We start from the raw sequence: 72,089 nt of genomic DNA, 5'->3' as shown, positions 1-72,089 counted from the left end.
ATATACATAAATACAGATATACTTAATATATTTATATATTTCTTCTTTTCCTCTTGTTTTTTATATATTTATAGACTTTATATATATTGATTATAGACTTTTATATACTTAAAAATAGATTAAAGTTATTTTTTTTTCTGTTAGCATAGATTTGGAAATAATTGTTGATTAATATTAATCTCCTATTGATTAAGTAAAGAAAAAAATAGCTGACTTAAGTTAAGATACTGTATATTAAATAATATTAATCATAAATAGAAAAATATATAACGGTGATTTATATAAACAATTGTGCACAGAAAATAGATATTATAAGTTGGACTAAATTGATAAATTATACTGTATTTTTATTGTAATTGTAAAAATATTATAATTGTTCTAGGATCAAATATCAGATATAAAAGGAGATATAGACTGGGGTAGTGACTAAGGAAAGTTTCTTTAGAGTAGAAGATTAGATACATATTGTATTGTGGAATAATCTTTTCCAAATGTTAAAAATGTCAAACACATCCACAGTCACGAAAACGGTAAAGAAGAAAATTCCAATGACAGCCTCCCCAGCAGGGCAGAAATTAATAATAGACATGTCAAGCAGTGAAAAACCAGAATCAGCATTAACCTTACAATATATGCAAATTACATTGAATATGATTCAGGAGGTTATGATGAAAACGCAGGAATCAATAAACAATAATCACGAAGAAATGAAAGGCGAAATGTGTGAATTAAAACAAGTATAAAGAAATTAGACAATAGAACGGGAAAGATTCAAGTAACAATAGCCAAAAATGAACAAAAGATAAAAATAGTAGAGGCAAGAACAAAACGAACTGAAAAGAAACTGGAAGCAGCGGAGGAGAGATTGACAAAAGCAAACAGAGATCTAGAAGAGACAAAAATCCATCTAGAATTAGAAAGATCCTCCTTCTATTTAAGATTCCAAAACATAACAGAGAACAAAAGAGGATCCTCACAAGCTCATGACGGAATTGCTAGCAGAGCCACTGCAAATGGACAAGCATGAACTATGAAACAATATTGATGAAGCATATCGAGTACATACCAACTATGCATGATGAAACAGATTACCCCATAAAATCCACGTAAGGTTCATGAAAAAATCGGCGTGAGACGAAATTTACAAAAGAACAAGAGAAGACCAACTGACTTATAAAGGAAAGGAAATTATAATACTCAAACAACTACCGAAAAGAATTCGAGATCAACAAAGGAGTTACCAATTTCTCTCCTCACAACTGATAAAACATAGAATAATGTTCCACTGGTTAATACCCAAAGGCATGTTAATATCCTGGCAGGATAAGAAAGTAAGAGTGGATACTGTAGATAAAGTCCAGGAATGTTACAGTTTAGGGGAAGAATCAGACAGCAGAGAGGAGTTAGAAATAAAGAGTTAAGAGGAGCAACAGACAGAGGAAAATGAACCGGATCAAGAATTGAGAGACAATAGACACTGTTAGGTTCAGCTTATAGCTTACTCCTAACTTGTTAGTCAGGCAATATATCTGTTTCTTTAAGAAACAACTGAGCCACGTAATCAGGGTTTGCTGAACCCTGTAATTAGGCTACAGTGCATAAATAAGCAACGCAGAGAAGCGTTCTTTGTTCCTGATTGCTCCTGTTGCTTCCTGCGTCTTTCTGCTGATTGGTGTTAGACTGGATTGTTATATGGTACTGTATACCGAGAGTTACTAAAGTCTGTTTGCTTTGGTAAGGGAAGATACTTACTGGACTGATATTACTGTTTATGACCTTGGACTGTTTTACCTACACCGAGACTGCTTATTATCTTGTATATAAAGTATTTTTCTCACACGAGCTGCACGTTTATCTCCTTCCCTGTGTGTTTCTGCTCTGCTCGTTGCACAAGCAACAAATACTTTTTACACACACCCTAACAGACACGGAAAATCAGGAAAGAGAAAGAGCAAGGACAAGACATCAAAGGGAAATAAAACCAAGGAGAGGAACAAGAGTGACAAATAAGTAACAGAATGGAAGAGGAGGTGAATTTAATATTGGTTAATATACCATATTTTTTGGAGTATAAGATGCTCCGGACTATAAGACGCACATACCTTTTTTGGTGAGGAAAACAAGAAAAAGAAATCTGCCTCTGCCTCTGCCTCCCAGCAATTTTGCCTCATTGCAGCAAACAGCAAATAGCCTGCTTTATTTTCATTTTTGTTTTCAGCATAGCTTGATTAGCACAAGAAAAAAAAATCTGCTTCCAGCAATTTACCTCCTTGCAGCAAGCAAGCAGAGACCCGGGCAAAACAGCTGAGAGTAAAACAGCTGATAATTGCAGTTATCTATGCACCAAATACAAATCAGAAAGAGTATTATAGTAAACTACACAAACAATTAGTAGAATTAGAATCAGATAATGTTTGCATATTAGGAGATTTTAACACAGTGGTAGATCCAAAGAAAGATTATAAAATGGGGGGAGGGGGATCATGAAAGGAGAACATTACCAACTGCATTCTTTGAAATGGTCCAAGAATTAAATTTAAAAGATGTATGGAGAATAATTAACCCGCAAAAGAATCAATATACCTTCTTTTCTAACCCCCACAATTTGTGGTCTAGGATCGACATGGTGTGGATGGACCCAGAAACAGAAAAAGATATAGCAGAAATAGAAATTGCAACTAATACCTGGGAAGACCACAGTCCATTAATAATTAAATGGAAAGGAGAAGTAAGGAGGAAAGGGAGATGGACCATGAACCAGAGGGTGGTGAAAAAAAAAAACTACATCCAATATGTAGAAAAAGAATTAGTGCTTTTCTTAAAAGAAAATTGGAATGAACAAATGACCACCCAAAATTTACGGGATACAATGAAAGCCTATGTGAGGGGTATATCAATAGCGTATACAATATGAAGAAATAGAAATAAAAAGAAACAATACACAGAGCTCCAGGGGAAACTGGAAAAAATAGAATCAAAACTACAGAAAGAAGCCCAAAATGAGGAAATCAAAGAAGAAAAAGAAATAATTAAATATAAATTACACCTAATTATGCAGGAATAAGTGGCTCAAAAAATTAGATCAATTAGACAAACCTATTTTGAAAACGCTAATAAACTGGGAAGATGGTTGGCCTATGAATTAAAAAACAGAAAAAGAAAAGAAACTAATACAGCAATTAGAAGATGAAGAAAGGACAATACACTTCCAGAAAGAAAGAAAAAAAACCCATAGCAGTAAGCTATTTCCAAACCCTGTATAGCCAAGAAAAAATTGAAGAGAAGGATATCAAGAGATACCTACAATAGAGGAACCTCTGGGAGGGATAATATATGGGGGGTTGGGATTAGCCCGGCGAGGGACGGTGTTACAGGGGATGTGCGCTCCAGGATTAAGGAGGGGGCCAGTGTCCATACTGTGGAGGGTTGTTCCATCGGTACTGTGGTTGGGAGGGGCAGATATGATGGGAGCAGGGGGCCATATCATGTTCGGGGAGTGCGCACTCGCTATCTTCAAGCGATTGCGTGCTCCAGCCCCCAAGGCTTCTCTTGTTCCCTGGGTAGTCCAGATCCTCAGGGCCCGGGTTTTCGGCTGATGCTGTGCAACGCCAGGTCCATGGTAAATAAAGCCCCCCTCATTTGCAATCTCATACAGGAGGGGGGTGCGGACCTGGCGGGTGTTACAGAGACCTGGTTGGGGCAGAAGGGGGGTCCCCCTCGTTGAACTGTGTCCACCAGGTTTCTGTGCGTTCCATCGGTGGCAGTTATTATTAAAGAAGATCTGAGTCCGAGGGAGGCCACTGTTCCTCAGATAGCCGGATGTGAGTTCCTCCTTGTGAAGTGGGGTCATGGGGTTCAGATGGGCCTGCTGACTGTGTACCTGGCTCCCTGCCATGTAGCAGTGGCCCTGCCCGAGCTGCTCAATGTGATAGCCGGGGTGGTGGTGGATACCCCAAGACTTATGGTCATGGGGGATTTTAACCTGCCATCCGTCGGTGAGACGTCGGAAGCGGCTCGGGAGTTCATGGCTTCCATGACAGCTATGGACCTGACCCAGGTAGTTCATGGCCCGACACACTCTGGACCTGATTTTTGTCTCAGGTCAGTGGCTGAATGATCAAGATATAGGGGATGTAGTCATCGAACCCTTGTCATGGTCTGATCATTCGCTCCTCCGACTGGATTTCTGTACCGCTGCCCCCTGCTGCAGGGAGGCGGAACTGGTTAGGTGGTTCTGCCCCAGGCGCCTGATGGATCCAGATGCATTCCAGAGGGAGCTTGGGCCATTTCCTGAGATTCTGGCTCACGATTCGACCGAGGACCTGGTAGCCGCCTGGGATAGGGCGGCCGCTGGAGCCTTGGATCGTGTCATGCATTTGCAGCCTCTGACCCAGAGGCTCCCGTGTGGCTCCCTGGTTCTCCGAGGAGCTCAGGGAAATGAAGCGCTGGAAAAGATGCCTAGAGAGCGGTTGGAGGGCCAGCCAATCCGAATCTGATCAGACACTGGTGAGGTCTCATATTAAGACCTACCTAGTGGCGATAAAAGTGGCAAAATCTGAGTATTTCTTCACTCTTATCATGTCATCAGATAATCACCCAGCCACCCTGTTTAGGGTGACCCACTCCCTACTCCATCAGGGAGCGGGGGACGATTCCTTACACGGAAGAGCTGAGGATTTTGTGCAATATCTGTATGACAAAATTGCTCAGATTTGGGAAGGATTGGACTCTGACTGGGTAGTTTCAGGTGGGGTGACGGAGGTGGGCCTTGAGAATGTCACTTGGGAGGAGTTTGACCCTGTGGCTCCCGAGGACGTGGACAGGATTCTGGGCAGGCTTAGCGCGGCCACATGTTTACTGGACCCGTGTCCCTCCTGGTTGGTACTGGCCTCCCGGGAGGTTACACAAGACTGGCTCCAGGGGATTATCAATGCTTCTCTGAGTGAGGGTAACTTCCCCGCTGCCTTGAAAGAGGCGGTGGTGAGGCCCCTCCTTAAGAAGCCTTCCCTGGACCTGGCTGTATTAGCAAATTATCGTCCTGTCTCCAACCTTCGCTTTGTGGCGAAGGATGAGAGTGTGGTGGCGCGACAGTTTCCCCGGTTTCTGGAGGAAATGGTTTATCTAGATCCGTTCCAGTCGGGTTTCAGGCCTGGGCACAGCACGGAAATGGCATTGGTCGCGTTGGCGGATGATCTCTGGAGGGCTCAGGACAGGGGTTGTTCCTCTGTCCTGGTCCTATTTGATCTCTCGGCAGCTTGTGATACCATCGACCATGGTATCATGCTGCGCTGACTGGAGGGTCTGGGGATAGGGGGCACTGTGTTATGGTGATTCTCCTCCTTCCTCTCTGACCGGTCACAGTTCGTGTTGACGGCAGGACAGAGATCGACCTCGAGGTGCCTTGTGTGTGGGGTGCCACAAGGGTCGGTTCTCTCGCCCCTTTTGTTCAACATTTATGTGAAGCCGCTGGGTGAGATCATCCATGGTTTCAGGGTGAAGTGTCACCTGTACGCTGATGATACTCAGCTGTACATCTCCACCCCGGACCACCCCAACAATGCCCTTGATGTGATGTCCCAGTGCCTGGAAGCCATGCTGATCTGGATGGGGAGAAACAGGCTCAGGGTCAACCCATCCAAGACCGAGTGGCTGTGGCTTCCGGCATCCCGATATAGTCAGTTGGTACCATCGCTGACTTTTGGGGGCGAGTCGTTGGCCCCCACAGAGAGGGCTCGCAACTTGGGTGTCGTCCTGGATACACGGCTGTCTTTGGAAGAGTATATGATGGCTATGGCCAGGGGGGCTTTTTATCAGGTTCTCCTGATCCACCAGTTGCGTCTCTTTCTGGATTGGGATGCCTTACGCAGGGTCACTCATGCCCTCGTCACGTCCCGCTTGGACTACTGTAGTGCTCTCTACATGGGGCTCTCAGTGTTCTTCTGGGTGTGCTTCAAGGTATTGGTTACCACCTTTAGAGCGCTCCATGGCTTAGGGCCCAGGTATTTACGAGACCGCCTTCTGCCACCAGTAGCCTCCCACCGACCAGTACGCTCCCACAGAGATGGGCTCCTCAGGGTTCCATCAGCCAAACAATGTTGGCTGGGGCCCCCAGGGGGAGAAACTTCTCTTTGGGGGCACCGACCCTCTGGAACGAGTTGCCCCTGGAGATACGGCGGATCCCAGATCTGCACACTTTCCACCGTGCCTTAAAGACGTTTTTGTTTCATCAAGCTGGGCTGACCTGACCATATTGGTTGGATATTTAACAAAATGAGTAGTGGATATTTGGTTGGTTGGATATTTAACAAAATGAGTAGAAAAGTAGCAACAGTCAGAATTGCCGTGACCACACCATCCTCATCACCATCTGGACAAAGATCTATCCAAGTAATGTTGCAGCAAGAGAAAGAGAAAGATCCATCACTACAAACGATCTTCCAAACAGTTTTAAGAATGGAACAACAACTACTCAAGTCGGATGAAAAAGTAGTTACTATTCAGCAAACAATGTCAACATATGAAGAAAGAATGTTAAACTTAGAGAAGAAAGATGATCAAAAAGAGGAAAAAATAAAAGAAATAGAAAATAGATTGGGAGAGGTCGAACAAGAAACAACTTTATTGGATGGGAGATGGACAAAGCAGAATTTTATTTAAGATTCCAAAATGTGGAGGAAGAAAAAGGAGAAAATTTGGTGGATATTATGCTGGTTGAGGCACTAGAAATCACTAAAGAGAAGATGATGGATGGGGTCAATGAAATTTATTGAATTTATACTAGATATGCTATGCGCAACAAACTACCAAGAGAAGTACACATAAGATTTACCAAGAAATTGATGAAAGCACAAATGCTTCAGGCAGCTAGAGAAAAAACCCTGAAATCCAAGGAGAAAGAAGTGGCTGTTTTGAAACAAATATCAAGAAAGATCAGAGAGTTGAGAAAAGAATACCAATTTTTGACAAAAATCCTGATTCAAAAAGGAATTAACTATAGATGGCTGGTTCCAGAAGGTCTAACTTACACATGGCAGCTCCAAATATATAGGTTGAATACAATTGAGAAGGCAAGAGGTTTTTATGATGAATTTCTTAAAGAAAAAGAAGTAGCAATGGAAGTTGAAACACAAGCTACAGTAGTTCTACACAAGCCGCCCTGAGTCTTCAGAGAGGGGTGGCATATAAATTGAATTAATTAAATTAAATTAATTAAAATTAAATTAACGTTCCAATTAAATTCACAGAAGAAGAACTGGCAATGCTTGAATCAACAGGAGGTGCTGTTGGTGGGGTTATAGAACATAAGGAACAGCGAGAAGTAAGATCAACTAGAGCAACAAAACTTACATATAAAGTATGAACATGGAAGAAAGGAAATTAATTTCAATAAATGTAAATGGACTAAATTCTGCTATTAAAAGAAGGACAGTATTTCATAAATTAGAGAAACTTAAATTTGATATAATTTGTTTACAAGAAGTGCATATTAAAAAAACAGCATGAACAATTATTGATACAACCAAAACTTGGAAGAACTTTTTTATCACTATCACAAAGCAAAAAGAGAGGAGTTGCTTTATATATCAAAAATGCAATATTGGCGGAGCAAAAATATGCAGTTGAAGAAGGTAGAATTCTGATGGTGGAATTAATTAATAATAATATGAAAACTCTTCTAGTAGCAATTTATGCTCCAAACGACAATCAAAGAGATTTTTACAGAAAATTACATAATAAAATAATTTAAATGGAATATGATAATATATGTATGATGGGAGACTTTAATGGAATTGTGGATGAAAGCTTGGACTATAAAACACACAAAACAATAAGACATAATAGAAAGACATTACCGAAATCTTTCTTCAAGATGATAGAGGAAATAAATATGAAAGATGTATGGAGGGAGAGAAATGGGAAAAATAGACAATATACTTTTTATTCGGATAGACATTCATCTTGGTCCAGATTAGATATGATATGGACAACAATGGATTTGATGATGAATATAGAACATGTGGAAATAAAACCTAATTTATCGGCAGATCACAATCCGGTGATAGTCATATGGAAAGGGCGGAAAAGAAGGCCCAGATGGACTTTAAATACTACAATTTTAAAAGAGAAAGACTTTGTTCAGAAAATGGAAAGAGAGTCAGACTTCTTCTTTAAAGAAAAGAAGGAAGAAACATCGGCACAAAATAGTTGGGATACAATGAAGGCCTACGCCAGAGAATTAATTATAGATTATACAAGAAAAAGAAATGTTAAGAAAAGACAGAACTTTAAAATATTGACTGATGACTATAAAAGATTTGAAAAGGAACTCCAGAAAGGTCCATATAAGAAAGACATCAAAATAAAAATGGACACAATAAAGCATAAAATGGACCTATTGGAGAAAGAAGATTTAGCCCAAAAAATAAGAAATGCAAAACAGAATTACTTTGAAAATGTGAATAAGCCCGGAAGATGGCTAGCATATAAATTGAAAAAAGAAAGAGAATCAAGAAAAATAATGCAATTAGTTGATGATCAAGGGCAAAGTAAATTTGGAAATAAAGAGATGGGGAAAATAATACGAGAATATTATAGACAACTTTACAAGAAAGAGATGATAGAGGAAGAAAAAGTGGCAAGATATTTACAAGATGCAAAACTACCCCGGATTCCCAAAGATACTGAAGAGATGTTGGAGGGAAGCATAACAATGATGGAATTAACAGAAGCCATTAAGAAACAGAAGAATGGAAAGGCACCAGGGCCAGATGGTTTATCTGTGGAATATTACAGGACATTACAAGAATCTTTAACTCTCCCATTATTGGATGTTATGAATGAAGTGATGATAAAGAAGAAAATACCCAAATCATGGACTGAGGTGTACATTACATTGATACATAAGGAAGACACAGACCCACAACAAATCAAAAACTATAGGCCTACTTCCCTGCTAAATTCAGATTATAAAATTTTTGCCTCAATACTGGCAGAAAGACTCAAGAGATATTTGAATAATTTTATACATACAGATCAGAATGGTTTTCTCCCCAAAAGACAAATTAGAGACAATATAAGGATAATTCTAGATGCTTTAGAATATTATGAAGCACATCCAGAAAAGCAGATGGCCTTGATATTTTTAGATGCACAAAAAGCCTTTGACAATGTTAACTGGTGATTTATGATGTTCCAAATGGAAGAGATGGGCTTTGGTAGGAAATTTATTCAGGCAATTGAAGCTATATATTTTAAACAGATGGCAAAAGTAATGATAAATGGTGAATTGACTGATTCTATCAAAATAGAAAAAGGTACTAGACAAGGATGTCTGCTGTCCCCATTGCTGTTTATACTGACTCTAGAAGTTTTAAACAGAAATATTAGAGAAGAAAAAGAGATAAAAGGTATGAAAATACGAAAAGAAGAATAAAAATTACAAGCCTTTTTGCAGATGACCTGGTTTTTATTATTGAAGAACCATTAATAACAATAAATCAATTGATAGAAACTATTGGAGAGTTTGGGAAAGTAGTTAGCTTGAAAATTAATAAAGACAAAATGAAGATAATGCCTAAAAATATGTTGAAAAAGCAAAGAGAGGAATGGATGGATATTTCAAAGATGCAGATCACAAATAAGGTAAAATACTTGGGGATATATTTGACAGCAAGGTGTAGTGCACTTAAAGAAAATAATTACAATAAGCTTAAACAACAAATAGGGCAAGATTTGATGAAATGGGGAAATTTGCAGCTGTCTTTGATTGGTAGAATCTCAACTATTAAGATGAATATTTTGCCTAGAATTTTATACTTATTCCAGACAATTCCAATCAAGTTGGGTAAGGAATTCTTTGTAGATTTGAATAAAATGATATTGAAATATATTTGGCAGGGAAAGAAGGTGAGAATAAAATTAAAGTTGTTACAAGATGCTAAAATGAGGGGTGGTTTTGGTCTGCCTAATTTTGAACTATACTATCAAGCAACAAGTTTAATGTGGATTAAAAAATGGATAACTTTAAGAAATACTAGATTATTGAACTTGGAGGGACACAATTTGTTGATGGGATGACATGCCTTTTTATGGTATAAAGGTACTAAAATACAGGGGTACTTTAGAAGACATCAGATATGTGAAGCTTTATGGTTGAATTGGGAGAAGGTCAACAAAGATCATTATCTGAAGATTCCAGTCTGGGTATCTACAATTGAAGCTTTTTCATACCCAGTAATAGTTAAAAGGGAACAAATTATTAGATATAGTGAATTATTGGATGAAAAAGGTGAACTTAAATTAAAGCAGGAATTAGAAGATCAGGGTTGTAAGATGGATTGATTTTCATATATGCAAATATTTTCTAGATATCGAGAAGATCTCAAACAAAAAGGTTTTTATAATGTTTTGACTAATTTAGATAAGATTTTAATGGGTTCTGATGACCATGTAATTAAAAAGTTATATGGATATTTGTTAGAGGTAAAATTGGAAGAAGAACAAGTTAAAGAATCAATGATAGCGTGGGGGGAAAAATTTGGCTATGGTATTGATTTAGAGAAATGGCAAAAATTGTGGTCGCATAATTATAAAATGACAATGTCTACAGCATATAAGGAGAATTTGTATAAGATGTTTTACAGGTGGCACTTATCCCCGACATGGACAGCCAGAATGTTCAAGAATAAATCGGAGAAGTGTTGGAAGAGTCATCAGACCCCAGGATCATATTACCATATGTGGTGGACATGCGTAGAAGCAAGGAGATATTGGACTAAGATACACATGTAGTTGGAAAAAATGACAAAGAGACATATTGACTTTAAACCAGAGACATTTTTATTAGGGATCTTACCAGAGACATTTAATAAAGAATTGCAATATTTAATTGTGAATGTTTTAACAGCAGCTAGAATTGTATTTGCTAAAAACTGGAAAGGAGAGAAAATACCTACTGATGAAGAAATTATTAAGAAAATGTTGGATTGTGCTGAAATGAGTAAATTGACATTTGAAATAAGAGAACATTTGAAATAATAAGATAAACAATATTATTTGATATGGGATTTATTTTATCAATGGATAGATAATAAAACACGGAGATGAAATTTGATATATGAAATGAAATTGAGATAAAATGTGTAAAAGTTTGTTGTTTTTAGGGGAAAGAAAACATGTGTCACATATTGATATCTTGTAGATCTTGGAAGCATGAAAGGATTTTAACCGACCGAAACACTGTCTGCAATTGTTTAAAAGGATGATGTTTTTATGTTGGTTTTGTTTGAAAATAAAAAAACTTTTGGAAAAAAAAAGGAATTTCAAAAACCATTAGAAAACTTATTATTAGAAACATACAATGAAGTATTAGAACATGCTAAGATACCAAAATCTTGGACAGAGGCATTAATAACACTCATTCCTAAAAGCAATACTGAAAAGCAGAAGATCCAAAACTACAGGCCAATCTCGCTGTTATATGCTGATTATAAGATATTTATGGCTATAATAGCAGACTGAATCAAAAATATACTAAACAAAATCATATATCTGGGCCAAAACGGATTTCTGCCCAATAGACACATAAAAAATAATATAAGAACCATTATGAATGTATTAGAATACTATGAGGCACACCCGGAGAAACAGGCAGTTGTGATATTCCTGGATGCACAAAAAGCTTTTGATAACCTAAATTAGGACTTTTTGATAAATCAACTAATAGCAATGAACTTTGGAGAAAATTTTACTGAAATGATCAGAGTAATGTATTCCAATCAGAGAGCAAAAATAATATTAAATGGTGTACAAACAGAAAGTTTCAATATAGCTAAAGGAGTCTTCTCTGTTATTCATTCTCTCAGTGGAGACATTAATGTCACAAATTAGAGATAATTTAGAAATAAAGGGATTAAAAATTAAATCACAGGAATATAAAGTCCAGGCATTCGCAGACGATTTGACATTTATTATAGCGGAACCTTTAGAATCTGGACAATTATTATTACAAGATATAAACCAATTTGGCAAAGTGACAGGGCTCAAAATAAATAAAGAGAAAACCAAAATATTGACCAAAAATCTAACTAATAGACAGAATGAAGAACTAGAGGAGAAATTGGGAATCTGAAGAATTAAAAAAATTAAATACTTAAGAATATGGCTATCGGCAAAGTGCATCACGATAAAAAAGACAATTATAATACATTCTTACAACAAATACAAAAAGTTTTGGAAAATTGGACTAAACTACAAATATCATTAATTGGCAGAATTTCAACAATTAAAATGAATATATTATCCAAATTACTTTATCTTTTTCAAACAGTACCAATAAAACTAGATATATTTTTTTTGAACAATTAAATAAAATGACATTGAAATTCATTTGGTCAGGGAAAAAAACCACGTATCAGATTTAAACTATTACAGGATAGCAGAAATAAGGGTGGTTTTGGTCTCCCAGATTGGGAGCTCTGTTATCAGGCAGCAGTTTTGACATGGCTCAAAGAGTGGACTCAACTAAAAAACAAATGAATATTAACGATAGAGGGCCATGACCTCCAACTTGGCTGGCACAGCTTTCTTTGGGAGGGAAAGAATACATTCCATTTATATTTCCAAAGACACATATTAAGAGATGCTCTGTTAAAAGTCTGGAAAAAAATCAAAAAGAATCATTACAGGAAAGTCCCAATTTGGTTATCAATGATGGAAGCAATAATACACCCAAATACTACAGATTTGAGCAAAATGGTGAGTTATGCATAATTACTTGATGAAAAAGGAGAATTAAAATCAGTTCAAGATTTGAAAATGCTAGGACTAAATATGGAATGGTGGCCATATCTACAAATTAAAACTAGATTTCAAAAAGACCAGGAACAATATGGTATATATAAAGAACAATTGGAAATGGATATTTTTTATTTTACTTCTTCCATTTTTACTTGTTTATTTGTTTAGTAGATCTAGTCACTCTTGTTTCTCTTTGTTCTTTTATCTCTTTTGCTTTTGCCCCCTCTCTCAATGCTCTTTCCTCTTGTTCCTTGGTTATCTCCTTTAGTTGTTCTCTTTTCTCTTCCTGACAGCTTGCCCCTTCTTCTTCTTCTCTCAATTTCACTTCTTCTTGTTGTTCTATACATTGCCGATAAAATAGCTCTGCCTTTTCTACTGTATCCAATCTGTGCCTTTGTTCTTGTAAATTCACCAAGATTCCTTCTAGTATCAACCATCTAAAACTCACTCCTTTTTTACTCAAATGTTTCTTCAAAAATTGGTATTCATTTCTTAGATCTCTCACTCTTCTTGGAACTTGTTTCAATGCCACTATATCTCTACCTTTATATTGTATTGTTGTGTTCCTCATGAGTTGCAAGATCTCTGTTCTAAGCATTTTTTTGGTAAATCTAACATGTATTTTTCTAGATAGATTATTCCTCATCGCATATCTTGTATATATTCTGTAAATTTCATCTATCTCATTAATTATCTTTTCTGGACTTTCTTTCATGGCTTCTGCTAATATTTCAGCAATTTTTTCTGGTAGATTCTCTCCTTTTTCTTCCTCTATATTTTGGAATCTTAAGTAAAAATCAGCCTTGTCAACTTCAAGTTGTATAATTGTCTTTTCCTGGCTTTTATCTATAGTTGTGAGCCTATAATCCATATACTCCACCCTTTTCTCTGTTGCTTCTGCTTTCTCCTCCACTGCTATCAATCTTTGTTCATTTCTTCCCATCATTTCTTTCATTTCCTTAAGATTATCATGCATTGCCTGTATCATGCTTTTTAGTTCCATGTTGGTTTTGTCTTGTTGTCTTGTTGTTTCTACTGCTTTTTCTGCTGTGGAGCTTGGTGCTGCTGTTATTGATGGTGATGATAAATATTGTGGTTGCTTCTTCATTTTACTCTCTACTTTCAAATTGCCCAATTTATAATCCAAATTTCATAAATCAATATTTATAACCCACATTTATCATCCTGGTCACCACAGATCTTCAGGTTCTTGATACCCTAATCCATACGTTTAAAAAATGATATAAAAAAAAACCAAACACTAATGTTCCCCCTAAAGGGAAACTGAAATGAGAAAAATGAAGGAAAAAAATATATCCAGGCAGTGGAAGAAAAAAGAAAAAACTGCCAAAAAAAATTAATAATCAAGAAACAAAAGCAAGAAGTCCAAGGGTCAGCCAAAAAATATAAAAAACCCAACTATAATAAAGAGAGTAAAGAAAAAATATAGGCAAATAAAAAATAAAAATATGATTATCAAAATGCAATTTTGATAATTGCATCAAATACTAAATTCAGATACTAAGAACAATAAGTAGAAGAAAAAAGAGTAATTATCCCAAATACAAAATATTAAATGTCAAGAAATCCAAAATCCAAAAAAAAAGTGGGGGAGGGAGTAAGAAAGAAAAATACAATATCCCAATTTTAGCTTTTCAGGTTTTAAGCAGGAAGAAGAAGAAGAAGAAGAGGAAGAGGAAGAGGAAGAGGAAGAGGAAGAGGAAGAGGAAGAAGAAAGGAAGAGAAAAGATCCAAAAATTTGTACTCCAGATAGTCAGCAAAAATAATATATCAGGGAGTTCCGGCGGAGGCGTAGGTCATAGCGGTATGAGAAAGGAGAGCTCTACTTTCTCGTGGCAATTTTCTGTGTTTTGGTGCCCGTAAAGGGGGCGATCGGTCCGGGTGAGGACCGGGAGAAAGAGGGCGACTTCAGAGGCGCAGTGTGGAGAGGTGTGATCTCTCATCGGACCAAGGAGAGCCCTTATTTTGGACATAGAAGAAGGAGGCTGATTCGGCAAATCCAGAGACCTGACGTCCCGAGCGTATAAGAGCTGGAAGACGAGGAAGTGAGAGTGGTGAAATTTGGCGGCGAGAGCAGAGATCGAGTGTTATAAATTGTTTCTAGCACTGAGGGACCGACAAAAGAGGATGGGATTTAAAGTCCAGAAGCGCAGCAGAAAGAAGAAGTGGCGTAACGAGGGAGGAAGCGGCAAAGAATAACACTTGCTAGAGTGACTCAGCGAAACCGGATTCTTAAGATTTGTGACAGTAAGGTTAAAGCTCTCCCTTTTTTTGTTGGAAGAGAAAAGAACATAGGACTGAGGGCTGGATTGATAAAGCAAGAATGGAGAACTGCGCTGAAGGAGAAGATTATTGGGGCAAAACAAAGTGAAGAGTGACAGATAAGAAGAAATAGATTGACACTGTGACTGAGGCAGCCATTTTGGACTATTGGAAAATATAAAAACAAAAGAAGAGCTCCTTTTAAAACTTTGAAAATTACTAAGGATATAAGGAGTGAACTTGAGTAAATTAAGACTGGCGATATTTGAACTCAGTGATTGGATCTGGTGACAACTATAACCTATTGTTTGAAATATAGATAATAGAAATAACTGGAATAATTTCATAAGTGCAATATTTTATAATTAAATAACCTCATAATTTTTATATTTTAAAAACTTTATAAATTTATATATAGCCTTAATAGAATAATTATAGAAGATTAAAAGTATTAATTTTTATGAATGAATTGATTGCTGATTAGACTGTATTGCTCTCCTGTTCTCCTTCCCTCTTATTTTTCCCTTCATTTATTGGTTAAATGATTAAGTGAGTTCTTTAAAATTTTAGTAGTTTTGGATTTATTAATTATCAGGACTATTTGATTAGATTAGATCAGACGGTGACCTAGTATTTTAGAGTTTATATTTCTATATTTATATTTATATTTTTAAACTATAAATTTTAGAGTAAAATAAGGACTATAACTGATAACAAATTAGTTCAAACTATACGAGATTGGAGTGGAAATTGATATTTATATATACTAACAACACACAATAATATTGGATGCTGATTTGGGAAAGAATAGACAAAATATTAGAAAAACAACATAAACTTTTGAACGATATGACATCAACTATAACAACGACAGGGAAAACTGGGAAAAAAATATTTCAATACCAAGTGGAACGACGGCTTCCCCAATAGCACAAAAAACTTTAGATACTAGGTTTCAAACTGAAAAACAAACTCCTACTATGACAATGCAGACCGTGCAGACAACTCTAGTATCCATACAGGAAACAATGTTAAAAATGCAGGAATGCATGGCAAAGAATTATGAACAAACCAGAAAGGACTTAGACGATGTTAAAAATGCCGTCAAGGACGACATTCAAAAGTTGGATGGAAAAGTAGACTTATTCCAAGAACTGATCCTAAAGAAATGAACAACAGATAACAGTGATAGAAGGGAAAACAGAACAGGTAGAGGAGAAAATAGAATTATTAGATGGAAAAATGAACTGTCTCAATAAAGAATTGGAAAGCATGGTGGCACGACTTGAAATGGAAAAAGCAGAGTTTTACTTGAGGTTCCAAAATATTAAAGAAGAGAGAGATGAAGATCTATGTGAAGTAATGGCAGAAATACTTGCAAACGTATTACAATGGGATAAGGATGAAATAATGAAGGAACTTGAAGAGGCATATCGCGTGCACACCAACTATGCCAGACAACATAAACTCCCCCGAGAGGTCCAAGTAAGATTTGCAAGAAAGAAAGTGAGAGACACAGTTTACAAAATAATAAAAGATGAATTGATATATTACAAACAAAAAGAAATAATTACATTGAAACAGATCCCGAGACATATTAGAGAATGGAGGAGAGAGTATGGATTTCTTTTTTTAAAAAAAAATATACTTTATTAGTTTTATGATTAAAAACATCAAATCTCTACTAAAATCAGAAGTGCAGTGTTTGTACATATTTACAAGATATACATCAGGTATACTTCACACTTAAATTGCAAGAAATAAGCATACCCTGACATCATGATTTTATCCTATTATTTAACCATTCGTACCACTTTCCCCATACTACATGGTGTTTTGATTTCTCGTCGTTATTTAGCTCGTTTGTTAGTTTTAACATTTCTGCATACTCTAAAATTTTATTTATTAAAATTTCCTCTGGTGGTATGGTTTTATCTTTCCAAAATTTCGCATAAACTAATCTAGCCGTTGTTGTAATATGAATTATAAGTTGGATTTTATCTTTAGTAAGCCCATTCCTAATTATTCCCAAAAGAAATATTTCAGGGGATAAGTCTAATTCCTCTTCAATTATTTCCCGTGACCAAATTCGAATTCTAGACCAAAACCTTTTTGTCATTGAACAGGTCCACCACATATGATAGAAGGTGCCAACCTCCTTACCACACTTCCAACAAGTTGCTGAAGCATTAGGAAACATTTTCGCTAGTCTGGCTGGTGCTAGGTGCCACCTATGGAGCATGTTATAATGATTTTCCCTATATGTTGCTGCTTTAGTCATTTTATAATTTCTATTCCAGGTCTCTTCCCAATCGTTAAAATTTAAACTATATCCAATGTTTTTTTCCCAGATGTTTAACTGGTTTCTAGTTATATCTTCTGCCCTGTCCTCGTCTAATAAAAGGTTATATATTTTTGCTAACATTTTCTTTTCCACCCCCAACAAAATTTTGTCTAAATTTCTATGCTTTGCTTCTATGCCATATTGATCCCTATCCTTCTGGTGCCTTGAATTTATCTGTAAATAATTTCACCAGTCTAGGTTAAAGCCTTGGTCTCTCAGTGTGTCCAGGGATTTGAGGTTCCCATTTTCATCTAATAAAACCTTATATGTGCCAAATTTTGTAATGTCTCTTCTATTTGGGGAGGTCAGAGCCTCCAGAATAGAAAGCCAATTTGGTACTTTGGCGTAGAACCGCTGCCTGATTACCTCCCACGTTTGTGTAAGGGTCTCCCTTACTTTATGTTTGTGAAAATAGGATTTTTTCTTATTTCTTGGGTCCCACAAATGGGTGTGCCATCCTTCTTGTAAATCGTGACCCTCTAAGGTCAGAATTCTCCTATTTTGCAATGTGACCCACTCCTTAATCCAAACTAATTTAGCTGCCTTTTGGTAAGCTTCCCAATCAGGGAGTCCAAAACCACCCATATTTCTTTTCCCTTGCAATATGTTATATGAGATCCTCACCTTCTTTCCCTCCCATAGAAAATTCCTAACACTTTTATTAAAATCTAAAAAGAATTTTTTGTCTAGACTCACCGGTATGCTTTGGAATAAAAATATAATTTTGGGGAGGATATTCATCTTAATTGCTGCTATTTTGCCCGTGAAAGACAATTTTAACTTTTTCCATCTATTTAGATCCTGGTATATTTTTTGTAATAGTGGGATATAATTATCTTCTTTTAATGATGAATACCTCGGTGTTGTCCATATTCCTAAGTATTTTGTTTTCTTCACTACCTGGAGACCTAAAGATTCTTCCAACTCTTTCTTATATGCTTCTGTTACGTTTTTCACTATTATTTTGGTTTTTGTTTTATTAAGTTTAAAGCCGGCAACTTCTCCATATTTCTGTATTTCCTGTAGTAATATTGGGCCAGTTTCTAATGGGTCTTCTATTATTAGAGCCACATCATCTGCAAAGGCTTGCGTTTTGAAAATTTCTTTCCTAATCTTTAGTCCTTTGATTTCTTTATTGGATCTAATCTTCCTAAGTAACACTTCTAACGCCAAGATGAAAAGTAGAGGAGATAGGGGGCATCCCTGCCTTACTCCCTTTTGAATCTGAAATGTTCGAGTCTTGTCCCCATTTATTAGTATACTTGCCCTCTGTTTGTGACAAATATTCTCATACAGAGTATGGATTTCTTACATCGATATTAAATAAAAAGCAAATCCTGTTCAGATGGATTATACCAGAAGGGATGCTGGTAACGTGGCAAGGGAAAAAGATAAAGGCGGATACCATAGAAAAAGCACAAACCTTACATGACCAAGTGATCGAGGCAGAAAGAACCAATGGCAGAAGAGAAGAAATAGAAGGGAGAAATAGACCCAGAAAAGCCATGGAACAGCAAGATCGATCTTTTGAGGGGAGAAATAGTAGAAAAAAGACGCAGGAAGAAAGTGAAAAATTGGAAGAAGAAGGAGTAACAACAAGAGCAATGAATGAAGCGAAGAAGAAAGACAAGAAGTAATAGGAAATACATTCAGATTAGGCTATGGATTCGAATATAAAAATTATTTCATTAAATATTAATGGATTCAATTCAACAGTTAAAAGACATCAGATATTCAAGAAATTAATCAGACAAAAATTAGATATAATATGCATACAAGAAACACATATAAGAAAGCAGGACGAAAAGTACTTGCAATGTAAAAAATTAGGCCGAGAAAAAAAAGAGGAGGAGTAGTGTATGTCAAGGAGAAGGTAGAAAGTAAATTGATATATGCTGATTTGGATGGAAGAATTTTGTTAATAGAAATAAATATTAAGAATAGAAAAGTATTGTTGGTAGTATTATATGTGCCAAGTAATGGTCAAAAAGATTTTTTTCAAAAAGTACATGGGAAAATAATTGAACAAAATACCGAGTCTATTTGTTTACTGGGGGATTTGAATGCAATAGCGGATTTGAAAAAAGACTATAAAAGTAATCAAAATAACAAAAAGAAGAGAAATCTACTACCTAACACATTTTTCAACCTAACAGAAGAACTAAACTTGATAGATATCTGGAGGTTTCAGAATCCAAAGGAGCAGAAATTCACCTACTATTCTAGTCCACACAAGTCCTGGTCAAGGATCGATATGATTTGGATCTCTAAGATCTTAGTCCAGGAAGTTGAAGTGGTAGATATTGGAATAAATGAGTGGGCGGACCATAATCCAATATCAATAGAATGGAAAGGGCAAACACCAAAAAAAGGCAGATGGATGATGAATATACAGACAATCAAAGAGAAGGAATATATTGGTAAATTAGAAAAGGAACTCAAATGGTTTTTCAAAGACAACAATAAAGATCAGACATCCCTACAGAATCTATGGGACACCACAAAGGCCTATATTAGGGGTATAACTATTGCTTATAATAGTAAAAGGAAAAAAGGAAAGGAAAGGGAGTATAATAACATACAAGATGAAATTAAAAATTGGGAAGAAAAATTAGGTACCCATCCAGGAGACGATAAAATAAAAACTAACTGGATAACAGCCAAACACAAATTGAATCTGCTTGAGCAGGAAAAGACTATTAATTCTTTGAAATATATAAAACAAAACTATTTCGAGCAGGCGAATAAGCCAGGGAGATGGATGGCCTACAAATTAAGGAAAGAAAAAGAGAAAAGGACTATACACCAACTACAAGATAAACAGGGCAATCTACAAAAAGGTACTGAAAGGAAAAAAGAGATAGCAATTCAATACTTCCAGGAATGATATAGCCAAGAGGAAGTAGCAAATGGGAAAATAAAACAATATTTGGAAAAAGAAGGGCTCCCAGTAATTACGGAAGAGGATAGAGACATGTTAAACAGAGAGATTACCAAAGAAGAATTGCAGGAGGTAATTAAAGGACAGAAAAATAATAAGACACCAGGAATGGATGGGATCCCAGTAGAATTATATAAAAGTTTAGGTGAAATTTTGAACCCAATCCTCTTGGAAGTATACAATGAGGCTTTAAAAGAAGCAAAAATACCAGATACTTGGAGAGAAGCTTATATTTCATTGATTCCAAAAGAAGAGACAGACACCACCCAGATTAAAAATTATAGACCGATTTCGTTATTAAATTCAGATTATAAAATTTTTATGAACTTATTGGCTAATAGAATTAAAATAATATTAAACCGGAAAATACACATAGATCAGAACGGATTTCTACCAGGCCAGCAAATTAAAAATAATTTAAGGACAGTTATGAATGTAATTGAATATTATGAAAAGCATCCGGAAAAACAGGTAGCCCTGATTTTTCTGGATGCACAGAAGGCATTTGACTGAGTAAATTGGAATTTCATGACCCAACAAATTAAAAATATGAAATTTGGTGAGAAATTTGGAGAATTAATTTTGTCAATTTATACTAAACAAAAGGCAAGAATACTAATTAATGGAGAAGTAACAATTTTTTTTGGAATAGGTAGGGGAGTAAGGAAAGGGTGCCCTCTCTCGCCGCTATTATTTATATTAACCCTAGAAACCTGCTCCGAAGAATTAGAGCAAATGGAGACGTGAGGGGGCTTAAAATAAAAGGAGAAGAATACAAGGTCCAAGCTTTCGTGGACGACCTTGTGTTCTTCTTAGAAGACCCACTATCAACAGAACCCAATCTAATGAAGGAAATTGAAAAATTTGGAAAAGTTGCAGGTTTGAAAATTAATAAGGATAAGACCAAAATATTAACCAAAAACCTAGCAACAAAACAGATAGAGGAATTAGAGAAACAATCTGGGCTAAAAGTAGTTAAGAAAATAAAATATCTAGGAATAAACCTGACAAATAAGAATATTGACATAAAGAAAAACAATTACGATGGAATGATACATCAAATTGAAAATGATTTAGAAAGATGGGGAAATTTAAACATTTCATTTTTAAGAAGGATAGTGGCTCTGAAGATGAACATCTTGCCGAGGCTCCTCTACCTATTCCAAACTATCCCAGTGAAATTGGAGAAAAAATTCTTTATTAATTTAAATAAAATTACGTCTAAATTTTTATGGGAGGGCAAAAGACCCAGGATAAGTTTGAACACACTACAGGATGATAAACTTAGAGGAGGTTTTGGTTTCCCGTCATGGGAGAAATACTATAAGGCAGCATGCCTGATATGGATAAAAGAGTAGGTTAATTTAGACAATCAATGGTTATTAAAACTGGAAGGGCATGATTTAATGATGGGATGGCACGCCTTCCTGTGGAATACCGGGAACAAAACATACCAACACTTTAACAATCATATAATTAGGAGAGCATTAATTGGCATTTGGTTGGAAATAAAGAAAAAATGCTATACGAAGGTTCCCAGGTGGCTTTCCACAGTGGAAGCGGCTATGCACCCCAATACTATATCTCCTCATAGAATTATACAGTATAGGGACCTACTAGACTCAAATGGATTATTAAGAGCACGCCAGGACCTCAGAGATGTGGGAATGGAATTGGATTGGTGGCCCTACCTTCAAGTACAAAATAGGTATAGGAAAGACAGGGACGAAGCAGGAATCGATGTGAACCCTAATAGGCTAGATAAATTTCTGGAAGTGAAAGGAGGGAAATTAATATCCAAAATATCCAAATATTTACTAGAAATTGACTTAAATGAGAATATAATTAAAGGACAAATGATTGCCTGGACCAGAAACATAGGTAAAAATATTCAACTAGAAGAGTGGGAAAGGATTTGGGAAAACAACATTAAAATAACAAAATCAGTAACTTACAAGGAAAATCAATATAAGATGTGGTATAGGTGGTACCTTGCCCCCTCGAGACTAGCACAAATGTACCGTAATTTGGACCCGAAATGTTGGAAATGTAAACAGGCCCGAGGAACTTTCTATCATGTATGGTGGCTATGTCCCAAAATCAAGGCATACTGGGGGAAAATTAGAATTTGGATATCACAAATTACAGGAGAAGAAATAGAATTAGACTCAGAGATTTTTTTAATTAGGAATATATAAACAAAATATTAGAAAAGAAATGACATATTTGATATATCATATAATTACGGTGGCCAGAATAGCAATTGCACAAGTTTGGAAGACAGATCATTTGCCAACCGACCAACAGATAATACAAAAAATATATGCATGTGTGGAATCAAATCAACTAACACCGAAATTAAAGGATAAGGAAAGCTCAAAATATTTTAAGGTATGGGACAAGTGGTATGATTGGATTAAGCGAAAAGAAAGTGGATAAGGATATACTTAGTAAAGTATAAAGATAATCTTGATGAGTATTAAATTAATTGGGAGTGTATTTCTGTGCTTATTTCATATAAATACCAACAATGACTTCACCGTCATGAGGATGAATGTGGGACTAGGTTATGAAATATATAATGTGTAGAGGAGAAGAATATATATAGATATGTAAAAGAATAGAAATGAAATGTCAATTATAAGATATGATCTATGTATTTGAATATTTTATTATGGTTTTAATTGTTTTTATAATTGTTTGATAATTTAATAAACTTTGTTTTAAAAAAATAAATAAATAATATATCAGCAGAAAAAACAATTCTAACAAAGTAATCTTTGAACTATTATTCAGTTGTTAATCTTTTTTCTTTTTCCCTTTCTCCTCTTTTACTCCCACTGAGTCATAAAACAGTTTATCTCAAATGTTAGTCAAGGTCATTCTTTGTTCATTCCACACTTCCCCCCCCCCAAAAAAGGGGGGATTTTTTTTCACCACTAGATTTATTTATTTATTTAATCATATTTATATGCCGCCCTTCTCCCGAAGGACTCGGGGTGGCTCACAAAGATAAAAACCACAGAACAATAAGTTAATAAGTTAATTTAAGTTAATTAAAATAATCCAATTAAAACCCTCAGAGAAGTAAAAACTCCCAGCAGATCAGACGATTTGTTGGAAGAGCCATGTCTTCAGGTCCCTGCGGAAGGAGCGGAGGTCGGAAGCCATCCGGAGCCCGGTGGGTAACCCATTTCAGAGGGTCGGTGCACCCACAGAGAACACCCTCATCCTGGGCGCAATCAGCTGACATTGCCTGGCCGATGGCACCCGGAGGAGGGCAGCCCTATACAAGCGCACTGGACGGTGGGAGGCCGGCAGAAGGTGCTCCTGCAAGTACCCTGGGCCCATGCCATGAAGAGCTTTATAGGTAAGTACCAGCACCTTGAAGTGGATCTGGAGGACCACTGGTAACCAGTGCAGCTTGCGCAGGAGAGGTGTAACACAGGAGTAACAGGAAGCTCCCGTAACAACCCGCGTGGCTGCATTCTGGGCCAGTTGGAGCCTCTGGGTGCACCCCAAGGGCAGCCCCATGTAGGTACTATATATCTTCACAACTTATTTTCACTGATCTAAAGTCTATTCATTCCGACTTTGACCTTTCCCATTTCTAATTTCTAATTTAAAGTCCAAAAATTATCCGTATTTCAATCTTATTACACACTGCCCAATCTGCTTTCCCTTATTTTCATAATCAGTTCATATTGTTTGAAAAAAATAATTTTTATATTTGGCCAGCATCTTGTACTGCCACTGATCCAAAAATGGGGAGGTAGCCAGATATCTGCTTCCTCCTGTTTCGCTCTTGCCGGTCCTTTCCGTTCTAATTAATTTTCTACAGCTCAGGTTATCTCTTGAAAGATAGAAGTCTTACTCCAAGATAGCAATTATCTCACCCAGATGGAATGCCTCATTTCCTCTTTCTTTCTCTTCACTCGTGACTGCTCCGGCTTTGTGACAGTTCTCAATGGCTGTCTTCCCAGCTGTAGAGTTGAAGGCTCTTCGCTGGTGCTACAGGGAAATGATTACAAAAATTTACAATTTTATTTTAAGAGATAGAATGGAAGAGGAAACAGTAAAAGAAACAATGATTAGTTGGGCCAGAAATTTCGGACATAATATAGAATTAGAAAAATGGGATAAATTGTGGGAAAGGAATTACAAATTTACAATGACAGTAGCATACAAAAAAAATCTTTACAAAATGTTTTATAGATGGCATTTGGCCCCAGAGAGATTGACCAAAATGTTTCTAAATTTATCACCTAAATATGTTGGAGATGTGGCCATAAATTAGTAACATACTACCACATGTGGTAGATGTGTCCCAATGTAAAAAATATTCTGGTGTAAAATTAAGAGATTGCTGGAAGAAATTACACTACAAAAGATAGAACTTAAACCCAAGCTGTTCTTATTAGGAATAATAGACCCAAAAATGGAGAAAAAAATTGCAATATATAATACTGCACATATTAACAGCGGCTAGGATTACCCTTGCACAAAAGTGGAAACAGATTAACATACCATCAGAGGAAATAGTGATTAGAAAAATTCTTGAATGCGCAGAAATGGATAAAATGACTATGGAAATAAACGAAAGAGTACTATAAAGTGTGGAATAAAATGTACAAGTGGCTAGAAAACAGAAACCAAAATAAGAAATAGGAGATTTAATCTAATATTGATTAAATAAAAACCAAAAACTATTAATTATTGTTAATGTTAAATTACTATGTAAAAAAGTATAATGTAAATATATGTAACAAGTGTGGTTATAATAATTATCAAAGTTGTTATAAAGGATAGAAAGATAAAGTAGAGTTGAATATAGAGTTGAATATAAAAGCAGAAGATACACGTTGATGCAGAAGGCTGTAAAATAATACATATTGTTATGTTTGTCTTGTTTTTTACTGTGTTTTTTGTCCTCCCCCCGTTCTTTTTTTTATTGAAAAGTTTTACAAAAAACAAAAATTTTCTTCCCCCCATATTCCCCCCACCCTTTCCCTCCCCTCGTCCCCCCTCCCCCCAGACTTCCCAGAGCAAAATACAAGGTGTTTCATTTAACAATCATAAGCTAGATTGACCTACTTATCCTCAGACTACTAACTCCCCCCGAAACCTTAACTCCATTATGGATAACATAATACTTCTAATACTTAACATTCATTCATTCTTGCCCAGCCATCTGAACTTTATTCTTGTAGGAAGCTTGCAAGATATCATTTCTTTTTTTTTATTGAAAAAGTTTTACAAATACAAATTTTCCCCCTTCCCCCCCCTTTCCCTCCCTAGCCCTCCCTTACCCTCCCCCCCATGGCTTCCCCAGGATGAAATCCAAATCCAAATCATATTATATAATACTTTACCGCCCATCTACTCTACCCCCTGTGTGGTATACAATTCCTGACATTCTAGTATACTATCCCCTGTAAACTATACATTTCTACACAACATTCAACTAAAAATTATCTGGTACTTCCTAGTTTAGTATTTATTCTACACATAATCTATCCATGTCCTCCACTCCCTTACATAGATCTCTTGTGTCCGGTCTTTTATATATGCTGATAACTTCACCATTTCTACGAAACTGGCCACCTTCAGAGTCCGTTCTTCAATAATTAACATAACATCCCTTTTCCAATATAACCTAGCCTATCACCATATACCATATCAATTTTGTTTCACCCACTTTCCCGCAGGTCCGCCATATATAATTATTTATAAAATCTGAACAATCACATCAAATCCTTCTTCCAACAGTGTATTTAATCTTTAGTTGCCATCTTCCCCCATCATAAAAAAACCCTCCGAGTGACTTTATATTTATATTCCATATGATATCTTCTGCAAAGTCTTTCATCTAGATTATTAATTTCATCGACCATGTTAGGGTAACAACCAGATCAACTGCAAATGCCCTTGTTCCGTAGTCCTCTTGTCTCATGATTATTCCCTTCAACGTACACATAGTCCATCTTTCTTAAAATCTATAATAGAAAGTTCCAATTCACTCAATTACAGGCCTTCTCCACATCCTTAAATACCAGCACTGCAGGGATCTGTTTATTCTTCTCAAGATAATCCAATAAGTCTATAGTTTGCCTCATATTATCTTTCATATATCTGCCTTCTATAAGTCCTGCTTAAACATAAATCAGTTCTTAGATAACTGGCATTAATCTGTTGGCTAATAATTTTACAAAAATTTTATAATCCATATTCAAAAAAGATATTGGTCTAAAATTTTCTAGTTTTGTGGAACCTGCTTTTTTTCTTGCCTTGTGCTGGCTTGAACCTCTGCTGTTGTTGTTTTTCTGGAATTTGCTTGTATGTTGTTCGAGTTATATGCTGATCTTTAACTTTGCAGGACATCAAATCAAGATCCAAAGCCACTTCTCTTGTATTTTTAGGTGGTCCACCTAAAACCTTTAAAGGTTGATCCGAGAACGGGTCATCCAAAAAGCCCCCTGTGGTTCCTTGTATTTCCATTGGCTCCACCTCCATCTGCTTCCACTGGACTTCAATCTCTTGTTCAATTTGCTTTTCTTTATCTCCCTCCTGTATTCCTGACGCTGAAAATATACATGGAGATGTTGGACCATTTTTAAAAACATTGCGATAAAATTCTTCCACTTTTTCAACAGTATTTAATCGATATCTTTCTCCTTGATACGTCAATCTTATACCAACTGGAATATCCCATCTATATGGAATCTGTTGTTTCTTTAGTTCAGTCACCAAAAATCCAAAATCTTTTCTGTCTTTTAGCATTTTAGGCGGCAACTCTTTATAAATCCCAATCTGCCTTCCATCCACTTGTAGGGTTGAAACAAAGGACTTTTGCAAGATGTCATTTCTTATTCTTTTATCTGTAAAGTATATCACTACATCTCTGGGCAGTTGCCTTTGCCTTGCCACCCAAGAATTCACTCTGTAAATCTTGTCAATTTTGGACAAGACCTCTTCAGGGCTAACCCTTAACATCACAGCCAAAGCATCAGCACAAATACTTCTCAAATCTCTGTTGTTTTCCTTTATCCCCCTCAGTCTTACAGCAAATTCCATAAATTTGAATTGCATCATTGTCACTTCATTTTCAATCCTTTGCATTTTATTATCCACATTATAGATCTTATAATCAGCTTCCTTCATTTTAGACTCTACTTCTAAACTGATTACTTCCATTTTTTTATCCATCTGGACAATTACTTCTGAAAAGCCAGTCAGAACTGTCAAAATATCTCATTTCATCTTATCATACTTTTCTTGGACCACCTCCTTAGTTTCCTGTTGAAATTTCTCAAACTTCTGATCCATAAGCACATCTTGTCTCATTAGAGCCGCAATAATAAATTCCTTCAAGTCTTTAAAATCAATCTCCTGTCTCTGGCTCTGAGTCTGCAAACTTAAAAACTGCTCTTGTGACTTATAAATAGGGGAACCGCCCCATACAGCTTTATTAACTGGCTTTGAAGCCATTCTGCCATGCAGACAAACTCTTTTTTAAAAAAAAGGAAGTCTTCTCTCCCTTTTTACCAGCACAAAATCCTCTCAGAGTTAATCAAGTCTCTAAGGGAGACAGTTTGAGGAAGGAAAAAAAAACTTTTCCCTTCTCTTCTAACCAGCGCTATTATTTTAGATACTTTGTAGCACACTGAGACAATCAGGCAAGTCCACTTTTGCTTTCAGTTTTTTTTTTCTTTTCAAGCAGCTAAAGCTGGACGCCATTTTAAACTGTCACTATTTCTTCATTCCTAAATTCAATCACAGGGCTATTATATATACTTGCAGTTTTGAGTTCCAGATCCGGATTTCACCCTGTTTATTTTAATAAATCCTTTGACTTTCGCTGGTTACGTTGGTCGCATCGTCTGGCTCTGCTACAAGCAGAGTTCCCCTGGTGTCTGGAGCCTCGGCGATCTGGATAGGGAGCCTCATCCTGTTTCCTCCCCAGAAGCAAAAAAAAAAAAAAAAAACCAATCTGGGGACTTCACAGGGGGCTCTACCTAATCTCGCCGGCTCTTCTCATGTTTCCTTGAAGAAACGGAGTTTTTTGAGCTGCCTCTCAGCTGTGGAGGCGGCTCTTTACGGGCGGCGGGGCTGGCGGTCATGAAAGACCGTCTGGTGACAATGGCGGTGCCAACTGGAAGCCGTAAGATATCATTTCTGATCCTCCTAGTTGTAAAATAGATCACCACATCTCTTGGCAGCTGCCTTTGTTTTGCCAGTCAGGAATTAATCCTATAAATTTTGTCAATTTGGCTTGCCACATCTTCTGGTCTTTCTTTAATTATCTCTGCAATAGAATCAGCACAAATATCTTTTAGGTTTTCTTTACTATTTTCTTTCAGGCCTCTCAATCTCAGAGCAAATTCCATGGACCTGTATTGTAACATTATCAATTCATCATCCACTTTCTCTGTTCTGGTCATAACATCTCCCATTTTGCTTTCCAAATTTAAATTGGCTTGATTAATTTATTCAGCTTTCCCATCAAGCTGGATAACAAGGTTTGACAATCCTGATACAGCATAAACAATATCATCTCTTATTTTATCATGTTTCTCTGCAACCACTTCCTTAATTGAACTTATATCCTCCTCAACTTTCTTTAATTTCCCTTCCACAAGTAATGTTAAATTATTCATAGCTTCTTTCATTGCTGTTGCTTGATTATTCATGGCTTCTTTCATAAATTCTTTAAAATCATTAAGTGCTGCATCCTGGCTCTGACTCTGACTCTGTGAATCAGCCGGAAGTTGTGCTTTCTGTGTCACCACTGACACCACTAGAGAACCTCCCCCTCCTTTAACAACTCCTGGTTTCACTTGTCTAGAAGCCATTTTTTTTTTCTTTTAAACAACTTTAAAATGTTTGTAATTTAGTCTCTAATTTATCAGGCAGGATAATTTTTTTTTCTCCACAAGCTCTCACTTCCCAGCAGTTAATAAGCAGCTAATCCACTCTCCCAGCGCAAAGTTCTCAAGCACTTTCGTTTCTGGCTTTCACTTTCAAAACCATAACAAAGACGCCATCTTCAGCCTCCAGCTCAATGAGTTTCAGTTTGAAACAAAGTAACTTCGGAGTTAAGCTCTGTACTTTTAAAGCTTGTTCTCCTGTTTTCCGCTCTGCCTGCGCTTGTAATCAGTCAAACTCACTTTTAAAAGCAGGATTGGATCGCAGCTTCTCGCCTTGCTTTCGCAGAGTCGTCCTGGCTTCGGAGCTTCTTGGTGGGCTGGTTGGGGAGCTCTCACCCTCCAAGCCTCTGAAAATATTCCAGAGGGCTTTCGGGGAGCTCTACTCTCGCCCACCAGCTCTCCTCTCCTTCTTTTCCTGAAGGGGAGGTTTTTCAGCCGCCAGACAGCCGGTTTGCGCTGTCAAAGCAGCTTTTACGAAGACGCAGGGCTGGCGGTCTTAAAAAACTGTCCACTAAGTCTGCGGTGCCGACCGGAAGTCTCCCCCCCCCCGTTCTTAAAGGTGAAAAATGCTTAATTAAAAACTATTTTAAAAAGAAAGAAAGAAAGAAACAGGCAGACAAACACCAAGCCCCACAACAGCCATTCCAGTTGGAGAAGAAGGTCTGCTTCTTCACAAAATACTTGAGGTTAAAACTCCCCAGAAAGAAACTGAGGCCAAAGTTTATGGGACCATTTCCCATAGTTAAGATCATCAACCCAGTCATGGTGCAATTAAAATTGCCTCAACTGCTAGGGAAGATACAACTGGTATTCCATAGTAGCCTCTTAAAACCCGTGGTCAGATTGACCCTGAGGCCACTACCCCCCAGACCCCGTGGTCATACAGGGCCAAACACATTATGAGGTGCAGCAAATTCTCAACTCAAGGTGGCACAGGAGACAACTCCAATACTTAATCAACTGGAAGGGCTACCCCTTATCAGAGGCATCTTGGGTAGAGAGTAGGAACATCCAGGCTGACTGCCTCATAGCAAAATTCCATGCAGACAACCCAAACAAGCCGGGGGGCAGCGTCACAACTCTGAAATCTATACCTACTCAAATTGTTTTTGCTTTGCACAGGTCACCTTCAGGAAGTGAGGGGAGCCAAATGTCAACTCGCAAAGCATCCCTGGCCTGCTCTCGAGTTGCCATAAGTAAGGGGGAATGGGAAACCGACAAAACAGCATGGCAGCCAAAGATAGATGCACATTACAGACATCTCTCTCTCAAGGCTGTTGTTGTGGCTTCGACCCCTGAGCCCATCTTATCAGAGGGAGAAGACTCCAAAGGTGAAGGAGAGGAGTTGGCCAGGCCTCCCTCTCCAGGACCCTCCTCTCTGGCAATGCCTCAGGTGTCTCCTGAGGGAGAAGAGCTTGGCCAGGAGCCAGGTATCTCTGAACAGTTACAGTCAGACAGTGACGGAGATAAGTCTTGGCTGGATCCACGCCAGCGTCGGAGAGACAAGCGCACAAAGCAGAAAATCTCTGGCGGGCCAGAGATTAAGCTGAGTCACTGGACCACACCCCACAGGGGATAAAAGGGGGTGTGGTGGCCATTCAGGCTCTGTGACGGACAAAACTAAACAACTAGCGAGTCACATTGTATCTCTGAAACTACGTTATCTGCCTGCCTTGGATTTAATATGGACTGGACTTGACAATTCTTTGACTTTGTGTATTTGTTTTGGTTTATCTGATGGAGGAGGAACACCTCCCTCTGTGAGTAAAGTTCTTGGCCAGCAGCTACTGGGTTGCTGCCAATCCTGTTATCGAAGGAATTTATTGTCTGCAAGTTTTATTTAACTCCTGGCTGACTGTGTGCGTGTGTGAGACGGGGACAGAACAGCTGTATCTAAGGGTTACCCACAGCAGCAGGTGGGGAGTGGGCTCTATAACCCATGAAATTGCTCCGTTGGTGAATGTGATTGATGACACACCCTGGGGGGAGGGGGGAAACAAGGTCATGATTAGGGCATAAATTACATAGGGTCAGAGCTGGCTTCACTTGGGAATGTGTCAACATGAAACTCCTAATAAATAACTGGATTTCTTTTGAAGTTTGGCTCAAGGCTCATGATTTAATTAGGGAAACTGTTGGAACCTGGACATGGATATCCTGTATGAGCGGTTCGGGGAGGCCAGCTTCCGGGATGCTCCATCCAGCCAGACATGGGAAATGGGAACAGAGGCTGCAAGGACATGGCAGCCACACAGAATGGGGACCCAGTCAGCTCCACATCTGCAGTCCCAATTTCATTTGGATAGCCTGAACTTCCACCTGGACCCGGCCTCCAGCCGTTCTCATGACACCATGCAAGGGGCCCTATGAGAGCAGAGTTCATCACTGGCCGAATTGGTAGGATGACTGGAATGGCACGCAGAGAGGATGGCTGCAGCCGGGGACAGTGGGGCCCAGGGCCAGAGGTGGTGCCCAGGGTCTCAGCAGCCAGATCAGAGTGCATCGGTGGCTGTTGCCTCATGCCAGGTGAATCAGGGCCCACAGGGTCATGTGTGGGCCCCAGGGTATTGGCCCCAGCAGGTGGTGTGGGGTCCACCTCCATTACAGGCAATGTTCAATGGGAATCCTGACCAAGTGGCCTTGTTCCTGAGCCAAGCCATCAGCCATTTGGACCAGTATGCTCAGTTGTACCATTTGCAGTGGGCATTGGTGGCAGCCATCACTGCATTGCTGGAAGGTGAGGCTGCTGAGTGGGTGGAGGACTCACACAGTGAGCACACCAGGGATTTGGCAAACGTGGGTCTTGGTGTGGAAGCACTTCAGATCCAGTTCAAGGATGGGTCCCATGCACAGCGGGTGGAAGGAGATCTCCTAGCACTGAAGCAAAGGGGCCAGCCAGCAGTGGAGTATGTGTGGGAATTCCACTGGGTTGCTGGCAAGTTGAGCTCCTGGCTGGAAAGGTTGTTGGTCCATCAACTCATGGTGGGCTTGGGCCGTGATGTCTGGCAGGCCTGTGTTTACCAGGGTCTTCCATGTCAGCTGCAACAATGATTTCAAGCAGTCGTCGAGTTGGATGTGGGGTTATGGGAGTTCCGTCCCAAGGGGGACATAGGCCCTGGGCTCCAGAAAGCCCTGGACAGACCAATCAGTGGTGGAACACATCTAATCCCCAGTATCCTGGGGACCTCGGTGAGGCCTGTTTGGCTTTCACTGTGATGTTTCCAGTATAACCAATTGGGACACTGCCGCTGAATGCACAGCTCTGTTACAGCTGTTACCACCATTACCGGCTGGTGGCTCCAGCAAGACCACAGGCCTCCCCTACAGACCCCTGAAAGATCCCAGGGAGCAAAGCCATGGAGTCCTTGGTGATGACCTCAGAGGAGGGAGAAGTGACAGTGGTGGGGAAGTTCCCAGCAGTGCCTTACAACAGTGAGGATGATGGCTTGGAGGACCCAATGGTAAGCAACCCCATCCGTCCTTTCATCATTCCCATCACTATAGTGGGGCCCTAGTCAACACAGCGTGGTGAGTACAGGGCGCTGATAGACACAGGGTATACCTGATGCCTCATCAGCCAAGCGGTGGTTGCTGCATTGGGGATCTGGGTGAGGGAGATGGCCAGGCCAGGTAGGTTTGAACAGGTGGACAATTCCTTGCTGGGGGGGGGGCTCTTGCTATCCACCTCACAAAGCTGGTGTGGTTGAAGATGGGGGAGCATAGGGAGGTACTGAGATTCATTGTAGCTGCAAAGATGACAGAGTCTGTTATATTGGGCTTGTGCTGGCTGGATACGTGGGGCCCCATGATATGGTGGAAAAGAGGAGACACAAATCTGAGGATAGATTTTAGCCCTAGTCTCCCCCACCCATGAGCAGGTTCAGAAAGGGATTGAGAGCAGGATAGGGGGAGGTCTGGGGAGGCCCCAGAGGAGGCTTGTGGTCCCTTCCCTCAGGCGTACACCGACCAGGCAGAAGTCATTTAGCAAGGAGTGCAAAACCCTACCCCCACACCGGCCTACAGACTGTGGAATTGAACTGATACCCAGAGCCAAACTGCCAAAGCCGAAAATGTACTCAATGATGCCAAAGGAGATGAGGGAACTCCGATGGCACATTGACAAGAACCTAGCTAGGGGATTTATCCAACCAGCTCAGTTGAGAGTAGCTGCTCCAGTGCAGTTCAGAGAATAGAAAGATAGGACCCTGGGTTTATGTGTCGATTTCTGCAGAATTAACAGTGTATGTGTGAACATATGTACCTCTTGCCTCTCATGAAGGACATGCTCACCCATTTGGCGACGGGACGTTTTTTTTACTAAATTAGATCTGTGAGAGGACTATTGAGTGCACATAAAACCCAGGGATGAGTGGAAGACCGCGTTCAACTGCCCATTGGGAAGCTACCAGTTCCAGGTAATGCCGTTCGAGTTACAAGGGGCCAAGGCTGTATTCATGCAGCTCATTAACAATGTATTACATGAACACCTCTACCAAGGGGTCTTTGTATATCTCAATGACATACTCATTTACACTACCACGATGGAGGAACACATAAGATTGGTGAGGCAGGTGCTGAAGAAATTGTTGGTGGCACAATTGTACATGAAACTCTCCAAGTGTGAGTTTCACCAGACCCATCTGGATTATCTGGGCTACTACATATCCAACACTGGGGTAGAGATGGATCCCTGTAATGTTCAAGCCATGTTGGAATGGCAGGCGGCAAAAACATGTAGACACTTGCAAAGCTTCCTTGGCTTTGCTAATTTTTATCAGCAATTCATTTCATCATTTGCCAAAGTGGCATTGCTGTTGACTGACTTACTCTGCACTAAGCACATGCTGACAAAGCCTCATCCCGGCCAACCATTCCAGTGGATGATGGATTGCTAGCAAGCCTTTGAAATGCTAAAAGCTCTCTTTTAAGGGAGCTAACACCCCAACCCCGAGCAACTGTTTGTCATTCAGGCTGATGCCAGTGATGTGGCTGTGGGAGCCATCTTTTTGCAGAGTAACAAGTGAGGCCAGCTGCAGCAGTGTGCGTATACGTCACAGAAGCTCACAGAGACAGAGTGTGGCTGGGCTATTTGGGAGAAAGAGGCCTTTGCTGTGCACTGGGTGTTGATGACATGGCAGCATCTTTTGGGGCCAGAGATCCATTCGAGATCTGGACAAACCACAAAAGCCTTGAGGCACTCTAGAAACCACAGCGGTTATCTCCAAAGCAGGTCCAGTGGGCACAGTATTTCCAGTGGTTCCGTTTTCAACTGAAGTATATCCCAGCAGGTAAGAACTTCCTTGCAGATGTCCTGTCATGAATGCTGCAATATAATAGCAATCGAGAGGAAGTAATCCATGCCATCATACCTCCCTCCCAACCAGCAGCCCAGGTGACAGTCGGGGCCCCGGTGGATGACTTGACACATGAATTATGGACCACACTATTAACCAACCTATGGCTTCTGGGGAACCAACAACTAGTCAAACAAAGGGACAACATTATATGGAAAGGCAGCAAGCTATACCTGCCACTCACCATGAGGCCCGGGATGCTGCAACAATACCATGACACTAAATAAGCTGGCCATTTTGGGTTCCTAAAAACCCTACACCTTACCAGGGGGCGGTTCTGATGGCCACGAATGAAGGCTGAAATAGAGAGCTACATCAAAAGCTGTCCAGTCTGTGCAGCTACAAAACAGCAGACAGGGAAACTGCTTGGCCTCTTACAGGCTGTAGCTGACCCCCTCCTGGCCATGGAAGGAGATTGACATGGATTTCATTGTCAACCTACCCGAAAGTAATGGACACACTGTGATATGGATGATCATTGACCTATTCTCCAAACAGGCCCTTTCGTGCCGTGTTCTGGATTACCCTCAGCATGAAGGCTGGCAAAGCTGTTTATTGGACATGTGTACCATCTCCACTGGGTTCTATGGTACATCATATCGGACAGGAGAGTACAATTCACTGCTCGATTCTGGCAAGACTTTATCCATATGATTGGGCCCTCCCAAGGCCTCAGCATAGCATTCCACCCCAGCATGAATGGAGTGGTTGAATGGCCAAATGCCATGGTGGAGCACTATCTGGGGTGCTACATCACCTATCAAAAGAAGAATTGAGCGGACCTCCTCCTGTTTGCAGAGGTGGCCTACAACAATGAGGTGCACAGCAGTACCGGTTTCACCCCATTTTGGGTGGTTCACAGGATGGACTTTGTACCAATTCCTGAGTGGCCTCAAGATCCTCCATTCCATAGTAGCCCGGACGAATGGGTGAATAGGATACTGGCACTGTGAGATGATGTAAAGACGGCACTGCAGAAGGCAGCCAAAATCCATAAGGCTCAGGCCGACAAAAAATGGGCATCCCATAAGCCATTTTGGGTGGGGGAACGGGTGTACCTCTCCACTAAATATCTCAGATTAAGAGTACCATGCAAGAAACTAAGGCTAAAGTACCTAGGGTCTTTTCCAATCATGCGGGTTATCAATCCTGTCACCATGGAACTGAAACTTCCACCCTTGCTGGGGAAGGTGTACCCCATGTTCCATAGTAGCCTCCTGAAACCTGTAGAGGAGGGAGACATCTAGGCCCTTCTCCAGCCACTGGGGCCTGTAGGGGACGACAGATACGAAATAAATTGGGTCCTAGACTCATGCCTCCATAGGGGTAAACTGCAGGACCTAGTACATGGGAAGGGTACCCAGTCACTATGCCTCATGGGTAGCAGAGCTGGATCTGCAGGCCCCATGGCTGCTTACCCAGTTCCACAGATCTTATCCCAACAAATGGGGGGGGGGAATGCACATCAGGGTGCTGTGCCTAACCCATCTGTCTCCTATCTTCCAGGTGTGGTCCTGGTAGAGGGGAGCCACCTGTCGAGTCTAGATCTGTGGCTCACCATGCCTGGGGGTGGTGGTTGGTGAGCACGAAACTGTTACCTTCGGAGCTGGTGGGAAAGGTTGCAAAGGCTGTGGCAGCCACAGCGGCAGTGGATTGCATCAAAACAGCACTAGCCAGCCACTCATCAGTGGGGAGTTCTCCTGGGTGGCACCGGCAGGCAACGGGGTGCATGGCTGGCACAAAGAACACAGCGGTGGTGACAGGACACCACAGCTGCTTGCCAGCTGTTTGCCCCTGCAGCCGCTCACATGACCATGCAGCTCCAGCTCTGCATTCCAGGACTCAGCTCCATGCCATCAGCCCAGCCACGCCACTGCAACTGGATGTTGGCTGCAGATGGCAGGATGCTGGGTGGACAGCAGCTATGGCAGGCTGGTCAGCGGGTGTGGCCCTGGGTTATAAAATGCACTGGGAGACAAGAGCTCCCAGTGCTGACTTTGCACAGAACTGTGTGTTATACTCAATGTGTACCAAGGCTTTGGCCTATGGATGGGGAGTAAAACCTCGATTATTGAGTTGCTTAGTTACCTGTGTTTGTTTGCTTGACTCGTCCCTGGTCTGGGCCTGGACCATTTTTGACTGAATGCTTTATTGAAAGAACAGGATATGGTGAAACTGAGGAAAATAGGGATACATACAATGAGAACTAAATACAAGTTAGACAGTATTAAGTTACTGCTGAACATAACAATTATTAAATACAAGCAATTTAAATCTCACCAGCAATGCTCTGTGTGTGGGATATGGGTTTTTCCTTGGATGACCATGTGCCACAGATTAAGATGGATTCTTCTATGAGCTTCTGCCTTCTCCAAATGCTAAACGAAAATGGAGTCTGGCTTCCCAGCATGCACTTGTTTTCAGAGTGTGGGCTGATGGGTAATGGGGTGGGGTCAGCTTCAAACAATATACTTGGTATTTGCATCTCCGGCCACTAGATGGGGCTAGAGAGCAACAACAGTATATATTTATTTTTTTATTTTATTTTATTTTGAATTTGTATACCGCCCTTCTCCCTGAGGACTCAGGGCGGTGAACAGCCAAGTAAAAACATCAAGTACAAATATTAAAATACAGTTAAAATATACATATATAAATTTGGCCCCATTAATTAAAAACAATAAACAAAACACTTAAAAACACTTTAAAAATTAGGCCAGCCCGGCTTGCTGGAAAAGGAAGGTTTTAAGGGCACGGCGGAAGGCACTGAGGTCTTGGATTCTCCTTATCTCTGGAGGCAATTGATTCCAGAGGGTAGGTGCCCCCACAGAGAAGGCCCTCCCCCTGGGGGTCACCAGCCTGCACTGTTTGGCTGATGGCACCCCGAGGAGGCCCTCTCTGTGGGAGCGCACGGGTCGATGGGAGATTGTTGGTGGCAGCAGGCGGTCTTGAAGATAGCTAGGCCCTATGCCATGGAGCGCTTTAAAGGTGATAACCAACACCTTGAAGCGCACCCGGAAGACCACTGGGAGCCAGTGCAGCTCGCGCAGGAGCGGTGTTACATGGGAGCGCCAGGCTGCTCCCGTCACTACCCGCGCTGCTGCATTCTGGACCAGTTGGAGCCTCCGGGTGCTCCTCAAGGGGAGCCCCATGTAGAGAGCGTTGCAGTAGTCAAGGCGAGAGGTGATGAGGGCATGAGTGACTGTGCACAGGGAATCCCGATCAAGAAAGGGCCGCAACTGGCGGATCAGGCGAACCTGACAAAAGGTCCCCCTGGTTACAGCCGTCAGATGTTCCTCCAAGGACAGCTGCCTATCCAGGAGGACTCCCAGATTGCGAGCCCTCTCTGTGGGGGCCAACGACTCGCCCCCAATAGTCAGTGATGGAGTCAACTGACTATATCGGGATGCCGGGAGCCACAGCCACTCAGTCTTGGAAGGGTTGAGCCTGAGCCTGTTCCTCCCCATCCAGATCCGCACAGCCTCCAAGCACTGGGACATCACTTCAAGGGCATCGTTGGGGTGGCCTGGGGTGGAGATGTACAGCTGGGTGTCATCAGCGTACTGGTGGTATCTCACCCCAAAGCCACGGATGATCTCGCCCAGCGGCTTCACATAAATGTTGAACAGGAGGGGCGAGAGGACCGACCCCTGAGGCACTCCACATATAAGAGGCCTTGAGGTCGACCTCTGCCCCCCTGCCAACACGAACTGTGACCAGTCGGAGAGAACATATAAAAGTTATATGTTGAGGCAAGACACTTCCATTCTCCCATTTGGGTTGTCTTTAGCAATACCACAAATTATCTGTGTCTGCCTGCCTGCCTGCCTACAATACCTATCATCTACATCTGCATATCAATTGTCTAGCACTTGGGACATATACATATATACCTTTAGAAATACACACACACACACACACACACACACACATTTATATTTTCTACCAATAGATAAGAACCAGAGGTGGTATTCAGCTGGTTCGGACTAGTTCAGGTGAACCGGTAGTGGAAATTTTAGCTAGTTTGGAGAACTGGCAAATACCACCTCTGGCTGGTCCCCAGCTGCCCGCCCAGTCACTGCATGCCCCGCCTGCCCACTTGCCGCTCTCCCTGCCTGCCTGCTGACCCCACCCTCCCACGTGCGCCACCCCACCCTGCCCTGTCCAGTCACTCCTCATCACCCCAGCATAACACACTTTGTGGCTCCTCGCTTGCATTGACCACACAGTCTGCTCTGTGGCTTGCCTGCCTTCCCACCCAGTGCGTGTGCCCCAACTGAGCGGCCCTGAACTGCCTGCCTGGGTAAGCCTGCAAGTCATGCTAGCCCCCCCCCCAACCATCCCCAGCCTCCAGCGCCAATGCAGCTGTGGTGGCAAAGCCAGCCAGGCAAGGCCGCTAGCTGCGGCCTAGCTAGCTGCCCCCCACCATCCCCAGAGCTTGCCTAGCTGGCTTTGCCGCTGCAGCTCCATCCCATACGGTGGTGCGGCCTAGCCAACTGCTCCCCCACCATCCCCAGCCTCCAGCTTACCTGCAGGACTCCCAATTCCCGAGCACCTCCAGCTTGCCTACCTTGCTTCGCCACTGCAGCTGCATCCCACATGGCTGCATCCAACTCATTGGCCTGCAAACAACTCCTGAATCTGCCTGACTGCCTTCACCTAATTTTGGGTAAGTTGCTCTTTTTTTTTTTAATTTAGCATAAAAATTCAGAGTTGTAGACAGTTAATTTTGTGAGTTTGCTTGCAAGCAAATTTTATGTTATGAGTCTATTGCTTTTATATTTTGAAATTTGTGCAGCTTGATGAGATTTTGTGTGTTTCTGTAGGGACTATGACTGTTTTTTTATATGCCTTGATGAATTTTATTCCTTTGGCTTGGTCTTTCCTGTCCTGAGGAGTAATCTTGTCTGAGAGGAGGACGTGGGAAGTTCTGAAAGTCATTCTTAGTCTGATTCCTTGAGTATTTTCAGGATCTGCCCTTTGTTATTTAAACTTCTGGCATTTTCCAAGACTTCTAATCTATTTGTTATTCATAACATTCCCATTAGCTCATTTTTGCTTCTGGGGTTTTTCTTTCAAAGGGAAAAAACTGGTTTTATCTGCAGTCTTTTTGGGGGAAACTGTTTTTATTCTTTTGGTGTTTTCCTGGCACTGTCCTAGTTTTTTTGGAGGGCGGGGGTATATGCTCCCTATAACTTCCTACACATTAATAATGATCACATACTAATAATATTTGCTTATCCATGTTAGTGAACTTTCCTTATATAATTGGTGTTTTCTTTTATACTTTTAGATTTCTAACTTCTGTTTCTGTTAGTTAGCCATTGATAAAACAAATCCCATGTTAAAAAGTATTTGAAGCCTTCTCCTTAATTTTAAGTGTTAATCTATTCATTTCTGAACATTCTAATATTTTTATTACATTTTCCACTGTTGTGCAAACATAATTTTAGCAGTTGTTAACATGTCTAAAATTAAATATGTATTCCCTTTAAAATACCCAACAAAGTATTTCTGATTTTAAATCTATATGTTGCTTTACCATTGTTTCTAACCATGACATAACTAACTCTTAAATAGCTACTTGACTTGAGTACAAGCTGAGCCCAATACTGAACCTAATTCATATATTCCCATTTTTTGAACTGAGGAATAAATTTCAGAAAAAGAATTCAGTATTGCTCTGTGAATGTACCAATGAAATTCATTCTTCTTGATCTAACTTCTTAGATGATTTTGTACTATATCTTTTTTGTTTGTCCCCATTTTGTTGGACCCCAATCCCCCACTGTTTTAAAAATTTACCACACTAGTGAGGTTGTTCTAGTTGCAAAGCAAAAGCATGCATTCATAAAGATAAAATGATGTGAATCCTAGAAAAACAAGCAGCTGCTGAAATAAAATCCCACCTGGCTGGAATGCTGAAAAAAGCTTCAGTACATTTTTAAGATGAAAAGTCTAAAAAGCTTAGGTGACTAAACATGGCTTCCTCTGGCTTCTCTCTCTCTCTCTGCTATAGAGAGGGCATTCCATTAGGGACTGTTGGTCCAGGTAAGACCTGGGTGTTGGAAGAAATATCCTTCTAGGTTCTGCTCCAAGTGGGGAAACAGACACTGGAAACATGGAGACTGCTTGGAAAGATGGTTTAATGGTGGACAGGATCACATGGCTTGAGTTCCTGAACAGAAAAGGGGCAGATACAGAAAATCCTCAGGTTTTTATGCTCTCTCTGGCTCTGCATTTCTTGGGGCCCCGATAGAGTATCCTGATTGGTTGTCAGACTCCCAGGGGTGGGGGCCTTGCTGGCTGATGTCACATGTGCTTCCCAGGTCAGATGTGGTGAGTTTCTGCTGCTATTTTGTAGAGGGCTAATCCTATCTTTGGCAATTCCTACTATGGCTCTGCCTGAAGGAGGTAGATCTTTCTTATGTAGAGTAGACTGGCCCAGGCCTTAATGGCCCATTGACAAAGGGTGTGGGGGCAGGAAGGTGGGAGCTGCTTTCTCTGTAAAATATGCTTCTCATATTTCTCATCCAGGGAAATATAATATTCTGCCTTTTTCATATTTCCTAAAATATTTCACTCTTCCAGGAAAGGGGTGGGTGCTAACTTCCTACATGGGCTAATGTAAGGTAGTGATAGCTAGGAAAGATTTTTGTGGCAATACTGGCACAAAGAAACAAACACCCACATTGTAGTTCCATTTCAAGTGTTTGTTTTTCAATTATTAATTAATTGTACTTATGAAAATATCAGCCATTCTTTACATCTTTTGCATGTCATTCTTAAATGACATTCTTTCAGCTCAGTCTCAGTCTTGTCTGGTGAAACGTGTTCCCCTTCCATAACATTTTAAACACTAACTATCTATAGTGTCAGAGACTAAGAGTGATTAAATATTACTGATCTCTGCTCCTTGCCAGCTTTCCTCATTTCCCTTGAAGAGCACTCGGAGGCTCCAACTGGTCCAGAATGCGGCCGCGCGGGTGGTTATGGGTGCAACCCGTTGCGCCCACGTGACACCCCTCCTGCGCGAGCTGCACTGGCTCCCAGTGGTCTTCCGGGTGCGATTCAAGGTGTTGGTTACCACCTTTAAAGCGCTCCATGGCATAGGACCCGGGTACCTTCGGGACCGACTTCTGCCACCAATAGCCTCCCACCGACCAGTCCGCTCCCACAGAGAGGGTCTCCTCCGGGTGCCATCAGCCAAGTTATGTCGGCTGGCGACACCCAGGGGGAGGGCCTTCTCTGTGGGAGCTCCGGCCCTGTGGAATGAACTGCCCCCCGAAATACGAAAGATTTCCGACCTCCGGGTGTTTCGCTGCGCTCTGAAGACCCTGTTGTTCCGCCAGGCAGGGTTACTAACATAACGTTTTAAATTGGGGTATTTTAAATTTCTGGGATTTTAATTGGAGCCTAATTATTTAATGATTTTAAATTTTAAATTGTTGTCGTGTTTTTTGTGTTTTTAAATAGGCTGTACACCGCCCTGAGTCCTTCGGGAGAAGGGCGGTATAGAAATAAAATTATTATTATTATTATTATTATTATTATTATTATTATTATTATTATTATTATTATTATTATTATTATTATTATTATTATTATTATTTGCCAGCCTTCACTGCTCACTTAATTTTTGGCAAGTTGCTCTGGCCAGGGACTGTGTGACCCCCCCCCTTCCTCCCACCCTGCTCTGATAGTGAGAGCAAATGGGACAGAAGTTGCCTTCAGAAGTTGTGGGAGCTTCATCACTATAGGCTTTCAAGAAGAAACTAGACTGCCCTCTGTCAGAAATGGTATAGGGTTTCCTGCTTAGGTGGGGTTGGAGTTGGACTACATGACCCACAAAACAGACCCGCTAATCTGGTAAAATAAGGAAAGGGAGGAATGAGCCCAGTAATAGACTAGAGTTGGAAGGGACTGTGGAGGTGTTTTAGTTCAACCTCCTGCTCAGACAATTTGTATTTGAACATTACAAATTGTTCACAGCAATGGATGAAAAGACAGTACATTGTTGGGTGAAAACAGAAATCCCTTCCGTTACCTGAAGTCCTCAATTTACAACCACAATTGAGTCCAAAGTACAATATTGTTTTATTTCTTTTGCAGTAGTAGCCTTTAACAGGATGAAAAGGCAACAGAGTTTGACCGCTTTTTTCAGCAAGAAAACAAGATTGGAACCAGATTCAACAGAATTGGCCATCCAAGCTCAAAAACCATCACAAGCACCACAAGCACCACTACAAACACCACCACTTGAACTTGGAGAAAGCAGCAAGTCAATTATTGGTGATTCAAAAATTGAAAGTAATCTTTCTGACTGCTGGACTTTGCAAAAGTATAACAACTTTAAAGAGAAATATAAGGGACTGATAATTTCCAACAAAAAGTTAGGTTGCAAGTACTGTGCAAAACATGACTTCGCAAAAGAGAAAGGTGTTCATGTGTCCAAAGAATGGAACCATTTCCAGATTGAGGCAGCAGGGAAAAATAAAGAAGTACAACAAGTGTCTCTAAGAAAAAAAATGAAAGAACATTTTTCATCAACAGCTCATACCATTTGCAGAGAGAACTTAAAACAAGGGGAGCAGGATGCTATAACAAAAGGAATAGATAAAGATGTCTGAAAAATATTTAGATACCACTTGTAGAATATGCAATACAGTTTACAGCCTGACAAAAGGATGTAAACCATTTTCAGCAGTGGTGGTATTCAGCTGATTCTATCTGGTTCGGGTGAACTGGTAGCAGCGGTTGCAGGAGACTCCTCCCACCTGCCCAGACGTTAACATGTCCCATTTTTTATGCTCTGCACATGTGCACACTCACATTTGCGAATTAGTAGCGAAGATAAGTGAATACCATCCCTGATTTTCAGACAAAGAAGATGCAATAGAATTGCAAATTAAAAATGGACTAGATATGGGAATAGGATTGCATTCATGGTCAACTGCAGTGAAAATAGTTTATTTCATTGCAAAAGAAATTAAAACCAAATTGTTTACTAAAATTATTGAAAATAATCTGAAAATATGTTTGATTATTGACAAAGCCTCAATGCTACCATGGAAACCAGTTGTGATAGTTTTCTTAAAAGTTGAGGATTCAGTCAACTCACCAACAATTTTTGTTGAGCTTGTTGAATTGGAAAAACAAGATGCAGAGACAATATGTTCTTCAGTTATGGAAAGTTTGAATAATGCTGGGTTTACTAAGAACTACCTAGAAAAAAATTTAATAGCATTTTGCTCTGATGGTGCCAGCATTATACTTGGGAGAAAATCTGAAGTGAGCACTAGAATAGCAAAAGCGTTTCCAAACAGCATAATATGGCACTGCTTAAACCATTGCCTCCAACTTGTTTTAGATGACTCCATAAAGAAAATTAAGCAACTAAATCATTTAAAAATATTTATTGACAAGATATATACTATTTTTCATAAATCCAGTAAGAGCCAAATGAAACTTACCAAAATATCCAAACAACTTGGAATTGAAATCATAAAGATTGGTAGAGTTTTGGGACCAAGATGGGCTGCCTGTAGTTTAAGGTCAACCCTAGCTGTGTGGCATGCTTATCCAGTGCTACATCAATATTTTCATTCCAATGAAAAATATTCAGGTATGGTACCCATCTTGAAAATATATATATTATAACTGATTTGGCATTGATGATCGATATTCTAAATGAAATTTCTCTTCTTTCAAATGTACTGCAGGCAAGAGACATCATAAAGGCTGAAAAACTTGTGATGAGATCAGTTAAAGCATTTGAAATGATTAGAAAGGGAAAGGGTCCATACAAAAAAAAAGTTGATGGATTAATCACTTCAGAAACCTTCAAAAATATAAAATTTGTACAAAATCGTTTGTTGGACTTTTTAACAGATTAACAGAGTTGGAAGGGACCTTATAGGTCATCTAGTCCAACCCCCCACTCATGCAGGAGCCCCTATACCATTTATGACAAATGGCAGTCCAATCTTTTCTTGAAAGTCTCAAGTGATGAAGCTCTCACAACTTCCAAAGGCAAGCTGTTCCATTGGTTGATTGTTCTCACTGTCAGAAAGTTCCTCCTCATTTCTAGGTTGAATCTCTCCTTGGTCAGTTTCCATCCATTAGTCCTTGTCTGGCCTTCAGGTGCTTTGGAAAATAGCTTGATCCCCTCCTCTCTGTTGCACCCCTCAAATATTGGAACACTGCTATCATGTCTTCTCTGGTCCTTCTTTTCACTAGACTAACCATGCCCAGTTCATGTAACCATTCTTCATATGTTTTAGTCTCCATTCCCCTAATCATCTTGGTTGCTCTTCTCTGCACTTTTTCTAGAGTCTCAATATCTTTTTTTATAGTGTGGTGACCAAAACTGGATGCAGTACTCTAGGTGTGGTCTTACTAGGGCTTTATAGAGTGGTATTAGTACCTCACTTGATCTTGATTGTATCCCTCTGTTAATGCAACGTAGGATTGCATTGGCTTTTTTAGCTGCTGCTGCACACTGCTGGCTGGTATTTAGCTGATTGTCCACTAAGTCTCCAAGATCCCTCTCACAGTCACTGCTATTAAGCCTGGTGTCCCCCAGTTTATATGTGTGCTTTTGGTTTTTCTTACCTAAGTGGAAGACTTTACTTTTCTCTGCATTGAATTTCATTTTGTTAGATAAGGCCCAGTGTTCAAGTCTGTCAAGATCCATCTGGATCTTGACCCTATCTTCTAGGGTGTTAGCTATTCCTGCCAGCTTAGTATCATCTGCAAATTTGGTGAATTCCCCTTCTATTCCCTCATCTAAGTCATTTATGAAGATATTGAAGAGTACTGGGCCTAAGATGGAACCTTGTGGCACCCCACTGCTTACTTCTCTCCATGTAGACTTGGACCCATTAAGGACTACTCATTGAGTATGGTTTGTCAGCCAGTTGCCAATCCATCTGGTGGTGAAGCTATCTATCCCACTTTTTTCTAGCTTACGAAGAAGTAGGTTGTGGTCTCCTTTGTCAAATGCCTTGCTGAAGTCTAAGTATATTATGTCCACAGTATTTTGCTGGTCTACTAATTTAGTCACTATGTTGGCATGATTTGTTTTTAACAAACGTGTGCTGACTGCTAGTTGTTACTTTACTCATTTCTAGGTGTTGGCAGATCTGTTTTTTAATTATCTTTTCCAGTATCTTCTCGGGTATTGATGTTAGGCTGATTGGTCTGTAGTTTCCTGGGTCTGTTTTTTTTTCCTTTTTTGAAGATGGGAACCACATCAGCTCTTTTCCAGTCATCTGGTAGTTCCCCGGTTTTCCAGGATTTTTGAAAAATGTGGTGCAATGGTTCTGAGATGACATCTGCCAGCTCCTTTAGAACTCTGGGATGTAATCCATCAGGTCCTGGTGATTTGTATTCATCAAGATCAGACAGGTGTTCTCTTACTATTTTTTTTTTTTTTTTGCTTATTTTAATTTTTATTTCCAGTCTGTTTTTCACAGTTATGTTTCTGGTAGGTTGAAATATAGTTCTCGGCTTGTCGTTCGTTCAGAACTGCGATAGGAAATAATCACCAGTAACGCACAGAGAATCAGGGTTTACTTTGGCAATGATAAGCTTGCAGTCAAAAGTAAAGTACAAGTCGGTGTTTTGGTTCAAAGTCAGCGCTGGGTGTAATCACACCACAGTGCTATTTAACAAAAACTCAGCCCCTTAAACATACATCCGGTGATTATCAATCAAGCACCCCCCACTCCCTTAACAGTAACAGCTGCGAGCACCAGAGCAGCGAGGACAGCAGAATCGGAGAGGCCCAGCAACGTCATCAATCATCGCCCTGAATGCTGCTATCCAGGAACTATTTGTGTGTTCGCTGCGGCTGCTTATCTCCACTCCTTTTCCTCCCACACCCTCCATTGATGGCGAGCTCCGGTAGGACTCGACAGGCGGCCCCCCCTACCGGGAGCTCACCGATAAATAGAAAGCATACAAATGTTAGTCACTGTTATATGAGTCACTGGTGCCCCTCCCAGCAATGAACCATCCATTTGTTCAAATGTAATAGGGGTTCTCAACCGCACAACCCGCAGCCCAAGTTCGTCAACTATTGCCCTACGAATTAAACAACGAGTACACCCTGAGTCAATCAATGCCTCATATCGGCGTCCAGTGGTTGCCCATGGGTTTCGGAGTACGGCTGGTACCACAAGAGGTCGGATGGGGTCGCTCACCATCGGGTCGTGTTGGTCCTCATCGTCGTCATCACTATCCCCAGCCACAATCGGGAATTTTTCCGCCACCACTTTCTTAGTATCTGTAGCCAGGGGATCCCTCTCCATACAGGATGTTTGAGTCATTTGGGACCGTTCGGATGTTGGTCGGCCTCTGCCTCTCAACACAGCTCTAGGAGGGGGGTTTTGGTCCGAGTTGCGGGGCATGGGATGAGGACAGTCAGCTGCTCGATGACCAAGGCGATTACATCTGAAGCAATGAAACGCAGGCCGCTGGATCCTTTCCCCCAAGCCGGAGCCAGCATTCGGTTTAGTCTCCTTGGGTGTTTGTGTGCGTTCTGCTGGTCGTTTTCCTTGACTTGCAACCCCTTCACCCCGTATACGGAATTCTCAGAGACCGACGTCCAATTCGATGGCTGCCTTGTACCACACACTCAACTTGGGGGGCAAGCCCCGGTACACGCAGGCTTGCCGTAAATCACGGTCTAGTCCTTTATGGAATTGGTGCACCAGAAAACGTTCTGGCCACCCCACCAACCGAGCCGCAATCTTTCGGAACTCCTGTACATACTCCTTTGCTGGTACGCCCCGTTGCTTAAGCGCAAACAAATCCCCCTCTGCAACCTGGGCGCTTGTTTCGTCTTCAAATCTGGCACGAAGAGCCTCCAGAAATCGTCCCATGTCCACGAGTTCCCTTGCATGTTTAGCATGGAGGCCTGCCACCCACTCAGCCGCTTCTCCCGTCAGGACCCCCGTAACAGCAACCACCATAGCCCACTGGGAGGGATACCACTGTCCATATTGGTCCATATGGCTTATCACCTGGCTTAAGAAAAGAGCCACTCGTTCAGGGCTTCCGTCAAAGGAAGTCTGCAGGGCAGGCGGTCCCCAAACGGCCTGCGGGACCCACAGCCCCGGCGGGGCCCCCGGAGGCCAAGGCATGGGGCCTGGGGTCCTCGCTGCTCCAGTCGCTCTCCTGTCCTGCCTAGGTCGGTCCCTCGTCGCCCCGCGACCCCCAACAGGTAAGCCCCCTGCCAATTGCGTTGGTTGGGGCTCAGGACCGGCTCCAAGGTCTCCCGACGAGGCACCTTGGTCTTGTTCTGGAGGGGGTTGGTCCATGGATCGTCTAGAGGTCCGCTCCATCCTCAATTTAGGACTTGTGAGCCGGAATTGGGTCTCCGAAGCAGTCACCCCTGTATCCTGCCAAGAAGAACCTGGAGGCTCCAGCCCTGCAACCCAGGGCTGCCAGGATGGGGCGTCACGAAATCCAGATTCCCCAAAACGCTCACGTAGCATATCCATGGTGCTGGGACCGGATGAGGCAGGATACCCCCAATCCCCTTCATCCTCCTCAGTCCATCGTCTTTCCCTCCAGCCCTCCACATCTCCACCACACTCCTGCTCTTCCAAGGCTGTCCCTTCTGCCATATCCCCCTTTGCTGCAAAGCCACAGGGACTCCTCTCCTCTTGCGAAAAGGAACCAAGCGCTGACTTTCTCTCGGCTTGTCGTTCGTTCAGAACTGCGATAGGAAATAATCACCAGTAACGCACAGAGAATCAGGGTTTACTTTGGCAATGATAAGCTTGCAGTCAAAAGTAAAGTACAAGTCGGTGTTTTGGTTCAAAGTCAGCGCTGGGTGTAATCACACCACAGTGCTATTTAACAAAAACTCAGCCCCTTAAACATACATCCGGTGATTATCAATCAAGCACCCCCCACTCCCTTAACAGTAACAGCTGCGAGCACCAGAGCAGCGAGGACAGCAGAATCGGAGAGGCCCAGCAACGTCATCAATCATCGCCCTGAATGCTGCTATCCAGGAACTATTTGTGTGTTCGCTGCGGCTGCTTATCTCCACTCCTTTTCCTCCCACACCCTCCATTGATGGCGAGCTCCGGTAGGACTCGACAATAGTTTCTTTTTGCATGAAGACCGATGCAAACTTTCCCGATTTCCTAAAAGACTAATGGATTGTGAACATTTAAAAACAGGTAGCCAATTGCAAGACACGAATAAATTACAATTTCTCAATTTTTTGGAGCCAGATTACTGGAATATTGAAGAAGTAGTAGTTCCATGGACAGCAGATGAAGAACAATTGCTTGTATTTAATGACATTTTTAATTACGAAATTAATATCAACGATTATAGAGATTTTGTAGAAAATGTTTTAAAAGATTCCTGGAAATATGCAATTCCTGACAGTATTAAAAAAGCTAAAGATATTGTCAGAACAATTGCAGAACAAGTTCAGTAAGGAAAGGGTTTTTTCAAAAATGAACATCATATGTTTAGAGAAGAGAACTCACCTGTTTCCAACATAACCAATCTAATGACCATTAGTATAATTGGCCTACCTCTAAAAGAATGGGACCCTATTCCTACAGTCAAAAATTGGTTGAGAGCACATCACACAACCATTGATGCTCAAGTAAAAATGAAGAAAAGTGCAAGTGAGGAGGAACATGCCAATGAAATGATTTGGAAATACCTTAAAGATGAATAACACTTTTATTGTACTTATGTAGTATTTGTGTACCTCTTTTATTGTTTTGTGTACTTATTTAAGTATTAAATGCATGAAATAATAAACTCCTTTTTGGTATATCTTCTTTTTGTAGCTCATGACGGCAAAGTGGTGATGTCTACTTGGCCACAGCCACCCAGTCACATGACCACCAAGCCATGTCCACCCAGTCACATGACCAGCAATCCATGCCTACCCACTCATATGACCACCCACTCACATGACCACCAAGCCACACCCACAGAACCAGTAGTAAAAAAAATGAATCCCACTACTGATAAGAACACACCTTTTTCCCTGTCATATTACTAGCAAAGCTGCTACTCTTAGAAAATTATATGGCTACAGAATTGTATTTATCTGAGTAATGCTTGAAAAAAATTGTGTTAAAATCTCAGGAAGGACAACTGTTCCCTATGGGGGTCACTTCCTTTCAAAAGATAAAGGTTTTCCTGTTGAGTCGTGTCTGACTCTAGGGTGCAGTGCTCATTGCTGTTTTGGGCCAAGGAAGCCAGAGTTGCCCGAAGATGTTTTCTGTGGGCATGGCTATACACCAAAGGTGCACAGAACACTGTTACCTTCCCACCAAAGTGGTACATATTAATCTATTCACATGAGCCGAGGTGGCGCAGTGGTTAGAGTGCAGTACTGCAGCTACTTCAGCTGACTACTAGTTCAGCAGATTAGCGGATCAAATCTCACTGGTTTAAGATTGACTCAGCCTTCCATCTTTCCGAGGTGGGTAAAATGAGGACTCAGATTGTTGGGGGCAATATGCTATTTAGTATACTGTCTTTGGTGTAAGCCACCCAGAGTCCTCGGAGAGTGGGCAGCATAGAAATATGACAAATAAATAAATAAATAAATAAATAAATAAATAAATAAATAAATAAATAAATAAATAAATAAATAAATTTGCATGCTTTCAAACTGCTAGGTTTGGGCAGGAGTAGGAGCTCACCCTGTTGAATGGTGCTTGGGTCTCAAACCCAAGCTGTCAGTTTCCAGCTGATAAGCTCACCTTCTGCTGGGCCATCATGCCCCTCCACCAATACACATCCTTTCACTGTAGCTGAAATGAAGCACATTCAAGCACATTCAAGTTCCAGGTCTCTCAAACTCAATTTCACTGAGAGCCGCATCAGCATTATGGTTGCCCTCAAAGGGCCAGATGGGCATGGCTGGATGGGCATGGCCGGCTTGACCAACAGTGAAGAATCCTCTTCTTAGGCAAAAGGGGCTGAAGGATCTTTCAAATCCAGAATTATATGATAAAATTTGGAAGTGGCTCAGGCAGCTGCCTCCCTGATTCACAGGAGGATAAGAAGGAGGTTCAGCACTATTAGATTTGGTGGGGGGGATTATTATTTCAGACAATCTGAATAAAAGTAGATTTTAGCCTTCTGGGAAGTTTGTTGGAGTATGTTTATAGACTGGGATAGACATGGTAAAAGGTCAGCCAATGGGGACTGTTTGGAAATATTTGGAAATGTGGCACAACATGATTCATGCATTCATCTCTTGCATAGAAAGCTTGGCCATGCCAGCATCAGAGTTTTGCAAAAGATGCAACAGTTTGGACAAGGTATAAGCTTAAAAGAGTGTAAGGCATACTTGAACTGTGCAGTATGCAAATCATCAAAGTCCAAAGCATTCCCAGTAAGCAAGAATAGCACAAGGCAGACAACAAGAGCTCTAGAGCTGGTACATGCAGATTTGGTTGGGCCAATGCAAGCCAGTTTGGGAGGAGCAAAGTATGTGTTGGTCATTATAGATGACTACACCAGGTTTGGGTTCTGCTATTTACTGAAGAGTAAAATAGAGGTGGTACAGAAATTTAAGCAATGGCTAAGCTTTGTAGAAAGAAGATATAAACAACAGTTATGTCAGCTTCAAACTGACAGTGGTTCAGAATTCATGTCAGCAAGTTTTCAATAGTGGTTGGGAAGTTAGGAATAAAACTCAGATGCACAAATCTATACACAGCAGCTGAGAATGGTGTAGTTGAGAGGCGGAATGGTGTTTTACAAATGATGAAGGACTCCCTACTGGAGGACTCTGATCTGAGCAGGTCATATTGGGGTGAATTAATAGGCTATGGAGTTTCTCTATTAATGATACTCCATATGCAATGTTATATGGGAGGAAACTATCTCTGGCACATTTAAGAGTTTTTGGAAGTAATGCTTGGGTGCATATTCCAAAAGCAATTAGAAGAAAAGGACAACCAAAGGATAGAAAGCTCAGGTTTACAGGCTATGAGCCAGGCTCAAAGGGCTATCACTTTAGCGATAGGAGCAAAGGAATAGTGATTTCCAGGTCTGCTAGCTTTGCAGAGAAAAATTGGAACAGAATTGATGCAAATTTTTGGAACGATCCACTTAGTGTCAGTGATCCACTTAGTGACAGTAACTTACTTAGTGATGGTCTCAGCATTCAGGGAGGAGAAACTGAAAAAGCACAAATAAAGGAGTCAGAAGATGATTCAGATATGAAGCAAGAGAGGGTTAACAGAGAAGAGCAGTCAATGCCATTCAGGTCAGAGCGATGGAACAAGGGGATTCCACCTGACAGGTATTCTGCTAGTAAAATAAAAGGATGTAATGTATGGTATGAGCCAAGGAACTATAAGGAAATATTGGCATTACCTAAAATTGAACAAGTAAAGTGGAAAGAAGCCATGGACAAGGAAAAGAAATCCATGGGTGAACATAGAGTGTTCACATCTATGACTTTGCCACAGGGTTGCAAAGCCATAGGATACAAATGGGTGTACAAAAGAAAGGTACTACCCAACAATGAGGTCCAGACCAGACATAGCTTGTGCAGTAAATGTTCTAAGTCGCTTTAGTGCTGCACCAACCCAATTGCATTGGATAGGCATAAAAAGGATTTTTTAGGTATTTGAAGGGAACTGTGAATTTGCGTCTTCAAATACAGATCTGGGAAGAATATTAAGATATTCAATTTTATTTCTATTCCAGTTATGAAGGGAGGAGTGTCAGAGTTTGTTCATAGACTGGGATAGACATGATAAGAGATCAGCCAATGGGGACTGTTTGGAAATTGAAACATAATATTTGTTTGTATGGGGCCAAACGAGACAGTTTGGAATCTGGGAGTGGCTTAGACTTGCTGAATTGAATATAAGAGTTGGTTTGGCCTCTGTAATGGAGCCTCTGTACAATATACCTCTGTACAATATATTAGCCTCTGTATCTCTCTACTCTGTAATGACTTGCTTCTATGAATATTGCTTCTGTGTTCCTGATATTGTATGCTGAATTCTGCTGTATGGTATTGTATATAAAGAAGTTTCTTATATGTAATTTGAATCCTGCTGAAGTTCATTTAATTGTGTCTGATTGTGTGTGCTACAACAAACTCCGACAAAGTTGATTTTCTGGTCTGAGCAACCCAAGGAGGATGACACTTAAGCGCTGCTCAGAGTCCAGAACCTTCTGGGTGGATTTGGTCTCTTGCTTCACAACCCCCTTGCTTAAACGGCTCCTTTGGACTGGCTGATGGGATTCGGGAGATGCTGAAACAAGCCTCAAATGGCATCCCAACTCTGGCAGAGGGCAGCTCCAGGGCTGGGTTTAGGCAGGGCAAGGCAGAGCAGAGTAGAGCAGGGCAGGGCAGAGCAGAGCAGAGCAGAGCAGGGAAAGGAGTCCCGGCTGCCTCTTGGGGATGGGAACTCCCTGCCCTTCCTGCTCGTCAGGACTGTCAAAGGTGTAACAGCAGGCAGGAGGCTCATCCCATGCATGCAGTTAGTATTGGAGGATAAGGTTGGACAGCGGAGGCCCAGTGGGCAGGGGCCATTATATGGCAGTGATAAGAGTTGGCTAGGCTGCCTTGCTACTATCTGTCCCACTATCTGTCTTTACTTGCCTGTGGCTGCTGTGGCTAGAACAAGATGGGCGGCCGCCCAGAGCATCCAATGAGCCAGATCGTGTGCTTTCCCCCTGTGCCTGTGCCTCTACCTGCTGCTTAAAAGGCTGGCTTGCGGTGCACAGGTTGGAGAGACCAAGGTGCAAAGGAGCACTACACATGGGGCATGGCCAGGCACGGCTTACTGGACTGCAACACAGTGGGCTGAGATGGCAGCTTACAACCTTCCCAGGCTGGAGGAAAGTGGAGGGGAAGTGGGCTCCTGCTGGGCAGAGCTGATGCTGCTGGTGCCATCACAGGGCGAGGTGAGGCAAGGCAAGGCAAGGCAGGGCAGGGCAGGGCAGGGCAGGGCAGGGCAAGGCAAGGCAAGGCAAGGCAAGGCAAGGCAAGGCAAGGCCAGGCAAGGCAAGGCAAGGCAAGGCAAGGCAAGGCAAGGCAGGGTGGAGGGCAGGGTGGAGGTGGTCTGGCTGTGGGGCCCTGAGGTATGTGAGTGTGCTGCAGGTGGGGTGGGCCAAGTGCAACTGGACATCTGGTGGACTATGATGGCATCTTCACCTCTGGGCTCATGGCCTTCCCAGGCTGGAGGAGAGCAGAGGGGTGGTGGGGCTCCTGCAGGATGGGGCTTCTGCTGCTGTGGGGCAGAGGTAACCTGGCTCCAGGACCCTGAGTTCCGCGAGTGTGCTGCAGGTGGGGCAGGGTTATTGGATGCCCCTGGCCATCACTGGCAGCCAATGTGTGGCTAAAGGGCCAACAAGCTGTAGCTGCTGCTGGGCACCACTAGCCACCACACGCTCACTTCCTCCACTACGCCTGGCCAGAGGGAGCACCAGGCTGGGGCTGAGGTGGCAGGATCCAGCCCCTCATCATTTCCAGGGCAGCCCTGAGGCCCAGATCTAACCATATTGCAGGTTCGATCTGGTCCGTGGGCCTTGTGTTTGACATGTCTGAGTTAAGCAAAATTCTGGTAGGATATGTTAGCTCTCATCTATTATTCAATGCTTTTTTTATATACTGAAAACCCATTCTTAAATTATTAATAGCATATTAATAATACACACACACACGTATATAATACATACTTACATACATACATACATATAGATATATAGATATATATACATACATACACATATATATACATACATATAGATACTTGCTGCATAGAATGTATTATATTTTTCTTGAATTATGTTTGATTTATGGCTAGCAGAGAGACTTCTAAGAAAATATGTGTCGAGCGTCAAGAAGCACTCGACACCATGCACGAGACCGCTGACCCATGGACGTTCGTCCTACCTGCTAGGAGGAGGGATGGGACGGGCTGCACGGGTGTTGGTGACGGGGACAGGCTGGCGATTAGGCGTTATAATGCACAGGTGTTTATAGGGGCTCGCGGGGGTGTAACATGCGCACAGAGACAAGCAGTATGATTGGAGCAGGTCGGAATGAATGACGGCATTGATGTGCGCGCGTGAAGAGAGGCGGGAAGTTGAAAACCTCCGCGCAGTTGCTTGTCATTAGAGAAACCTCTATAAAAAGACTCTGTGTGGGGCGTGGGGTAGCCGCGTCTTTGAATTGCATTGCAGTCCGACTTCCGTACGAGCTGTTTGTCACAATAAACCACGTTGCATCAAATCTTCAAGTGCGTTACTTGTGCTTTCGTGAACACAGACCGGGGGAAGCCGAGAGGAAGACGCGGCTCCGCTTTTCATCTGGTTTCGGAGCTTCGACACGATGGCCGAAGGCGTGACCGAGGATGTGCTGCCCATAGAGGCGCTGCGAGACGAGGAGGCGCCGGGGGACGCTGCCGTTTCCGACGCACCCGAGATGGATGAACAGCTGGTGGTACGGCCAAAGAGACGGGAGCAGCCGAAAGGCAGCGGAGCCGCGGAGCCGCGGCCGGAGACGGGGCGTGAGGAACAGGAGTTGCAAGAGCCGGGGCCGACTGGGGCGCGTTCACAAGCCCCACCCTATGCGGGCGCCCAATTCCTGGGCTGGAGGGAACGGCAGTGGGTCGAAGAAGAAGAGGGGGAGTGGAGTTACTCCACGGGCCCAGGGACGTCCACTATGGACGTTTTGCGTGATAGATTTGGAGAGGCCAGCTTTCGCGACGCGTCCTCTTGGCAGCCATGGGCACCCGCGGTGGACTCAGCTGGTTCCTGGCCTAGTGGTACGGCGGGAGGCAGCTCAGGCAGCAGATTCCGTCTCGCCAGCCCGAAGTTCAAAGCTGAGCGGCGGGAACAACGCACACAGCGGGTAAGCGGAGAACGCCAGAGCACTAGCGCCGCTCCGACAGTACGTGGGGACGGTGTGCACGCCTCCACGGGGACTGTGGCGCAACTGCGCAGGGAGAGGGGGGTGACCCATGGTAGAGGCGACCAGCAGAACCAGCCAGGTCCGGGGCTTAGACCACCACAGCCACCCCAACTAGACCCTGCGCCAATATGGGGCCATGGGCCATGGACCCCTCGCCAGACACCCTCGAGCTTACCTCCCATACAGGCAGCCTTTGATGGTACTGCAGGAAAGGTGGCGCTCTTCCTCAGCCAAGTGATAAGCCATATGGACCTATATGGTAGGCTTTATCCCTCGCAGTGGTCAATGGTGGTTGCAGTGACGGCAGTGTTAACGGGCGAAGCCGCTGATTGGGTCGCTGACCTGCACAGCGAACATGCCCGCGAATTAACGGATTTAGGGCTTTTTCTGGAAGCATTGCGGAACCGGTTCGAGGACGAAACCCGAACGCAGGTTATTGAAGGGGAATTGGTCAACCTTAGACAACGGGGTCATCCAGCAAAGGACTACGTCAATGAATTCCGTAATTTGGCCGGGAAGCTCCGCTCTTGGCCAGAACACCTTCTGATTCATCAATTCCAGGCGGGGCTTGATAGAGACATTAGACAGGCCTGTGTCTACCGGGGTCTAGGCCCCTGCCTATCTGAGTGGTACAAGGCGGCTGTTAGTTTGGATGTCGGGTTGCGGGAATTCAAGCCCCGCAACGTAAACCTAAATCTACGACGAGGACCAATGGGCCGGTCCAGTGATAGGAACGTTGCTCGAACAGCCCCATTTTTTGGGTCCGCAAGCGGTGAGGTAGCCAGACGGCCGTTCCGTTGCTTCAGTTGCAATCAGGAGGGGCATCGAGCAGCGGAATGTCCAGTGCCACCACCTCGGATGTCTACTCCACGTCCGCCACCGGCTACCACACCACAGGACCAGCCTGCACGAACACCAGAACGATCCAGAGCGGTTACGCAAACATCCTTGGTAGAGGCAACACCTCGTTCCATCACGGGTGGTCCACCAGGAACAGCCCGCATGCCCGAGACTCCAGAGGAGACTGACACCGAGGAGGACATACACGATCCTATGGTGAGTGATCCCATTCGTCCGTTCTTGATTCCAGTAACCCTTAGGCACCCCGCAACCAACCAGGAGTGCGATCAAGACGCATTGATAGATTCCGGATGCACCCGTTGCCTTATCCGCCGGTCCATAGCAGAGGCTTTAGGCCTCTGGATACTAACATTATGCGACCCCATTAAATTCGAATAGGTGGATGGTACTACTCTGGGGGGTGTACCCGTCAATAGCGTAACAGAACCTGTAGTGTTAAAAATAGGGGCCCATCAAGAACGCATCCGGTTCATTGTCATAACACAGATGATAGAACCAATCATTCTGGGTCTTGCCTGGTTGGATAAGTGGCAGCCCCACATCTGGTGGGAGGGGGGTTTCCGTAAAGTAAGGCTTCCGATCACAGGGGAACCTTGTGTTGCACTCCAGTATGGGGCAGCGCCCCAACAGAAGTACCCTTCCATGTATTCCGATCTTGCTCGGGTGTTTAGCGAAGACGAATGCGACGTGTTGCCACCACACTGGGATACCGACTGTGGTATCGAGATCATCCCCGGAGCTCGGCTACCGAAACTCCGAATGTACTCGATGACTCCAAAAGAGCTAGAGGAATTACGCGCATATATAGACAAAAACCTGGCAAGAGGTTTTATCCGCCCTAGTAGGTCACACCTAGCAGCACCGGTGCTGTTCCGCGAAAAGAAGGACGGGGGGTTACGATTATGTGTCGACTACCGGGGACTGAATGCTGTCTGTGTCGAGCCGCTATATCCACTTCCGCTGATAACCGATTTACTGACAACCTTGAGCACCGGAAGGATCTTCATGAAACTAGACCTACGTGAAGCTTATTATCGGGTGAGGATACGGTCGGGGGACGAATGGAAAACTACGTTCAACAGTCCCCTCGGTAGTTACCATTTCCTAGTGATGCCATTTGGTCTGCAAGGTGCACCAGCTGTTTTCATGCAGCTCATAAACGGAGTGTTACACGAACACCTATATCGGGGGGTACTAGTCTACCTGGACGATATACTTATTTATTCAAACACGATGGAAGAGCACGTCCAGCTCGTTTGACAGGTACTTACCAAATTACTGGAAGCACACCTCTTTGTTAAACTCTCGAAATGCGAATTCCACCGGAGAGGAATAGATTACCTTGGATTTCGGATTAGCGATACGGGAATTCAGATGGATCCGAAAAAAGTAGAAGCGGTGATGGAATGGCAAGCCCCACGAACACGTAAGCAGTTGCAGAGCTTTCTGGGGTTTGCGAATTTTTATCGACAGTTCATCCCGTCCTTCGCGAAGATAGCTTTGCCTTTAACCGAGCTCTTACGAACGAAAGGTATAGTAGCACCCGGAGTAAAACCCAGGCCGGGACATGTGCTGCAATGGTCACCCGCATGCCAACAAGCATTTGAAAGTCTCAAACGTCTCTTTGCTAGGGAGCCGGTGCTTAAACATCCAGACACATCACAACCATTCATTGTGCAGGCAGATGCGAGTGACGTGGCCGTTGGAGCTGTGCTACTACAAAAAGATCCAAATGGTGATCTACGGCCCTGCGCGTACACCTCGCGTAAATTCACGACAACAGAGAGGAATTGGGCCATATGGGAGAAAGAGGCATATGCTGTGAAGCGGGCCTTGCAGACATGGCGACATCTACTAGAAGGAAGTACGAAGCCTTTTGAGGTCTGGACAGACCACAAAAATCTAGAAGCGCTTCAAACCCCTCGAAAGTTGTCCCCAAAACAAATCAGATGGGCACAATACTTTCAACGCTTCCGGTTCTCTCTTGTCTACAAACCAGCAGGTAAGATGTTTTTGGCTGATGCATTGTCATGAATGCCTCAATACAGAAGCAGAAGGGATGAGGTTTTACAGGCTATGATTCCATCCATAAAGGTGTATACGCTGGGGACCCGCCAACCCACTGACTGGTTAGCGACACTACGAAAAGAGCTGCTAACGGATAAGTGGGTACAGGAAAACCACTCCTCTGTCACCCACCGAAACGGCTTGATATGGTGGGGGGATAGATTGTATATCCCCGTTTCCTTGAGGCATCGGGTGTTGACTCAATGCCATGATAATAAAACCACAGGACATTTTGGGTTCTTAAAAACATTGCATCTCATCTGGAAACAATTCTGGTGGCCCAAAATGAGGAAAGACATTGACCAATACGTCTGCGGGTGTCACATATGTGCTATATCCAAACCACGTCCTGGAAAACCGTTAGGGCTACTACAGACAGTGGCAGAGCCAAGCAGACCGTGGGATGAAATCGCCATGGATTTCATCGTAGAGCTCCCTAACAGTAGGGGATATACAGTCATTTGGACTGTAGTCGATCTTTTTTCGAAACAGGCACACTTCATCCCTTGTAAAGGCTTACCATCCACAAAACGACTAGTCCGGATGTTTCTCCAACATATCTATTGATTACACGGAGCACCCAAACGAATCATTTCAGATAGAGGGGTGCAATTCACTGCTAGGTTCTGGAGAGGTTTCCTTCATGATATTGGAACAACACAAGGCCTAAGTTCAGCATATCACCCCAGCACGAATGGAGCAGCCGAGCGAGCGAATGCCATGGTGGAACGGTACCTACGTTCCTACGTATCATACCAACAGAGAGATTGGGTGGACTATTTACTGTTCGCTGAGACAGCATATAACAATTCGGTGCATAGGAGCACCGGATGTACCCCTTTCCACGTTGTTATGGGACGGGATTTCCCAGCTATTCCTGACCTGGACCTCCCCGCTCCACCATCAATGACTCCCCAGGAGTGGGCGGCTAACATACGGAAAACATGGCCTCAAATAAAGAAAGCACTAATCAAAGCAGCTGAGGAATATAAAGAACAGGCCAACAAAAAACGAACCACGTGTCCTTCTTTTCAGGTTGGGGATTTAGTATATGTGTCCACTAAATACATACGGTTACGGTTGCCCAGTCGAAAACTAGGTCCTAAATATATAGGCCCATTCCCCATCGTAAAAATCATTAACCCGGTAACATTTATGTTAAAACTACCCTCTCTGCTTGGGAAAATTCATCCTGTTTTCCACTCAAGCCTATTAAAACCAGTTACCGTACCCCCTAAGGCAATACAAACACCCCCAGGGCCAGTAACAGGGGCTCACTATGAAATCAAAGATATTCTCGACACGAAAATACGAAGAGGCCATCTATACTATTTGGTTCGGTGGAAAGGATATCCTGATACAGAGGCCTCATGGGTTCACAGAAAAGATGTAAATGCCCCGCGGTTGGTGGGGAAATTTCATAAGAAGAACCCCCACAAACCAAAACCATTATAAGAACACTAACCATTGTTTCTTTTTTGTTCTCCTTTAGGCGGACACCTGGTAGGGGGAGCCGCCTGTCGAGCGTCAAGAAGCACTCGACACCATGCACGAGACCGCTGACCCATGGACGTTCGTCCTACCTGCTAGGAGGAGGGATGGGACGGGCTGCACGGGTGTTGGTGACGGGGACAGGCTGGCGATTAGGCGTTATAATGCACAGGTGTTTATAGGGGCTCGCGGGGGTGTAACACGCGCACAGAGACAAGCAGTGTGATTGGAGCAGGTCGGAATGAATGACGGCATTGATGTGCGCGCGTGAAGAGAGGCGGGAAGTTGAAAACCTCCGCGCAGCTGCTTGTCATTAGAGAAACCTCTATAAAAAGACTCTGTGTGGGGCGTGGGGTAGCCGCGTCTTTGAATTGCATTGCAGTCCGACTTCTGTACGAGCTGTTTGTCACAATAAACCACGTTGCATCAAATCTTCAAGTGCGTTACTTGTGCTTTCGTGAACACAGACCGGGGGAAGCCGAGAATATGTTTCAAATTACTTCTGAACACAGTACAATATTCAATTCGCAGCCACAGACATCTCTGCTACTTATATGTTAGAAAATATGCAAACAATCTGGGTTGAACTTGTTTTATACATTTGAATATAAATTGCTAACAAATTCTGAGAGTCCTGCATAGCATAACATTTATATGTCTGCTAGACTAGAAACTGTCTTAACTCTGACCTTGTTCACCTAGATACCATAGAAAACAGTCCCATTATTTTTTCACCCTGCCAAATATGTCAAGGCCACATTTAATCAAATGAAAACATGAAGAGCCTTAGAACTAAGACTTCTTATAAGGAAGATTACATTTTCTGGCACTTTATTATTTCACTAGTCTACATTATAGATTTAAACTCAGTGTAATCTTCTTTTTCTCATGCTTCTATGAAACTCAGGTTTGGGAAGGTTCAGATTTTTATTGATAGCATTTGTTTTTAATTATAAATGTTATTTACAATATGTTCCAGTAGAAGTCAAATATTTTGTTTTGTCCAATTTCAATTAATATACTCAAAGATAAATAAATAAATTGATATTGTAAAATATAGCCAATATTTAATTCCATATATGATAGGCTTATTTATTATTTATTTTAATTGTCATTTTTAAAATTTAGAAGTGCAAACCTTTAACTTATTCATAAATAATATCAGCATGGTATCAAATGCCAATCCTTCATATTACATTTATAACCATAATAAGCATTGCTACAACAACATTTTATGATTTGCAAAGCACTTAAAATTCAATATCCTTTAAAGCCATCATATATTTTCCTCACTTTGGCCTTGCCATTTGCATATTCAATATATTTTCCACAGGAAGTCCAGAGGTTGGAGAGTTTGGCTCCTAAGGGTACTTTTAGCCCTTAATTACTCAACAGAGTAAATACCTACCTTCAACAACAAGATACAGAATTTATGTTCTTTCTTTCTGCAGAAACTTGGCAATGGTTGATTTACTGCTTCTATCCTGCCCAATTCTGAGCTTTGAGTGCTTTGTGGGTACAGAAAGCACTTGTTCCTTCTTCCTAGGACAAGCAAATTTCTAGTGTTCTCCCCAGTTCAAGGGAGGAGGTAAAAATTTTTTTCAAGGCAGGTAAAGAATGGAATATTTCAAAGTTTACTAATAGGCTTCCTTTGCTTTGTTGTTGATGTCTTTTTTTTTTTTAATTTGATTTATATGCCGCCCTTCTCCAAAGACTCAGGGCGGCTTACAATGTGCTCAGCAATAGCCTTCATCCTTTTTTTGTATATTTATACAAAGTCAGCTTATTGCCCCCACAACTGGGTCCCTGTCTTGTGGCTGTTAGGCAGATGTTGTTTGAGACATATGAAAATACTGTATGATTATACTCAGTAAAATGTTAAATAGAATTGACTATAAAATAATTTGGTTAATATTGCAATCATTTTAAATTACTTAGAAGTGCTATTGGTGATCTTTTTCTCTCTCTCATATTTAAGATTTACTCCCATATTGTCTGAACACATTCTGTCATTAATTGCGGATATTTACAGTGGAAGATTACTATATAAATCCACATTTTAATAATGAAACTACCATCAAATTTTACTAAATACAAGCAGTCATAAATTATAGTGACAAAGCATTACATGTTTTATAGCTGATCATGGTTGTGCCATGTTGAGGTTTGGATTTTTTTTTTTTAAGTTCTGAATTAAATGTTTCTGTCAAATCCTGCCAATCAATTGGGAGTGATACTGCCTATCAATTGGGAGAAGGGGGAGAGTTGGATTCAATTTACTAGTATTGCCTGTGTCAACAGATATTTTAAAACCTATATCCTGGCACAAAAGAGCCCTGAGATCCTCTTAACATGGAGGAATGTTTATGAGAGCCATGTGGGTTGTTTCACTTTAAAGGATAATGGTGTGAATGCATGTTTGTTCGGGTTCTCAGGAAAACTAGTAAAGAAAATATCTTCACACTTGTGTATTGGGTAAAAGCTGCATTCTGGCTTAAAGGGAGAGGTCTCTACTGCTTTAATCCTACTTGTTTTGCCTAAGAGTATTCAGATCTTGCTTTAACTTGGTTGCTATAATTTCTGCTTAGTAAAAGGATCCTTTTGAACTATCACGTTTCAAGAGTCTTTACTTTCTTAAGTTGGAAGGAGAGGCAATCATTACAGAAAGCAAGATCTGCAAAATGGTCAACCCAGAGAAGCAATCTTCGCTCTACTGAGGGGACCTTGCAAACCATGTCTGAACGAAGCAGAGAACTGGGAGAAGCCGATTATTGGGGGGAGACATCAGCCGCCACCCAGTCAGATGCCTGTTTCGTACACCCCATCGGAGAGGATGAGGTAATGCTGGAGAATCCTGAAAAGCCCCGCTGGTCAATTGGCATCGGGAAGAATGATAGCTGGGATGAAAGAACAAGAGGAGTCACCCTCAGCCATGGCAACCGAAAACCGGGGTGGAAATTGGAACTAGAAGGCCATGCTGACCAGGGGGGACTAACCAAAGCACCACTGAGGGAGGATTGTCTGAAGAGGCATATAACCCAATTGGTGATGGAAACTTTGGAAAATCTCAACATCCGAGGGGAGCCAGGACAACAATCAAAGAGTGCTGAAACTTATGGATGATGCCACGGGAGGCACCCCCCTCTGGAGCCTGCCTATTGAGCAGCTGGTGCAGCAGCAGTGGGAGAAGACCCAGCAAACCTTCCCCCCCAGGCAGCACAAACACCAGCGCCCATTCCCAACCAGCCTCAAGTCCCACATCTGAAAAGAGAAACTCCCTCCCGTGGGGTGAAGTTTGATGGGAATCTGCAGTAATTAGGATTCTTTGTAGCACACGTGGTCACCTACATGCAAGAGTATGGGCGTGATTTCCAAACCCAAGGATCCCGAGTTCAAGTTGTGACCCTAGCCCTAGAGGGTGCTGCTGCCAGATGGATGGTGACCCTGCATAACATCGACACACCAGAACTGTGGAATTTCAACCATTTCATGATGGCCCTGCAATGACAGTTTGAGGACCCACTAGCAGACTGCAAAGCATGCGACCGCATTAAGGTGGTGAGGAAGGGGCAATGGCCAGTAGCAGAGTATACTGAAGAATTCCGGGACCTCGCATGTTGTGTGAACTAGCCGGAAGATATTTTGGTGAGCTGTTTCAAGGATGGGCTGAGTGATGATCTATACAATTCCTGCGTGGCCCGAGGTGCACCAAATCTCCTACATGAATGATACATCACCGCCAAAGAAGCTGAGATCGATATGGCCAGAAACCAATATCGAGCAGGGCGAGCATGGAAGAAATCCCCAACCCAATGGAAGCAAGAGCCCCTCAAACCACAAACCAGATTCTCTCCAAGATCCTCAGCCTGTTTCAAGTGTGGAAAATAGGGGTACCAAGCTGCAGAGTGTTGTTCGCAAACACCTGCCCAAAACCACCCACCAGGGGGGAACCCTGCAAAACCTGGCAGGCATGGGAAGGAGACTGCCCTGAGGAGCAGGAAGACCGTAGAATTTCCATTCTCCCCCCCCTCTTTGGGGACGAAACCCTGGCATTTCAGCAGGAGGAATCATACTCATTCAGAAGCGATCCAGAAGATGGACCACTGGTAAGCAAACCAATTAAACCGCTTACCATCCCCTTAAGACTATTTATCCCAAACCAGGACAGGGAAATAAATATCTCCACTCTAGTGGACTCAGGGTGCACCTGTTGTTTGATCAGCCCAACCCTAGTAGGGAAGTTGGGGATTAATGTAAGAAATCTGAAAAATCCCATTGCTTTCTGCCAACTAGATGGGTCAATAGCAGTTTCTTTTGCCACTGAGCCCCTACATATAGGCATCGGAAGCCACGAGGAAATGCTTACATTTATAGTGGCACCTGGCATGGAATGGCCATTAGTTTTGGGCCTTGAATGGCTGATACAAGGGAACCCCAAAATCAATTGGAAGCAAGGCATCATAAATTTCAGATGCATGTGACTTTTGCTGAGAATCCACATAAAGGAACTGAGAAGGCAGAGAACCGAGAAACAGCCTGGTCACACCATACCAACTGAGTAGAGTACAAGGACTTGGCTGAAGTTTTTAGTGAAAAAGATTCAGACAAGCTCCCTCCCCACCGTGCCACTGACTGTGCAATAGATATCTTACCTGGCGCTAAACTCCCTAAACCCAAGATGTACAGCATGTCACCAAGGGAATTGGAAGAGCTGAGAACATTTATTGAGAAAAACCTAGCAAGGGGTTTCATTGAGCCAGCCTGACCAAAAATTGCAGCTCCAGTGTTGTTTAGAGGAAAAAAAGATGGCTCAAAGCATCTCTGTGTCGATTTCCGAAATCTGAATACGATCAGTGTGGAGAACATATATCCCCTCCCCCTTATGAAAGATATGCTAGCACACCTCACTAAAGGGAAATTTTTTTCAAAGCTGGACTTAAGGGAGGCTTACTACCGTGTCAGAATTCAGGAGGGGGACAAGTGGAAAATGGCGTTTAACACCCCCCTCGGGTGCTACCAATTCAAGGTGTTCCCCTTTGGGTTACAAGGAGCCCCTGCAGTGTTTATGCAGTTAATAAATGAAGTGCTACATCAGCATTTGTATAAGGGGGTCCTGGTCTACTTGGACAACATTTTAATCTATACCAAGACCAAAGCAGAACATGTAAAACTAGTCAGGGCAGTTTTAAACAAACTCCACGCTGCCAAACTTTATGCTAAACTTTCCAAATGTGAATTCCACCAAGAGAAGATTGACTATTTGGGGTACCGCATTTCACACCAGGGCGTAGAAGTGGATCCTCAAAAAGAGCAGGCTGTACTTGATTGGGACCCTCCATACATGTGTAAACAGTTACAAAGCTTCCTGGGATTTGCCAACTTTTACCGCCAGTTTATCCTTGCTTTCACTCAGATTGCCCTCCCCATCACCAAGCTCTTAAAAATGAAGGGGGAGGGCAACCCTAAACCAAAGCAGCCATTGAACTGGACTACGGAATACCAGGCGGCATTTGAAAAACTTAAATGGCTGTTCTCGGCAGAACCAATTCTAAAACACCCGGACACGGAGAAACCATTTGTCATACAAGCAGATGCCAGTGATGTGGCAACAGGAGCACTCCTGCTTCAGAAAAATGAGCAAGATCAACTACAACCATGTGCTTACACATCCAAAAAGTTGAATGAGACTGAGCAAAGGTGGGCCATTTGGAAGAAAGAGGCTTATGCAGTTCGTTGGGCACTGTTAACCTGGAGGCACTTCATAGAAGGCAGTAAGAACCTTTTTGAAGTCTGGACTGATCATAAAAATCTAGAATGTTTATGTTTATGTTTATTATATTTGTATACCGCCCTTCTCCCGAAGGACTCGGGGCGGTGAACAGCCAGCAGATAAAATACAAAAAATACAAAATTTAAAACAATATTAAAAAGCCAATTAAATTAATTTGCCCCACAGTTAAAACACTCCTATATTAAAACCCATAATTTAACAATTTAAAATTAAAACAATTTGATGAAACAGAAACGTCTTTAGGGCATGGCAGAAAGTGCGCAGGTCCGGGATCCACCGTATCTCCAGGGGCAGCTCATTCCAGAGGGTAGGTGCCCCCACAGAGAAGGCTCTCCCCCTGGGGGCGTCCAGCTGGTATTGTTTGGCCGATGGCACCCTGAGGAGCCGCTCTCTGTGGGAGCATACTGGTCGGTGGGAGGCTACCGGCGGCAGCAGGTAGTCTCGTAAATACCAAGGTCCTGAGCCATGGAGTGCTCTAAAGATGGTAACCAATACCTTGAAGCACACCCGGAAGACCACTGGGAGCCAGTGCAGCTCGCGTAGGAGAGGTGTTACATGGGAGCGCCGAGTCGCCCCTATAACCACCCACACGGCTGCATTCTGGACCAGTTGAAGCCTCTGGGTGCTCCTCAAGGGGAGCCCCATGTAGAGAGCATTACAGTAGTCCAAGTGGGACATGACGAGGGCATGAGTGACTGTGCGTAAGGCATCCCAATCCAGAAAGGGACACAGCTGGTGGATCAGGCGAAGCTGATAAACAGCCCCCCTGGCCACAGCCGTCATATGCTCTTCCAAAGACAGCCGTGTATCCAGGAGGACACCCAAGTTGCGAGCCCTCTCTGTGGGGGCCAACGACTCGCCCCCAAAAGTCAGCGATGGTACCAACTGACTATATCGGGATGCCGGAAGCCACAGCCACTCGGTCTTGGACGGGTTGAGCCTGAGCCTGTTTCTCCCCATCCAGATCAGCATGGCCTCCAGGCACCGGGACATCACATCAAGGGCATTGTTGGGGTGGTCCGGGGTGGAGATGTACAGCTGAGTATCATCAGCGTACAGGTGACATTTCACCCCGAAACCATGGATGATCTCACCCAGCGGCTTCACATAAATGTTGAACAAAAGGGAGAGAACCGACCCTTGCAACACCCCGCACACAAGGCACCTCGAGTTTGATCTCTGTCCCCCCGTCAACACGAACTGTGACCAGTCAGAGAGAAAGGAGGAGAACCACCACAGCACGGTGCCCCCTATCCCCAACCCCTCCAGTCGGCGCAGCATACCATGGTCGATGGTATCAAAAGCCGCTGAGAGATCTAATAGGACCAGGACAGAGTAACAGCCCCTGTCCCAAGCCCTCCAGAGATCATCCGCCAACGCGACCAATGCCATTTCCATGCTGTGCCCAGGCCTGAAACCTGACTGGAATGGATCTAGATAAACCATTTCCTCCAGGTACCGGGGAAACTGTTGCACCACCACACTCTCAACAACCTTCGCCACAAAGCGAAGGTTGGAGACAGGATGATAATTTGCTAATACAGCCGGGTCCAGGAAAGGCTTCTTAAGGAGGGGCCTCACCACCACCTCCTTCAAGGCGGCGGGGAAGTTACCCTCACTCAAAGAAACATTGATAATCCCCTGGAGCCAGCCTCGTGTAACCTTCCGGGAGGCCAGCACCAACCAGGACGGACACGGGTCAGTAAACATGTGGCCGCGGTAAGCCTGCCCAGAATCCTGTCCATGTCCTCGGGAGCCACATGGTCAAACTACTCCCAAATGACATTCTCAAGGCCTGCCTCCATCACCCTGCCTGAAGCTACCCAGTCAGAGTGCAATCCTTCCCAAATCTAAGTGATTTTGTCATGCAGATATTGCACAAAGTCCTCAGCTCTCCCCTGTAAGGGATCGTCCCTTGCTCCCTGATGGAGTAGGGAATGGGTCACCCTAAACAGGGTGGCTGGGCGATTATCTGATGACGCGATAAGAGAGGAAGAGTACTCAGATTTTGACGCTTTTATTGCCACTAGGTAGGTCTTAATATGAAACCTCACCAGTGTCCGGTTGGATTCGGATCGGCTGGCCTTCCAACTGCTCTCTAGGCGTTTTTTCCGGCACTTCATTTCCCTGAGCTCCTCAGAGAACCAGGGAGCCACACGGGATTGGCACCGGGTCAGAGGCCGCAAAGGCACGACACGATCCAAGGCTCTGGCAGCCGCCCTATCCCAGGCGGCTACCAGGTCCTCGGTCGAATCGTGAGCCAGAACCTCAGGAAATGGCCCAAGCTCCCTCTGGAATCCATCAGGATCCATCAGGCGCCTGGGGCGGAACCACCTAATCAGTTCCGCCTCCCTGCGGTGGGGGGGCAACTGTACAGAAGTCCAGTTGGAGGAGCAAATGATCAAACCATGACAAGGATTCGATGACTATATCCCCTATATCTAGATCATTCAGCCACTGACCTGAGACAAAAATAAAGTCCAGAGTGTGTCCCCCCCCCCCGTGTGCGCCAGGCCATGAACTACCTGGGTCAGGTCTATAGCCATCATGGAAGCTATGAACTCCTGAGCCGCTTCCGACATCTCGCCAACAGATGGCAGGTTAAAATCCCCCATGACCATAAGTCTTGGGGTATCCACCACCACCCCGGCTATCACATCGAGCAGCTCGGGCAGGGCTGCTGCTATGTGGCAGAGAGCCAGGTACGCAGTCAGCAGGCCCATCTGAACCCCACGACCCCACTTCACAAGGAGGGACTCACATCCGGCTATCTGAGGAACAGTGGCCTCCCTTGGACTCAGATCTTCTTTAATAATAATCGCCACCCCACCGCCCCTACCCTGAGCCCTCGGCCAATGGAACACGCAGAAACCTGGTGGACACAGTTCAACAAGGGGACCCCCCCTCCTGCCCCAACCAGGTCTCTGTAACATCTGCCAGGTCCGCACCCCCCTCCTATATGAGATTGCAAATGAGGGGGGCTTTATTTACCACGGACCTGGCGTTGCACAACATCAACCGAAAACCCAGGCCCTGAGGATCTGGACTACCCAGGGAACAGGAGGAGCCTTGGGGGCCGGAGCACGCTATCACTTGGAGATAGAGAGTGCACACTCCCCAAACATGATGTGGCCCTAAAGACCCCAAGGAAACTTTCCCCAAAACAAGTACGATGGGCTCAGTACTTTAAATGTTTTGATTTTACTCTAAAATACCTCCCGGGGGGGGAGAAACTTTCTGGTGGATGCGCTATCCAGAAAACCGCAATACAAAAGTGTGAAGTCAGACGTAATCAAACCCATAGTACAAAACAATCAACTAGCCGCTAAAGTAATCACTAGATCCCAGGCAAAACAAGAAACATTGACGGACAATAACACCACCCAAACTTTTAAACAAGCTTTGGCCACCGATGAATGGTTTTTGAACCATAAATCCAGCTGCCTGATGAAAGAAGACTTGGCTTGGGTAGGAGGGAAGTTGTATGTTACAGCCATTAAGGTGCCATGACTCCAAATTAACTGGACATTTTGGGTTTGTGAAAACTTTACACCCAATTAAAAGACAATTTTGGTGGCCATCACTAAAAAAAAGGACATAGAAAGCTATGTAGCTAGCTGCCCCATTTGTGCAGCAGCAAAAAGACGTCAGGGGAAAACCCTAGGTCTATTGCAGAAAGTAACTGAGCCTTCAGCACCATAGGGAGAGATTGCTATGGATTTCATTGTAGAATTGCCAAACAGTGAGGGAAATATTGTTATTTGTGTTGTGACAGACCTGTTTTCAAAACAGGCACATTTTATACCTTGCCAAAAGATCCCAGCTGCTAAAGGTTTAGCCAAATTATTCCTAATACACATTTATCGACTTCATGGAGCTCCACAAAGGATCATCTCTGACAGAGGGGTTCAATTCACCTCCAAATTTTGGAGGGCATTTTTGGACTTACTTGGTACTGGCCAGGGGTTGAGCTCCTCTCACCCCCCATCTACTAATGGAAATTCTGAAATTTTGAACTCGGTGCTAGAACAATATTTAAGATGTTTTACTAATTTTCAAAAGGATAACTGGACTGAACTTTTGCCTTTTGCTGAAGTTGCGTTTAATAATGCTGTACATTCAAGCACTGGTTTTACCCCTTTTAGAGTAGCGACAGGCCAGGATTTCAGTCCCATGCCTGAACTACCCACAGAAGAACCCATCATCCCCTCACTTAGGGAGAAATGGATAATTTGCAAAACACATGGCCAGTAGTTAGATTAGCCTTAAAGGAAGCTAGAGAGGTTTTTAAAATTCAAACTGACAAGAAAAGAATGGAACCAAACCTTTTCATGTTGGAGACAGAGTATACTTATCTACAAAATTCCTGAAATCATTACAACCATCAAAGAAACTAGGGCCAACGTTCATTGGACCCTTTCCCATCACTAGAATCATCAATCCAAGTAGCAGTTGAACTACTCCTTCCAAAGACACTCAGGCAAGACCACCCAGTATTCCATATTAGTTTACTCAAGTGAGAAGGAATCTCATGCCTCAGACCACCTGCATCTACACCACCTGTTCCTATCATGATTGAAGATGAACAACACTTTGAAATCAAGGAAATCCTTGACTCTAGGATTCACAGAGGGAAAATCCAATACTTAGTCACTTGGAAACATTTACCATCAGCACACAACGAATGGGTCACTAAACACCATGTTAGGGCTCCAACCTTACTGAGAAAATTTCACTCCCAATACCCTAACAAACCTTGTTAATATACTATCATGAAATTTTGTTTATATATATATATATTTTTTACAGGTGGACCCTTTCATTTTCTAAGGAGGGTAGCATGTCAGATCCCTAAAAGTGATACTGCCAATCAATTGGGAGAAGGGGGAGACTTGGAGTCGATTTACTAGCATTCCCTGTGTCAATAGATACTTTACAACCTATATCCTGGTGCCAAAGAGCCCTGAGATCCTCTTTACATGGAGAAATGTTTATGATAGCCATGTGGGTTGTTTCACTTTAAAGGATAATGGTGTGAATGCATGTTTGTTCAGGTTCTCAGGGAAACTAGTAAAGAAAACATCTTCACACTTGTGTATTGGCTAATATTTGCATTCTGACTTAAAGGGAGGGGTTTCTACTGCTTTAATCCTACTTGTCTTGCCTAAGGGTATTCAGATCTTGCTTTAACTGGGTTGTTATCACTTCTGCTTAATAAAAGGATCCTTTTGAAGTATCATGTTTCAAGAGTCTTTACTTTCTTAATTTGGAAACAGAGGCAATCATTACAGTTTGCTTCTTAATCTACAGGACACAAAACATTATTTTAAAGAAATTTTTGATAATTTCATAGTTAAAGAGAATTTCACATCTGCATTCCTGTCTTAGAAATGACAAACAAATGTCCAGACTAAAATAGAGAAGCTAGCAAATCATATTTTTGAAAAGGACATGCAATATGAAAGAAAATTGACAACATGGGTAATGGAAATGAGAAATTAATGTGACAAAATACAGGTAAGAACTCATTGCAAAGTTCATTCTCATTTTATATCCTTGGTAGCTAGAAATAATAAATGTTGAGAGGCGTCTGATGTTACCTTTATTATTACTTACATATGCTGAAGTTTTCTTGCTGTAGTATCTGGCAGGGTACAAATTGATTAATAAAGTTCAAGTCTCCTCTGCTTTAAAAATATTTTCATTAAAATGTATTTTGAAAAGCAGCAAGCCAGTAGAAAACAAGATAGCTTTTAAAACCCAAACTAAATTTATTGATTTTTTGAAACAAAAAAAATCTTTTTTTCCGTATAGAATTTACTTCATGATCAAATCTTTTTCCCCCAAGTATTTGTCAGCGTAATGGTACCAGACACACAATGTGCTCTACTGAAATATAAATAAATTTTGTGCTATTGTCAAAAGGATTCCTAAAATTATTCTTATAACATTATTGTTTATTATTATTATTATTATTATTTATTGAATTTTTATACCGCCCTTCTCCCGAAAGACTCAGGGCAGTGCACAACCACGATAAAACCACAGTAAATAAAAGTTAAAATTAATTAAAACAAATTAAATAATCTGGTCGAGAACATAATTAAAAACTAAAATTTCCCAATTAAAATTCAAATTTTTTAGGCCAGCCCAGCTTGCTGCAATAAAAGCGTCTTGAGGGCCTGGCGAAAGGTGCGAAGGTCAGGGATCCTCTGTATCTCCAGAGGCAATTCGTTCCAAAGGGCAGGTGCCCCCATAGAGAAGGATCTCCCCCTGGGGGTCGCCAGTCGA

The 72,089-nt window shown here is 42.4% G+C and overlaps 1 long non-coding RNA gene and 2 pseudogenes across 1 annotated transcript in view; all 3 read left to right on the top strand.

Annotated features, from left to right (window-relative positions):
• The first annotated feature begins 43,707 nt into the window (after window positions 1-43,707).
• Window positions 43,708-44,543, top strand: LOC148113446 (E3 SUMO-protein ligase KIAA1586 pseudogene; annotated as a pseudogene).
• A 4,218-nt stretch (window positions 44,544-48,761) lies between these two features.
• On the top strand, window positions 48,762-50,611 carry LOC148113445 (E3 SUMO-protein ligase KIAA1586-like; annotated as a pseudogene).
• Window positions 50,612-71,117: 20,506 nt separating this feature from the next.
• LOC148113444 (uncharacterized) overlaps window positions 71,118-72,089 on the top strand; it is a 23,532-nt gene continuing 22,560 nt past the window's right edge. The window contains exon 1 of the long non-coding RNA XR_015734497.1: window positions 71,118-71,315. This is a non-coding gene — a long non-coding RNA (uncharacterized LOC148113444). The remainder of the gene's footprint in view (window positions 71,316-72,089) is intronic.

Source organism: Pantherophis guttatus, chromosome 5 (genome assembly GCF_059756535.1).
Source record: "Pantherophis guttatus breed Tessera chromosome 5, ASM5975653v1, whole genome shotgun sequence".
NCBI lineage: Eukaryota > Metazoa > Chordata > Lepidosauria > Squamata > Colubridae > Pantherophis > Pantherophis guttatus.
Note: the sequence above shows the minus strand (reverse complement) of the source record. Positions and strands in the feature narration are given on the sequence as shown.